We start from the raw sequence: 71,767 nt of genomic DNA, 5'->3' as shown, positions 1-71,767 counted from the left end.
GTTGTCCTCATTGTGGTTTTACAGACATGTTTAATACGTCTTATTTACACATATTATTAGAATATTTATGAAATGTATATTGTTATATTTGGTAGCACTTATTTGTTTTTCCTTCGCCTCAACCCATTTCAATGCATGGAACGATGTGGGTGGGGCTAGGTCTACATGAGGGTGCAATATTTTTTTTTAAGCCACAAAAGCTCTGACGAAGGCCATGAGGCCTTTACGTAAGCTTATTTAAGATCAGTGTTACTATCAAGAGCAGTGTGAAGTTTCTTATTGGACAAATGCAGGTAGTTCCCTCTCCCCGTTTCAGCCCGTTTATTTCCAAGTCTATACACCCCATATCACATGATGGTTTATACAGTACCCAGAGAATTCAACATGAGCTTCAAACATCTAAGGAGTAGCACATCCTAATCACCAGTGTAGCAGTAATGACCCAAACTCAAGACATGGGTACAAAAGTAATCCCCAAGTCAGAGTTCCACCAAGTACAGTAGGCTACAATTCAGTGTTATGCCACTGGATTCACCACATCACACTGCCTACTGTACTGATATGAACCACCATGGTGCGACATAGGCACAAGTGTAATCCCCCAGTACAGTTCAGTGTTGTATTCCCCCATAATAACCTTTATGCTGCTGTATTCACCAGCTTTTCACTCTTTCTACTATACTGAGTGTTAATACTAACATCTGACAGTGTACCTGGTTGATGGATCATGTAGTGTATCCAGCCTTGACTCTGCTGGACGCCCAGGTTCCTCCACTCAGTCTCTGACATCAGATGGGTCTTGGGCACACGCTTGGCAATGTCCTTGGGCAGCATCACGTGTCTACAGAGTGGAGAAATTGAATGGTACTTTTACTGAGTCATACAGTGTCAACCTCACAGGGCTAGGAAGGAAGACTCTGCCAGGCAAGAAATACATGTCGATATTAGCTAGCTAGATAAAAACTGTTTTAGAAAAACGTAGTCTTAACTTACCTATACTCAAATTTCTCATCGTCATATTTGTCAGAGTAATATATCTGCTTCTGAGACATGATGCCAACCTGAAAAGAGTGCATCTGAAAGTTTAGGGACTTTTACAGCAGGAGCATTACAAGGAATCCTGTGATTTGGACTGACTGGAGGAGTATGATGTTTTATTTCATTTACTGCCCGTATAGTACGTAACGGCAATACACCTCATCGTTTGAAGTCTACCAATAAACCTCAAAGAAGTTAGTAAAACCTAGGCAAAAGGCAATAACATGACAATTACAGGTCAGATGTGATCAATGCACCTGTACTGCGCATCATAAACCAATTAATGTAACTAGCTAACGTTAGATGGCTAAGTAAGGCGACAAGTTTAATCTACTACAGTAACGTTACTAGCTACGTTTTGTTTAACTAACCCACCCTAGAAAACTAAATCTAGGTGAAATAACTAGCTATATCATACATAGCTAGCTACTCATGTTCATCGGCATTTCACCCACTGAGTGTTCTAGCTAACATAGTTCATAAAACACAAAAGGTCATCCAATAACCGTTTGAACTAGCTAGCTAAGTTAGCAGGCTAGTTAAATAGCTGGTTAACTTGCTAGCTAACAATAATGAATTAGCTCAAATTAGCTAGCTAGCAGGCTTAGCTATCTAGCACTAAGCTTAGCTAGCTAACGTTACTACGTTAGCTTTGACAAGTAAAACACAAATCACCTTCAGGTGGCTCGTTCCAAATGATTGAATTCGTGATTTGGTGACGGAAAATCTACAGGCCTGTCTTTTCTAAAATATTGTCGGTCACGGATGTATTTATATTTCCATGTATAGTAAGTAGCTTGTACTGCTTCTGATGTGGTCGATGGACCTTTTTCACATTTCGCTGCGAGTTTCCCTCTCTTATGTTACTGATCACCTTTCAAAAACTCACTGCTGCTCCTCATTGGTCTATCCTCTCACATAAATGATCATGTGATATGCTGAGTTTAGACGAGACACGCGAAGTCCGTCATACCTGTCGGCATAGAGGGACAAATAAAGCGTTATAGAGGGTTACCGTATATGTTGCTATGGTTGATTTCAGTGAACTAAATCAGTACAAATCAACATCCATTAGAAAACAATTTGGCCGCAAGTCCCGTCTACCGTGGCGGCTGACGGTATTCACTACCAGCCTCAACGACATTTACCGTCCGCTCTCATTGAAAACAATGACATCCGGTTTGCAGTTCTCCGTCTACCTCGTACGACGTGAACGCTGCATTGATTGCAGTCCAAACACTTAAGACACAACCTATCCCCTCAAATTAAGTGGACACCTCTGATGGCGTCTGACGAGTATACACTTGTAGGGCGAGGGAGGAAGGAATGATTTTTAAATGGACCGCCCTTGCCCGGAAATTAGTCACTCGTTCATCCCGCAATGATTGTGTTTTCAGCCACCAGTAGCTTGTGGGTGCTTTATTTGCGCAACAGTCAATTATAATTGCATGTCTACTTACATTAATTATTAATATACGCCTACTGTATGAAAGCTAGCAAATGAATTGGCTAAATAACGTTAGCCTGCCTAGTTGGAACATATGAAGAAGGAACATGTTTTTTTTTCTACAATTTCCTAAAGCTAACCAAACAAAAACATCATTACTTTTACAAGAGGTGTTTGTGCCATCAAGTGCATTAGTAGCACAATTTCTAACTTGTTTACATTCGTTTTTACTTACACTTGTATGTTGACTCCATATTGACGTTGAGGTTATAATTTTTGGCTGACTTTTCTTAGCAGATGTACAATTGTCTCGAATTGAATTATGGGGAGTTTCAGGCCCAGAAGTGAACATAATTGTACACTTGCAAACTCGACTAAAAACGAGGGCAGAGGGGCTTATTTTGCAAACTTCCCTTGCTTGGCTAATCATTTGAACCGCCCTCCAAGATGGAGTTTGAACCGCAGTCATTACCTTGCCCTGTCATTCTTTGGAATTTGGTTGGTGGAGCGCATCCAACTTTTAGGTGCATACACCACTACCTACTGTAATGGCGTGTGAGGCCAGTCACAGCCTACTTAAATTACATGTTCTTCATTATTTCTGTTCCTCTAGTGAAATATAGCCCTAGACATCGCCAGCTACACTCATCAAAAACCCACTACTTTGACCCTATCTGTACCTGCACTATGCCAACATCCTGGGAGGACGGGACACCACCCCTCAAAACATCCTGTAACTCTTCTGAAGTCATATCTCGTATACACAAATACATATCTGCAGCTGCCACCACATCTATTTTCTGTGATTTACATTCCATTTCTGCATTACAGTTGATAACCATTGCTATTAACGCTATGAAGCCAACCTTACTGAAGCATAAATCACTCTTTTGGCATATCCCTCTGTGCTGGCACAAATCTACTACTCACTGGAATCCTCTCAGGATTCCTCACCCTTGACCCATCCTCCTCTACTTTGTTCACTGCCTCAACATACGACCGACATCGTCTGCCTGACTCTGGCTTCTTCAACCTGCCTCTCTCGAACCGGACACTTCTGATCCACAGCAACATGGGCACCCCTACAGTTAACACACACAACTTTATCCACCAAAACTACACAATCTTCTGTCCCATGCCCTCCTGTACACGTCCCACATCTTGGGATCTTCTTCCTACACACTGCTGTGACATGACCATAAACATTGCACCTGAAACAACGCAGTGGATAACCGGGTCTGCGACACACCACACTGCGGGTGTCCCAAACAGGAATCTTCAACTTCAATTGCTCGATCTCCACACTAGACACTACCCCAGAAATCAGTCTTTTCAATGGTGCCCTGATCCTAAGAGCAAAGAAAGAAACAGATATTGACACACGTTGCGTGACACAGAACGCCTGCTCACTCTGATCAGAAGACGGCCCTGTCATTGGTTAGAATCTAGCAAAATAAGATTGGCTACTGAATCTATTTGGAATCGAATAAATGTTTAATTACCGCCACCAATTAGACTGGAGTATAGCTTCCATTATACTGTGCTTAAAAAATATATAAATATATAATTTTTACATTTTATTTATAAAAAATAAATCTACCCTACCGTCTAACCCTACACTCATTAATAACCCACCACCCTACTCCACTATTTAAACCTATCTAGTCAAACAAAATACTTTTAGACTTTTACTTGAATTATTTTCTATTAAAAGTACTGTAGCTTTACTTTTACTCAAGTATGACAATTGGCACCTTTTCCACCACTGGAAGATTCCAGTCACCGTGAGAATATTGACCCAAGGGCAGAAAATCTTACATTTTTAAAGGTGACACTTTACTGACACAACTTCTCAGTAAAACAAAATGTATTTCAGACATTTTTGTCAAGTCTTTTAAAAGGAACATTTTGCGGATGTTTTCAATACGAATGAATTGGCTCATGAGGCTTTGAAAATGTCAATATAATGTTGCCACTAAGATGCTATGATTTATTTGTCTTGAAGCTTGGAAGATGTGCTTGAATCCCTCAAGGACAAAGTGGAGAAGAGCTTTCCACATCTGTGGAAAACCCACTACACAAGACAAAACTAAACAATACATGAATTGCACTGTAACGGTGACAAACGGTGCCCACAAAGTCCCAACAGCAGAGTCCCAACACTTTACCACTGCTACAGCTGGCTATCAGCAGAGCCTTGTCTGGCAGCGAAACAGTTAATTCAGCCTGATTTAATGCCTTTAAAAAAAACATAGCTGATATGGGTGACTTGCTTAAACACATGGTCTCTTCTGACAATTGAGATGTACAAACTATGGTATAAGGGGACGACAAGCGGATAAGAGCAAATCCGTAATTTTTATTAATACATGAGCGAGCTAGGACGGACATAGTCAATATAACTATTTGTTCAGCACTTTTGAAATGTACAGCGACAGAATTCAGAACATGGGCCGTTCTTAGTGTTCTCCGGGTACACCAAGTCTGAACCGTAGAATAAATAAAGGGGTCATAAAGGGGACAATGAAAGTTCTTACATTTCTCAAAAACAGGTTATGTGCACAACCAAGTCAGAACAGTAGGTGAAATTAAGAGCTGAAAATATACAAAATTATTAGTGTGAAGCACATGGGCTACTAACAGCTTACTATACAATACACACTTAGTAATACTTTCTTAGCCACTGACATATCTCCCTGGCATATTACATCATTTAAACAGCAACATAGAATATATTTTTGGACTTGCCTTGTTGTGCTGTGCTCACTTGAACAGGAATGTGGCGCGGAGGTCCGTCGTGGGAAACTTTTGTCATCAAACTTTGTCTTCAAAGTCTGGCATTCTTTGGATTTATTTGTGCTTTCAAGACAACTGGGAAATCAACAACAAAAAAAGTTGAATCATGATGACGTCACTGATCTTCAGGTCGTAGCTCTAGAAAGTGGCCTGAGTTCTCCATTTGAAATTCCGAGTTGGATGAAAGTTCAAAACGTATTCGTAGTCTTGAAATCACTAAAGTCCGATTTCGCATTCCGAGTGATGGGTTCAGATTTCTGAACTTTAAATATTATCAATCATTAGTTTTGTTAGAGACATGAGGGGTGCCATATTCTAGGGTCTACACCAGAAGTTAATGGTTATCTGTAGGAGGAATGTACAGTTGAAGTCGGAAGTTTACAGACCACTTAGCATTTAAACTCAGTTTTTCAAAATTCCTGACATTTAATCTCTGTCTTGGGTCAGTTAGGAGTACCACTTTACTTTAAGAATGTGAAATGTCAATAATAGTAGAGAGAATTATTTATTTCAGCTTTTATTTCTTTCATCACATTCCCAGTGGGTCAGCAGTTTACATACACTCAATTAGTATTTGGTAGCATTGCTTTTGAATTGTTTAACTTGGGTCAAATGTGTTGGGTAGCCTTCCACAAGCTTCCCACCATAAATTGGGTGAGTTTTGGCCCATTCCTCCTGACAGAGCTGGTGTAAATGAGTCTGGTTTGTCGGCCTCCTTACCTAACCCTTTTCAGTTCTGCCCACACATTTTCTACGGGATTGAGGTCAGAGCTTTGTGATGCCCACTCCAATACCTTATCTTTGTTGTCCTTAAGCCATTTTGTCACAACTTTGGAAGTATGCTTGGGGTCATTGTCCATTTGGAAGACCCATTTGCAATCAAGCTTTAACTTCCTGGCTGATGTCTTGCGAGGATGCCTCAATAATCTGCTTGCCTCATGATCCATCTATTTTGTGAAGTGCACCAGTCCCTCCTGCAGCAAAGCACCCACACAACATGATGCTGCCACCCCCGTGCTTCACGGTTGGGATGGTGTTCTTTGGCTTGTAAGCCTCCTCCTTTTTCCTCCAAACATAACAAATGGTCATTATGGCTGTCTATTTTTGTTCTATTATTGTTTCATCAGACCAGAGGACATTTCTCCAAAAAGTACAATCTTTGTCCCCATGTACAGTTGCAACCCGTTGTCTGGCGCTGCAGTGGCTTCTTCCTTGCTGAGCGGCCTTTAAGGTTATTTCAATATAGGACTCGTTTTACTATGGATATAGATAATTGTCTACCGGTTTCCTCCAGCATCTTCACAAGGTCCTTTGCTGTTGTTCTGGGATTGATTTGCACTTTTCACACCAAAGTATGTTCATCTCTAGGAGACAGAACGCGTCTCATTCCTGAGCAGTATGGCGGCTGCATGGTCCCATGGTGTTTATACTTGCGTACTATTGCTTGTACAGATGAACATGGTACCTTCAGGCGTTTGGAAATTGCTCCCAAGGATGAACCAGACTTGTGGAGGTCTACAATTTTTCTTCTGTGGTCTTGGCTGATTTCTTTTGATTTTCCCATGATGTCAAGCAAAGAGGCACTGAGTTTGAAGGTAGGCCTTGAAATACATCCACAGGTACACCTCCAATTGACTCAAATGATGTCAATTAGCCTATCAGAAGCTTATAAAGCCATGACATCATTTTTTGGAATTTTCCAAGCTGTTTAAAGGCACAGTCAACTTAGTGTATGTAAACTTCTGACCCACTGGAATTGTGATACAGTGAATTATAAGTGAAATAATCTGTCTGTAAACAATTGTTGGAAAAAATGATTTGTGTCATGCACAAAGTAGATGTCCTAACCGACTTGACAAAATTATAGTTTGTTTTAACAAGACATTTGTGGAGTGGTTGAAAAACGAGTTTTAAGGTAAATAAGCTTAAGGAATGTACTGAGTGCAGGGATAACGATCACCTTGGCAAGCACTGATAAGGGTGGAGAGCCGTGGATTAGTGATGAAGGGGGTCGAGGTCAGGTCAGGTCACATTAAGGGAGAAGGAACCGTTTATTGCCCATATTACTTAACTTCCTGCCTAGCAATAGAGATGTAATGTTTAAAGAGGAGGAGACTCCACCCAAATTGGGGTATATATATTACCACTGGTGGAAATATATGTTTTTGGTTTTCAGCTGTTTTCAGCTGTGCGATCCTTTGGGGTGAATAAACTTGGTTGTAGCTTTTATAGTGTCCGTCGAGAATAATTGTTCACTTCGCTCATTGATTTATCAAACCCCAAACCTATGCCTGGTCTGCAAGCATTCCCGGAAGTCTCGCTATGTTGCACCTCTGGGTTTAGAAACTCTGTGATATTATGTGTTGAACTTTAAAGATACAGAAAGTGCTCCGCCATTTCCTGGTTGCTAAAATTCGACAAAACACACATCACGACAAGAGAGACACCTCAACACTACAAGAAGTCAGACCTAAAACAACAACATAGCATGGCAGCAACACAACGTGACAACAACATGGTAGCAACAACATGGCAACAGCACAACATGGTAGCAGCACAAACATTATTGGGCACAGATAACAGCACAAAGGGCAAGAAGGTAGAGATATCAATACATCAAGCGAAGCAGCCACAACTGTCAGTAAGATTGTCCATGATTGAGTCTTTGAATGAAGAGATTGAGATGAAACTGTCCAGTTTGAGTGTGTTTTGCAGTTCGTTCCAATCGCTAGCTGCAGCAACTGAAAAGAGGAGGGACCCAGGGATGTGTGAGCTTTGGGGACCTTCAGCAGAATGTGACTGGCAGAACGGGTGTTGTGTGTGGAGGTTGAGGGCTGCAGTAGGTATCTCAGATAGGGGGAGTGAGGCCTAAGAGGGTTTTAAAAATAAGCATCAACCAGTGGGTCTTGCGATGGGTATACAGAGAGGACCAGTTTACAGAGGAGTATAGCGTGCAGGGATGTGTCCTCAGTTAAGGGCAGAGAAAGCTTGTTGGACACTAAGAAAGCTTTGTTGTAGAGGGTTTAACACAAAATCTGGGGAGGGGCCAGCTGAGTAAGACTATATCATCTGCATATAAATGAATGAGAGAGCTTCCTACTGCCTTAGCTATGTTGTTGATGTAAATTGACAAAAGCTGGGGCCCAAGATCAAGACTTGGGGAACACCCTTGGCGACAGTCAGTGGCGGAGACAGCAGATGTTCTGACTTTATAAACTCTTTAAGAGAGGTAGTTAGCAAACCAGGCCAAAGACCCCTCAGAGACACCAATACTCCTATTTATAAATGTTTTTATTTTTGTATTTAACCTTTATTTAACTAGGCAAGTCAGTTCAGAACAAATTGTTATTTTCAGTGATGGCCTACCCCGGCCAAACTCTAACCTGGACGACACTGGGCCAATTGTGCGCCGCCCTATAGGACTCCCAATCCCAACCGGTTGTGATACAGCCTGGAATCAAACCAGGGTCTATAGTGACGCATCTAGCACTGAGATGCAGTGCCTTAGATCTCTGTGCCACTCAGGAACCCAATCTTTAGCCGGCCCACAAGATTGCATAAGGCAAAATGGCGCTGACAGAGACGGTTGCCTCGCTTCTAGTCCTTAGGAAACTATGCAGTATTTTGTTTCTTTATGTATTATTTCTACATTGTTAGCCCAGAAAATCTTAAGTGTTAATACATGTACCCCGGGAAGAACTATTGGATATCAGAGCAATGTCAACTTACCAACATTACGACCAGGAATACAACTTTCCCGAAGCAGATCCTTTGTTTGCACTACCACCTTGGATCTAATCCCAGAGGCTGACCCAAAACAACGTTGCCACAGAAGAGCTAGATGGAATGACCTCCTGGTCAGACTTCGAAGGCGTGCACACCGCCCACCGCTTCAGAGTGTATTACTCACCAATGTCCAGTCTCTAGACAAAAAAGTAGACAAAATTAGGGCAAGGGTTGCTTTTCAGAGAGACATCAGAGATTGTAACAGTATCTGTTTCACAGAAAACTGGCCACCGGGATTCTTTGTGCGTCTCGCCGACAGAAATAAAAATCTCTCTGGGAAGAAGAAGAAGGACGGGGGTGTATGCTTCATGATTAACGGCCCATGGTGTAATCGTAACAACATACAGGAACTCAAGTCCTTTTGTTCACCTGACCTAGAATTCCTTACAATTAAATGCCGACCATGTTATCTCCCAAGATAATTCTCGTCGGTTATTATCACAGCCGTGTTTATCCCACCTTAAGCAGATACCACAGCGGCCCTCAAGAAACTTCACTGGACTCTATGCAAACTGGAAAGCATATATCCTGAAGCTGCATATATTGTAGCTGGGGATTTTAACAAAGCAAATTTGAGAACAAGGCTACCTAAATTCTATCAGCATTTTGATTGTAGCACTCGTGCGGGCAATACATTGGATCACTGCTACTCTTACTTCCGTGATGCATACAAGGCCCTCCCCCGCCCTCCCTTCGGAAAATCCGACCACGACTCCATTTTGCTCCTACTGTCCTATAGGCAGAAACTCAGACAGGATGTTCCTGTGACAATAACTATTCAACGCTGGTCTGACCAATTGGAATCCACGCTTCAAGACTGTTTTGATCACGAGGACTGGGAAATGTTCTGGGCAGCCTCAGAGAATAACTTTGATTTATACGCTGATTCTGTGAGTGAAGGAAGTGCATTGGAGATGTTGTACCCACTGTGACTATTAAAACCTACCCTAACCAGAAACCATGGATAGACGGCAGCATTCCTTCAAAACTGAAAGCGCGAACCACCACATTTAACCATGGAAAGATGACCGGGAATATGGCCGAATATAAACAATGTAGGTATTCCCTCTGCAAGGCAATCAAACAAGTGAAATTGTCGGTATAGGGACAAAGTGGGTCACAATTCAACAGCTCGGACACAAGACGTTTGTGGCAGGGTCTATAAGCAATTACGGACTACTAATATAAAACGAGCCACGTCACAGACACCGACATCTTGCTTCCAGACAAAGTAAACACCTTCTTTGCCCGCTTTGAGGATAATACAGTGCCACCGACGCGGCCCGCTACCAAGAACTGCGGGCCCCCCCCCCTCTCCTTCTCCATGGCCGACGTGAGTAAGACATTTAAATGTGTTAACCCTCGCAAGGCTGCTGGCCCAGACGGCATCCCTAGCTGTGTCCTCAGAGCATGCACAGACCAGCTGGCTGGTATGTTAACGGACATATTCAATCTCTCCCTTGTCACATTCTGAATCGTTTTCAAAAGTTGCATCTTCACAGATTCCTAACAAACAACAACTTGTTTGTGTTATAAATCACATTTAACAAAATGTAATCTAGAAATGAAACGATTACAAGCAGACACATGTTGCCCTGATGTATCTGGATAAAGCACATGCCTCCTATTTTGAGTGTCAGATGTTTGCACTTTGGCTGCCAGGTATCCAACAGCGCTGCGTTTGGAAACGTGTTGAATACCTGAGTAGTGACTTACCCACTCCGCTCCACTGGTTGCAGATCTGTCCCGCACCATTGGGTAGTACTCTATGAGATGCTTCGCCATTACAGTGAGTTCACGGCTGCATAGATACTGGAAGTCATCCCCTGCCGTTCTCTTAATGGAAATCATGCTTGTGACTATATTCCTGATTAATCGACAGCGAAGCTCTTTGGATAGGATAGTCTCCTTGTCCAGCACGCTGTTTTTCAAAAAAGGTGCTTCTTGATTGCTCCAACTCTGTGTCTGTGTATAGGGCATACTGTGGGCTGACAAGCTGTACAGTTCTGGTGGCACCATGTTGGTCTCTTGGGTTTGGAGAGGGGTGGGGGGGTGGAGGGGATAGGGGGTGGAGAGCAGAGGGCAACTGAATAATCGGCTGGGCCGATTTCAAGTTTTCATAACAATCGGTAATCTGCATTTTTGGATGCTGATTATGGCCTATTACACTGCACTCAATGAGGAGACTGCGTGGCAGGCTGACCACCTGTTACGCCTGTGCAGCAAGGAGCCAAGGTAAGTTGCTAGCTAGCATTAAACTTATCTTCCAAAAAACAATCAATCTTAACATAATCACTAGTTAACTACACATGGTTTATGATATTACTAGTTTAACTAGCTTGTCCTGCGCTGCAAATAATCAATGCGGTGCCTGTTAATTTATCATCGAATCACAACCTACTTCACCAAACGGTTGATCATTTAACAAGCACGTTTACGAAAAAAGCACTATCGTTGCGCCAATGTACCTAACCATAAACATGAATGCCTTTCTTAAAATCAATACACAAGTATATATTTTTTAAACCTGCATATTTAGCTAAAAGTATCAAGGCACAAGGCGAGACCCAAGTTCAGACACAGGAGGCAGATGGTATGAGTCTTACAATGTTAATTAATCCAAAGGGGTAGGCAAGAGAATGGTCGCGGACAGGCAAAAAGGTCAAAACCAGATCAGAGTCCAGGAGATACAGAGTGGCAGAATGGTCAGGCATGCAGGTACAAAGTCCAGAAACAGGCAACGGTCAAAAGCGGGAGGACTAGAAAAAGGAGATTGCAAAAAGCAGGAGAAGAGGAAAAACGCTGGTTGACTTGGAAACATACAAGACGAACTGACACAGAGAGACAGGAAACACAGGGATAAATACACTGGGAAACCAAGATAAATTGACACAGAGAGACAGGAAATACAGGGATAAATACACTGGGGAAAACAAGTGACACCTGGAGGGGGTGGAGACAATAACAATGACAGGTGAAACAGATCAGGGTGTGACAAAAAGGAATTCATGTTAGCAGGCAATATTAACTAGGGAAATTGTGTCACTTCTCTTGCGTTCTGTGCAAGCAGTTTGGGCCGCCTGGCTCATTGCGAACTGTGTGAGGACCATGTCTTCCTAACAAAGACCATAATTAATTTGCCAGAATTTTACATAATTGTGTCATAACATTGAAGGTTGTACAATGTAACAGCAATATTTAGACTTATGGATGCCGGTTCCATATTTCACTGAAAGAATAAACGTTTTGTTTCCAAATTATAATTTCCGAATTTGACCATATTAATGACCTAAGGCTGGTATTTCTGTGTGTTTATTATATTATAATTAAGTCTATGATATGATAATTGATAGAGCAGTCTGACTGAGCGGTAGGCAGCAACAGGCTCGTAAACATTCTGTCAAACAGCACTTTCCTGCGTTTGCCAGGAGCTCTTCGCAATGCTTGAAGCACAGCTCTGTTTACGACTTCAAGCCTGTCAACTCCCGAGATCAGGCTGGCAATACTATAGTGCCTATAAGAACATCCAATAGTCAAAGGTATATGAAATACAAATGGCATAGAGAGAAATAGTCCTATAATTCCTATAATAACTACAACCTAAAACTTCTTAACTGGGAATATTGAAGACTCGTGTTAAAATGAACCACCAGCTTTCTTATGTTCTCATGTTCTGAGCAAGGAACTTAAACATTTGCTTTTTTACATGGCACACTTTTACTTTCTTCTCCAACACTTTTACTTTCTTCTCCAACACTGTGTTTTTGCATTATTTTAACCAAATTGAACATGTTTCATTATTTATTTGAGACTAAATTAATTTTTATTTATGTATTATAATAACTTAGAATAAAATAATAACAATTCATTCAGTATTGTAATTGTCATTATTACAAATATACAGTGGATGCTTATATTAGCAGCTGAAAAACACATTTAACCACATGGTAAATAGTTAAGTAATTAGCAACTAATACATAGTTTATAGATGCAAAGTGTCATGTTGATATAGGTTATGAGACATTAGTATACTGTCTTCCCTTTCCAGTTAATGCAGGAATGATTTACCAAGCTAGCTAATGTTAGCTAACAAAATTAGACTATCACTACCAGTATATCATTAACATTGACGTTAATTACTTTAAACCAAAAGATAGCTTGCACTAATGAAACTAACATTAACGCCTAATTGTCGCCCATATTGAAAATCTTAGTTACATTAATCTTTGCTTGACTAGATACGATCATTTAGCTTCACCGTCTTTGGCGCCCTTTCTATTTATTTTCTATTGTCAACAGAAAGGGCGCCAAAGACGGGGAAGCTAAATAATCGACGGTGTCAGTCATTAGGGCACATTTACACCTTAACACTATTTCTGACAATAAAGCATTTTCAATCTAACCAAAGTTCAAGTGTTTTCAACGAATGTCCGTTCTTGCAGTTATTAACTGCTAACAGTCAACGTTGCCTAGTTAAAATCAGCATGCTAACTTGGTTTGCCAAAATTCCAATGCAAATTAACATTTACATTTTGTATTTATTTCACCTTTATGTAACCAGGTAGGCTAGTTGAGAACAAGTTCTCATTTGCAACTGCGACCTGGCCAAGATAAAACAAAGCACTTCGACACATACAACACAGTTACACATGGAATAAACAAACATACAATCAATAATACAGTAGAAAAATCTATATACAGCATGTGCAAATGAGGTAGGATAAAAGAGGTAAGGCAATAAATAGGCCATGGTGGTTTGTAATTACAATATAGCAATTAAACACTGGAATGGTAGGATGTGCAGAAGATGTGCAAGTTGAGATAATGGGGTGCAAATGAGCAAGATAAATAAATAAATACAGTATGGGGATGAGGTAGATTGGATGGGCTATTTACAGATGAGCTATGTACAGGTGGAGTGATCTGTGAGCTGCTCTGACAGCTGATGCTTACATTTAGTGAGGGAGATATGAGTCTCCAGCTTCAGTGATTTTTGCAGTTCGTTCCAGTCATTGGCAGCAGAGAACTGGAAGGAGAGGCGGCCAAAGTAAGAATTGGCTTTGGGGGTGACCAGTGAGATATACCTGCTAGAGCGCGTGCCGCGGGTGGATGATGCTATGGTGACCAGTGAGCTGAGATAAGGCGGGCTTTACCTAGCAGAGACTTGTAGATGACCTGGAGCCAGTGGGTTTGGCAACAAGTATGAAGCGAGGGCCAGCCAACGAGATCATACAGGTCGCAGTGGTGGGTAGTATATGGGGCTTTGGTGACAAAACAGATGGCACTGTGATAGACTGCATCCAATTTGTTGAGTAGAGTGTTGGAAGCTATTTTGTAAATGACATCGCCAAAGTCGAGGATCGGTAGGATGGTCAGTTTTACGAGGGTATGTTTGGCAGCATGAGTGAAAGATGCTATGTTGCGAAATAGGAAGATGATTCTAGATTTAATTTTGGATTGGAGATGTGAGTCTGGAAGGAGAGTTTACAGTCTAACCAGACACCTAGGTATTTGTAGTTGTCCACATATTCTAAGTCAGAACCGTCCAGAGTAGTGATGCTGGATGCTGAAGAGCATGCATTTAGTTTTATTTGCATTTAAAAGCAGTTGGAGGCCACGGAAGGAGAGTTGTATGGCATTGAAGCTCGTCTTGAGGTTAATTAATACAGTGTCCAACGAAGGTCCAGAGGTATACAGAGTGATGTTGTCTGCGTAGAGGTGGATCAGAGAATCACCAGCAGTGAGAACGAAATCATTGATATATACGTTAGCTAACGTTAGCTTGCTAAGGAGATAGGTATACGGGGTATAAACAAATTAACATGACCTTTTAATACTGCGGTTGATATATGATCCATGCCCGGATATGTGTCATCCATTCCATCTTCATTCATGGTGTTGTTAGATGACTCAAAGATTTGGACCGTCTTTGACTTTTTATTTATAGGCCTCCCTGACTTAGCTAGATAATGTGATGAACGTAAGTCAGTTAAGCAATATCATAGGAGGGAATATGTGCTGAATATCAGCACGGCTGTGATTGCGGCCGAGTGCCGAAGATAATAATATTCAGTATAACAGAACGACCTTGAGTGTGATATTGCTTTTATACAACAGTTCTACAAGCGCCATTTATTAGTTAACAGATTATGATTTGTTCATTTATTTAATAATTTATTTGGCTCCGCCAACACACATAGTTCCACAACTGGACTGGGACTGGACTGTTGCCAAGCACCACATAAACATTTTCCTGCACACTAGCTTGCTACTTTGTGTAGGTCTACACGTTACTGCCCTCTCCTGACGACCAATTTAACTCATATATTATCTGTGGAAATATGTTCAGCTTTGCGGTGTGAGGTTTCTTACAATCTAAGATAGATAACGATCGTTAATGTAATTAATTGTAACGATCGTCTGTGGTGGAAGAAGGTGAGGACCAAAGCGCAGCAGTGGTAAGTGTTCATGTTTTTTAATAAAGTAATGAACACTGAACAAAACAATAAACGTGAAGTAATCAAACCGAAACAGTCCCGTGTGGCACCAACACTAACACGGAAAATAAACACCCACAACTCAAAAGTGAAACCAGGCTCCCTAAGTATGATTCTCAATCAGGGACACGATTGACAGCTGCCTCTGATTGAGGACCATAACAGGCCGAACACAGCAATCCCAAATCAATAGAAAAAAGAACATAACCAACCCACCCAACTCACGTCCTGACCATACTAAAACAAAGACATAATAAAAGTACTAAGGTCAGAACGTGACATTAATGGTTATTAGAACACCTGTAAAGCGGAGTCATTAATAGTTAAAAGTCCCAGTGCTGTTATACTCTACTCCAATCAAATTACTTGGTCGTATTATAAATACTTGTGAACATCATGTTCAGTTCTTTTCGCCCTTTTCATCGAAAGCAGTGGGAAGGTTTTACTTGTGTTTGCTTTTAGTAATGTTCAAGATGCTTTGGCGGTGCGTTATCTGCTGCACTTGTATTACTTTTTAATTGAAGCTGTTATTGAGCCATAGCAATAGATTGCACAGTTGCAGCCCTGATTTCTAGTTGCTCTGTGGTATTGATGGATGCATTGAGGAATATAGAGTGTAAAATTCCTTCTATCATCATGTAAAGAGAAGACACCTTCAACACCTACTTGAAGGCACCCGACCAGGTGAACAGCCATCGGAGGAAAGCCAAGTACCACCGGAGTAAGTAAGTAACTAGCTAGGATTTGTTTTTGTTTTCTGTATTTTAAATAATTATTTAATTGACGGACAATACACGAACCAAAGTCATACTGTCCATAGGCTATTCGATAATTTTAGCTAAAATGACTCTTATGGCTAAAGCTGGATTAATGTGAAAATAATCAATGATAAATAGGAACAAAACACTTAAATAGCTCTATTGGTGAAATTAATACAATTTCAAATAATAATCTGTTTCTTTGATATGTGGTACACAGGACAACATTCAACCCGATCAGCTTCTAGCTAACTCCAGCATCACTGATCAGCAACTCCATACACATGACTCGGATGAAGGGCAAAGGGGCATTGACCAACATGGAGCTGTCACAGGGCAACAAGTAAGTTACTCTGTTGGTGGCAATCTACTGAAATTGACAATATTTGTTTAAGTACTTGGTTATACTAATAGCATTCATAGTCAGTCTTCGCAACCACTAATCCTGACACAAACATTATACATGTCATGAACTAGTAATGTTCAGTCTGCACATGTCAGGATACTACATTCAATGTCAACATTTTTTTAGGATCTGACAACACATGCCACTGCTTTTGTGATAAATGCCAGAGCCAAGCATCGTCTCTCACAGGTAAGATGCTTTGTCTGAACAGAGCACAGCATTTGGTTAGTTACATTATGCAGAGCATTTTGTAGTAGTTCAGTGATGGTTGAGTTCATTCTCAGTGCTAGGTGGTCCACCTTACTATTGTTGATCCCTTATGTCCTTATGTTAAGGAATATGTCATAAGCAAAATCTGCATATCATAAGTATACATGATGGTGTGTTCCAACCTCCATGATTGATGACATCACCACCTCTCTCTCTCTCTCTCATTTTCGGGAAAGGTGTGAATTACATTGTTGCTGGGCTAAGGCAGTATCAATCATCACTATTGGACAACCTCAGGAAGCAGATGGAGGGAGTGCTAAAGAAGCATTCAGGAAGCACATCAGGTCAACTTGAAAAAGATGCCATGGATATATTTGACATTTTCATTGACCTTTTTGCTGGTGTTGGAACAACATTTAGACAGGACAGTGTTATTAAGAAGCAGTTTAGCTGTTTGGACGCAGAGGAAATTCACATTGCTCGAACCATATGTGGACTGTGGAGGATCAAAATAGTTTTTCATCCAAGACAAATTATTTCATTATGTACCATTAGTCAAAAATCTAGAACAGTTCTTATCACACCCAAGGATATTGTCTATGGTTGAAAAGGGACCCCAGGTGTGCATGACATTGTTGATGGTGCTCTTCTAAAATCACATCCCTTATCTTCAGAGAAACCAAATGCATTGCAGATCGTTCTGTACACGGATAATATAGAGATCTGTAATCTACTTGGATCCTTTGCATCAAAAAACAAGTTGTTAATAGTGGTACAACACCCTAGGAAATATAAATCCAAAATACAGGCCTAAACTGTTTACTATCAAGCTACTTGCCATGGCTAGATCAGCAGACCTCCGTCAATCTGGTGTAGATGTAATTTTGAATAGAATCAAGAAAGACATGGATGCATTGTACAGTGTGGTTAAATGCTAACTATTAACGGAGAGAAAACTATATATGGTGCCATGGTCTCTCTCTGTGGAGACACCCTGAAACAACATGAACTAGCAGGGTTCAAAGAGGGTGTGAGCTTTGCATACAGTAATTGCAGACACTGTGAGTGTTCTTTTAGGGACATGAAGTCACACTTAAATGAGGATGCATATACTAAAATGACATTGGAGAAGCATGTCAGACAGTGTCATGAAATAGAAAAGGCAAAGACGGACTTGCTTCGCAGTAATCTGAGAACAACCTATGGGATCAATAGAAGGAGCAAGTTAGTTTAATTCCCAGCCTTTGATATTATACAACAAACTCCGCAAGACATTATGCATGTAATTCTGGAGGGCGTAGCCCCATTGGGGCGGCAGGGTAGCCTAGTGGTTAGAGCGTTGGACTAGTAATCAGAAGGTTGCAAGTTCAAAACCCGAGCTGACAAGGTACAAATCTGTCATTCTGCCCCTGAACAGGCAGTTAACCCACTGTTCCTAGGCCATCATTGAAAATAAGAATTTGTTCTTAACTGACTTGCCTAGTTAAATAAAGGTAAAGAAGTGTGTTTTGAATCATCTTGTTGTGTCAGGAAAGATTGATTTGGACTCAGTGAATTCTGTTATTCTTGGTTTCCCTAGATGTTAGAGATCGGCCATCCCCTATTTCTGTTAGTACATTAACGTCAAGTGATGGTAAACTAAAACAGTAATCTGTGCTTTTTTCCATACCGCAGTGTTACACCAAACAGCATTATATGAGACATTATATGACACGAGAGGTCTGTGGCAGGGTCTACAGTCAATCACGGACTACAAAATAAAAACCAGCCCCGTCACGAACCACGATGTCTTGCTCCCAGACAGACTAAACAACTTCTTTGCACAATACAGTGCAACTGACACGGCCCGCTACCAAAACCTGCGAGCTCTCCTTCACCGCATCCAATGTGAGTAAAGCATTTAAACGTGTTAACCCTCGCAAGGCTGCCGGCCCAGACGGCATCCCTAGCCGCGACCTCAGAGCATGGTGTGTTTACGGACATATTCAATCAATATTTATCTCAGTCTGCTGTTCCCACATGCTTCAAGAGGGCCACCATTGTTCCTGTTCCCAAGAAACCTCCACCCTACCTGACACCCTAGACCCACTCCAATTTGCTTACCGCCCCAATAGGTCTACAGACGACGCAATCGCAATCACACTGCACACTGCCCTAACCCATCTGGATGAGAGGAATACCGATGTAAGAATGCTGTTCATCGACTACAGCTCAGCATTTCACACCATAGTACCTTCCAAACTGGTCATTAACTTCACTAGGGTAGGGGGCAGCATTCGGAATTTTGGATGAAAAGTGTGCCCAAATTAAACTGCCTGCTACTGAGGCCCAGAAGATAGGATATGCATATAATTAGTAGATTTGGATAGAAAACACTCTAAATTTTCCAAAACTGTTAAAATGTCCGTGTGTATAACAGAACTTATATGGCAGGCGAAAAACCGAGAAATCCAACCAGGAAGTACAATTATTTTGAAAGGCTGTTTTTCCATTGAAAGCCTATCCCCACCATACAAAGACTTAGGACCCAGTTCACTTCCTCTACATGTGGCCAGTCTTTAGGCATTGTTTTAGGCTTTTACTCTGAAAAATGAGGGAGATACAGCACTTTCAATCAGTGGCCAGTGGAAATTTCCATCCATCAGCCATGCGCCTGATCGGGAAAACGCCTTTCTTGTTTCTCCTTTCCTATTGACAAAGCTTTTGAACAATTGAAATATTGATTATTTATGACAAAAACAACCGGAGGATTGATTTTAAACATCGTTTGGCATGTTTCTACTAACTTTTATTGTACTTTTAAAATGTAGGATAACTGGACAAACCGCACAAACAAAAAGGAGATATTTGGTCATAAAGAGGGACATTATCGAACAAAACAAACATTTATTGTCTAACATGGAGACCTGGGAGTTTCACCAGATGAAGATCGTCAAAGGTAAGTGATTAATTTTAATGCTGTTTCTGACTTTTGTGACACTCTCCTTGGCTGGAAAATGGCTGTATGGGTTTCTGTGGCTAGGTGCAGACCTAACATAATCGCATCGTGTGCTTTCTCTGTAAAGCCTTTTTGAAATCCGACACAGCGGTTGCATTAAGGAGAAGTGTATCTATATTTCCATGCATAACACTTGTACTGTTTATCAATGTTTATGATGAGTATTTCTGTAATTTGATGTGGCTCTCTGCACTTTCACTGGATGTTTGTTTGAGACAATGCATTTTTGACCATAACGCTCCAATGTAAACTGAGATTTTTGGATATAAATATGAACTTTATCGAACAAAACATACATGTATTGTGTAACATGAAGTCCTATGAGTGCCATCTGATGAAGATCATCACAGGTTAGTGATTAATTTTATCTCTGTTTCTGCTTTTTGTGACTCCTCTCTTTGGCTGGAAAAATGGCTGTATGGTTTTCTGTGGCTAGGTGCTGACCTAACATAATCGCATGGTGTGCTTTCGCAGTAAAGCCTTTTTGAAATCGGACACTGTGGTTGGATTTACAAGAAGTTTATCTTTAAAATGGTGGATAATACTTGTATGTTTGAGGAATTTTAATAATGGGATTTCTGTTGTTTTGAATTTGGTGCCCTGCAATTTCACTGGCTGTTGTCGAGGTGGGACGCTAGTGTCGACCCCGCTCTGTGCAACTGGGTCCTGGAGTTCCTGACGGGCCGGCCCCAGGTGGTGAGGGTAGGTAACAACATCTCCACCCCGCTGATCCTCAACACTGGGGCCCCACAAGGGTGCATTCTCAGCCCTCTCCTATGCTCCCTGTTCACCCACGACTGCGTGGCCATGCATGCCTCCATCCAGTATGTCCTGTGCCTGCTCTTCGCACTCGCCCTGAAGTGTGAGTCACCTGTGCTGGCTCCACGCTCTAGGCCTCCAGTGCGCCTTCCCAGTCCGGTACGTCCTGTGCCTGCTCCTCACACTCGCCCTGAAGTGCGTGTCACAAGTCCGGTGCCACCAGTGCCGGCTCCATGCTCTAGGCCTCCAGCGCGCCTTCCCAGTCCGGTACATCCTGTGCCTGCTCCTCACACTCGCCCTGAAGTGCGTGTCACCAGTCCGGTGCCACCTGTGCCGGCTCCATGCACCAGGCTTCCGGCGACGGTTCACAGTTCAGAGCTTCCGGCGACGGTCCCCAGTCCAGAGCTTCCGGCGACGGTCCCCAGTCCAGAGCTTCCGGCAACAGTCCCCAGTCCAGAGCTTCCGGCGACGGTCCCCAGTCCAGAACTTCCGGCGAAGGTTCTCAGTCTAGAGCTTCCGGCGACAGTCCCCAGTCCAGAGCTTCCAGTGACGGTTCACAGTTCAGAGTTTCCAGCGACGGTTCACAGTCCAGAACCTCCTGCGATGGTCAACAGTCCGGGACCTCCCGCGACGGTCCACAGTCCGGAACCTCCTGCGACGGTCCACAGTCCGGAACCTCCTACGACGGTCCACAGTCCGGAGCTTCCAGGCAAGGTGTCCATTCCAGCTCCAGGGCAGGAGCCTTCCTCTGCGCCGGTGCCCAGTCCAGGTACGGCTTCCGGTCCCGCTTCATGGCAGGAGTTTTTCTCTGTGCCAATGTCCAGTCCAGGCACAGCGTCCAGTCCTGCTCCATGGCCGGAGCCTTCCTCTGTGCCAATGTCCAGTCCAGGCACAGCGTCCAGTCCTGCTCCATGGCCGGAGCCTTCCTATGCGCCGAGGCCCAGTCCAGGCACGTCGTTCTACCCGGCTCCATGGCTGGACCCGTGGTCTGGGCGAGGGAAAAGTCCCGCACTAGAGCCACCACCGACGCTAGATGCCCACCCGGACCCTCCCCGAAAGAGTCAGGTTTTGCGGCCGGAGTCTGCACCTTTTGGGGGGAGGGTACTGTCACGCAATGACCATAGAGAGCCTTTTTATTCTCTATTTTGGTTAGGTCGGGGTGTGACTAGGGTGGTTAATCTAGGTTAATTTGATTCACAACATCACTATAGAAGGCCTAGATTTACCCTAGATGAACCCTTATTTTCATCCAATTAAAACTTGATTATTACTTCTCTGTGGTATAGTGTAGTAGGCTACAGTGTAGTTACACACTGTAGCAGAGAGGAAAAGGCAAAATAAGAGGTTTTACTCCACCCAAAATCTGTCCACAAAAATAAGCCCAGGTAGTAATGCATTTTAGTATGGGTATGTCAAATTTGATCAACAAAAAATGTAATTGCTCATTTCCTAAGATAATTTTCTTAATGGTTAGGTTGTTACGAATGCACTGGTAAAAGTGGACACACGTGGCATTTTGGCAACTTAAAAAAAACTACTTTATATTGGAGTTGTGCCTGTTGTCATGGAGATAGGCCTCATCGTGGCTATAACCTGTTTTAACATAGACATTGCCGTTGATGGGATTCAATCATTTTAAAGTAGTCAACTTTAACACTTTATGTGTTGGGAGCAATCATCCAATGCAAAAAATGATAATTGATCACTTAAAAATGGAGATGTCCTCAATGACGCTGCCATGCTTTCATCCTCTATTTTTCTATATGGCTTGCTGTTAAAACTGTGTATCTGCCCTCTTATTGCCTAGAATGGTCCCACCTGATCTCTCTTCCTCCCGCCTGCCTTCCATCTTTAAGGACATGTATTTCCATTTTTAGAGCGCTCAATCGACTATCTTGTCAATATAATAGACAATCTTTGACTGTAGTAATGTATGGTATAAATTGATGCCATTAGTGCCCCTTCAGAAAGTATCAGATACATAACTGTGTTAAAAAAAAAGACAATTACATACGAGCATAATATAGGTTTTCTTAATTTTGTAAATGTGTATTCAATATTTAAGGTTTTATTAAAGTGGTCAAATGTGGTTCAGGATGAAGATTTAAGGGTTACAAAAAATTGCAATAGGCCTACAGGTGTCCAACACAGACAGAGACAAAACTGTACAGTTTATTTTAGAATCTGACGAAAGTGGGAAGCAATGGTGGAACAGATGGGCAATCCCCTGCAACAGGGTTGAAGTCAGGCGGGAAGTCCGGACAAATATAGCTCAGTACAGACGTGTCAATGTACGGCTGGTTGAAGATGCCTCCCCTCCGGTATATAATGTGCACATGCAAGCATCTTATCATCAGTGAAAGAAGGGGTCTGTATCCATTACCTGACACCAATTTCACCTGCGCGCGTCAATCAAGCCGTTTTCGTTACACAACACATCACTTTGGTTGGTTGTTCTTTTTAAGGGAGGTAACGCAAACGGCCATATTGACATCCCATTGGAAAACACTGTGCAGCATCGGAGTGACGCAGCTTGGAATTCCCAAATATCCGATGATCACGACCGGAATGCTGCATGTAAAATAAAATTACGAGGACTATCGGAGCTAAAACGGTGAAATTGAAGTGAAATAAGCGGGGTAAGAATATGCTATTTACATGTATTTTATTATTTAGGGGAAAGTATTGTGTGTGTGTGGTCAACGCGTGGCTATTGTACGCGGAAGCGAGTGCTTAAATGTGGGAGTGATTGCATGCAGCCTTCGTTTACCATTGGAAGTTGAACAAAGTACGCTATATAGTAGCTACAAACATTTTGTTTCCAGTGAATTTGGCGTCATGACTTCTCTTACTTTACTTCACAACACTTCTCACAGGAGCAAACTGATAATTCACACGACGGAAATGTAAGACTCAGGCAAAAAAGATAACATGTCGCCTGGGTTTGTCAAAGATTAACCCACAGTTCTGAATGTGTTAGCTACCTTTAACAACTAGCCTCCAGCCTCATTGCCAACTGGATCTGACATTTTTTGGTCGTATCTGAGCGGCACAGAAGTATAGAAACAATTGAGGCCCTAACCAAGCAATAATGAGGGTCCGCCTTTCTTTAAAATAGCCACTTTATCGCGATTCCTTCAATGTTTGTCACTTATCAGTTGTCTCAATTTAAGTTGCAATAATGTAGTTTATCTTAATGTTAGGGTTTGCTACAAATTACATTGATTGCAACGAGCTAGAATGTAGGCTATGCAGTATTTCTGTTTTTCTATTAATGTCAGATTCTTCACTGTAGGTTAACCATTTAGTGTAATATGATCTCTGATACAATGTTGGTTTGAAAGGCACTTTTCCAATACACTGGCATGATATTTTTTTTTCTCTACTGATACTTTATTAGTTCTATATTAATTTAATTTGTGCAAATGCATGATGAGAACCCAGTGCAAGTAGATCACAGTCCTCCTGGCCTATATGTAGATACAGCAGACATTGTGAAACCACGGAGTTCTTATTTAGTCATTCATAATTACATATTTGTTACAAGTGAGTGAATCTCTGCAGAATACGTTGTAGTTTCTGTGCTGAGCCTCAAGGGGGCGATGTCTGACAACAGCAGCAGCACAGGCAGCAGCCGCAGCGGATCCTTGACCACCAGTTGGACCATGCTGTCCCCAGAGGTAAGATAGGTTGGTACAGGGTGTCTATGGTGTGCCAACCAGACTTGCGTTTCAAATACTTAAATCAATTCAAATACTTTATGTGCCTGTTTGAGCTTGCCTAGCAAAAGTCCTAAAACTACAAACACTGCCCATCTGGCACTCCAGGCAGATTCAAACAAATGCTGAAAGTAATTAAAATCCAGGTCTGGTGCCAACTGTAATGACAAGAGAATAGTCTGATCACCTCAACACAGTATTGGATGTCAGGTTAGTATTTTCAATTAGTTTTATATTACATTTCCATTAGATGAATAGATAACGGTTATCATAATAACCTACTGCCTTCTACATTTCAGGAAGCTGCTGAAATTGTTGATCCTGTGGATGGTGGGACTGAGTGTCTTTGTGATGTCCCTAGTCTGTCAGAGGAAGTCGCAGGTACCTGGGCTCTATCTCACACCAATACGGTTTCCCTATGCTTTCTGTGTGGAGTATTGTGTTATTGCCCTAATGTATGGCTGTTGCATAATGAAGTTGTGTGTGTATGTAATTTATTATTCAATGTGTTATGTCAATGTTATTTACGTGTTAACATTATGTTAATTCTGTTCCAGGGGCCACTGAAGAGTCTAAGCCGAGTGACCAGGAGACTCCAATAGAAACAGTGTTGTCAGAGAAGGGCCAACAGGTCTGTACTGTGAATCCCTAATGAACACACTTCTTTCTGAGGGCATCATTCTCACTGCATAATCTTTCATAATACAAAGTAAAAAATTGTGTCTTGTTATATGGCATATGTCTATGGTTATAACTCCTTATTACCAATGACTATTAAGGTTTGTGCTTTTATTCTCCTCTGATTGCCAGGAAATGGCTCCTGATACCTGTGAGGGCCCTGTCCCCTCCAGACCTACCCTGTTAAGCCCATCCCCCACTAGCGGTGTGCCCCTTGACCATGACCTGGAGAGTCAACCTGAACCCCCCATCATCCATTCTATGGTAACCAGCTCCCCCACTGACAATGAGCAACTCGCTGCCATGCCCTTTGTCACTCATGTCGACCTGGTTGTGCCATTGGATGCATCCTTCACAGAACCACCCCCCTCAGAGGTTGAGCCTGAGTTGAGCCCCGTCCCTGAGAGCTCTCCTCTTGATACCCACACTGATACAGGCCCTGTACCTGAGAGTATTGCCCTAGAGACTAGTGCCCCTAGTGCCAAACACGACCTAAGCATTCACACAGAGACTCCCACCCCAACGGGCCCCCCATCTGACACTGTCACTGATATTGGCCCTGCCCCTGATAGTCCTCCTCCAGATACCATTGGTTCAGAGGATGCAGCACAAGCGCCATCACTGGAAACGGGGGAGACAGAATTACCTGAAACCGTCACCAATATACCAAAGGAAAAAGGTATGGATGTGTACACTAGGTTGGAAATCAGGAAACATTTTCTGAGATGACATACAATTAACACTAGAACTGCTGGCTTTCTCAGCCTGCAAGTACCCGCTAGAGAACGCAGTCTGAAGTCCCTTTAAGCCTACACATCAGATTCACCTACTGTGCTGTAATCAACCTAAAAATCTACCTTTGTATAAAAATATAATAATTTGTTTGATTTAATGTAGTCATGTCTTAAGAATATTTGGTTTATTTGGATTATTTGTATATTTTGAAGTACATAACATGCGCATACACATGTGAAGTACCAGTCAACAGTTTGGATACCTACTCATTCAAGGGTTTTTCTTTATTTTTTACTATTTTCTACATTGTAGAATAATAGTGAAGACCTCAACTATGAAATTACACATGGTATCGTGTAGTAACCAAAAGTGTTAAACACTTTTTCTGGTTACTACATGATTCCATATGTGTTATTTCATAGTGTTGATGTCTTCACTATTATTCTACAATGTAGAAAATAGTAAAAAATAAAGAAAAACCCTTGAATGAGTAGGTGTGTCAACTTTGACTGGTACTGTATGTATTATTCTACAAAGGCCTACTTCAACACTTTCTTGCAATAAAGACTACAAATTGTATCCATTTTATTTGTACATTTGATGAGTAATGGTAGGTAATATAATCCAGTCAAAAAAATTATAAAATATGAATTCTTACAAATGCATAATACATGAATGATTACAAATGTTTAAAAAAACATACTTTTTTTTTAATTCTAAAAGAAATGGAAAGGCATTTGTGTCGACTGGTTTCCACGTTAAGAGTAACGTGAAGCATTTTTTCTTCTTTTGGCTCTGTACTCCAAGTTTGGATTTGAATTCACATCCAGTCAAAATAATTTGCCAACAAGTGTTGCAAACAAATGTAATAGAAAGCCAACATCAGATAAAGACCCCACATTGTCATCGCCATAGTGGATTTCAGGCTCAATATCCGCCATCCGACTCCAGTTCATTCAAATTCAAATGTCCGTGACCGTTGGACTATGGCGGTTCTATTGTTAACGCACAGCTACAAAAACAACATTTGCGTTAGAATTCCTCAAGACAAATCTACATTCAGAGCATTCTCTACCATCTAATACTTTTGCATAAATAGTTTCAATACCTTTAGTGCATGATTACTTTTTTTTCTGTGCATATTATCAATCTTTCTGCTATTATTCTCTCTCCCTCTGCTAGAATCTCCCAGTAGCTTTGACTTTGGAAGAGCTGACACGAGTGCTGAGGAAGGAAATGGTCTGAGGAGGAGAAATGTGGCACCAACAATGACATCGGAGGAGGAAGATGATGATGAGGAGGTGGAGTTCAAACTGGCAGAGAGGAAAGGGGGGAAGAAGGGCTTCTCTATGAACACATGCATTGTGGCAGCCCTGGTCCTGCTCTGTCTAGGGTCCCTCTTCCTTTCCGGTAAGTTCAGCCTGAACCAGGTTTTGTTTAATTTTTAAAATGTAATTCCTTATGGAATGGACAGTTTAATACACAGTGGCTCAACAATGCTTAATTATTTTGATCTATAGAAAGTCTACAGCCCCCTTGGATTTCTTCACATTCTATTGTCTTCCTAATTGGGATTAAAATTGATTTGTCATTTTTTTTGTCAACAAAATACTTGAAGGAAAAACTATATAATTAGAAACTATATTTAAACAATTAATTAAAAATAAAACCCTAATATACCTTGATTAGATAAGTATTCACCCCCCCCCCCCCCGAATCAATACATGTTAGAAACAACTTTTGGCAGTGATTACAGCTGTGAGTCTTGGGTAAGTAATAAGAGCTTTGCACACCTGTATTGTGCAGTATTTGCCCATTTTTTAAAAATGTTTTATTCTTCAAGCTTTGTCAAGGTGTTGGGGATCATGGCTGGACAGAAATTTAAGTCTTGCCATAGATTTTCGAGCAAATTTAAGTCAAAACTGTTACTTGGCCGCTCAGGAACATTCACTGTCTTCTTGGTAAGCAACTCCAGTGTAGATTTGGCTTTGTGTTGTAGATAATTGTTCAGCTAAAAGGTTAATTATTCTCCCAGTGTCTGGTGTAAAACAGACTGAAGCCGGTTTTGTCAGTGCTTAGCGCCATCCCGTTTGTTTTCATCCTAAAAAAAAATGCCACAGTTTTTGCAATGTCAAGCATACCCATAACATGATGCAGCCACCACCATGGTTGCAAATAGAGGCAGTTACTCAGTGATGTTGGATTTGCCCCGAACATAAGGCTTTGGATTAAGGCCAAAAAGTGTATTCCTTTGCTGTGTTTTTTTTCAGTATTACTTTCATGTTCTGTATATTTTTCTTTTTGCCCTGTCATTTAGGTTATCCTAAGTTAAAATCACCAGTGGCGTCATGGTGACATCCCTAAGCAGTTTCCTTCCTGTCCAACAGCTCAGTTCAGAAGGACGACTGCATCTTTGATGTGTCGGGATGGTTTAATACATCATCTACAGCATAATTATTAACTTGACCATGCTTAAAGATATATTCAATGTCTGATTTGTTATTGTTATCCAGCTACCAGTCACTGCCCTTCATGAGGCTTTCAAAAGCTCCCTCGTATTTGTAGTTGAATCTGTGCTTGAAATTCAATACTTGACTGAGGCATTTTACAGATGTTGTAGGGGACAAGGGATGGAGTGGTCATTCAAAAATCATGTCAGCCCCTATTATTCCACATGGAGTCCATATAACTTATGTGATTTGTTAAGCCAAAGGTTTTGAGTTATGACATTTTTCTGAATTTGTTTAAAAAACTTTGACATTGACTTTTTTGTGTAGATCAATTTGTAACCTTTTTTTATTATTTATATATAACACTACCATTAAAGTTTGAGGTCACTTAGAAATTTCGCCTCATAAGTCCTCAACTGGCAGCCTCATTAAATTGTACCCACAAAACACCAGTCTCGACTTCAACAGTGAAGAGGCAACTCCGGAATGCTGGCCTTCTAGGCTTTTCTGTGAAGGGAGTAGTACACAGCGTTGTACGAGATCTTCCGTTTTTTGGCAATTTCATGCATGGAATAGCCTTCATTTCTCAAAACAAGAATAGACTGATGAGTTTCAGAAGAGTTATTTGTTTCTGGCCATTGTGAACCCACAAATGCTCATGCTCCAGATACTCAACTAGTCTAAAGAAGGCCAGTTTTATTGCTTCTTTAATTAGAACAACAGTTTTCAGCTGTGCTAAAATAATTGCAAAAGGGTTTTCTAATGATCAATTAGCCTTTTAAAATGATAAACCTGGATTAGCTAACACACCGTGTCATTGGAACACAGGAGTGATGGTTGCTGATAATGGGCCTCTGTACACCTATGTAGATATTCCGTTTCCAGCTACAATAGTAATTTACAATATTAACAATGTCTACATTATATTTTCTGATCAATTTGATATTTTAATGGACAAAATGTGTTTTTCTTTAAAAAACAAGGACATTTTTCTAAGTAACCCCAAGCTTTTGAAAGTGTTTTTTTGGTGTAGTCTTTCTATTGGCTTTGTATCTAGTAATCATCAGTAGTCGTCATTGCAGCAGGGAGTTCTTTCATCCTGCAGCGCAGAGGACTTGAGGTTTAACAACTGTGCTAATGCTTTGAAAACTGAAATTAGACAAGTTGAGAGAGCTGACAAATTACACTTCAAGGTCATTAATGCAATAGACTGCAATGGCATCAGTGTTTTTATTTTGGAAATAAACTATTTAGTCATGTGCCTTTTTAATATACGTTACAAAAGTTTGGAAAATGTTTTATTTTTTGACAGATGACTCGGATGAGCTGAGTGGGGCAGAACAAAACCAGGTCTGTTCCTCTATCCTACTTCCTACCTTTCAACAATGTTCTATTGGGGTGGAAGTTAAAGGAATTGGACAAATTTAGAGAAAAATGTGTAATAGAATGATATTAAAGGGGCAATCTGCTGTTGAAACAACGACAAAGCGACCACGCTGCCACTGTTTTGGTAAACGGCTGAGGGATGGGGCTGGAGAAATGTAACTTTTAAATTCATACACAAAGCTATGGACTCGACGACTGACCATCCATGAGATCCAAATGATAGTTTTACCCATCTTTTAAGGCTATACAGTATTTACAATTTTACATTGGTGTATAACAAGCTTATATTTTGGGTTCTGATGGTATTTGTTATATATAAAAATAAATCTATGGGTGTATTTCATTTAAGTCAAGAAATTGATGTACCAATGGCAGATTGACCCTTTAAATCAGTAATTAACATCTTCCTTATTAGATTAAACTTTTATAAGATATGCATTGTTCCAATATTCGCTTTACACTGTTTGCCCATACACAGTTGAGGTCGGAAGTTTACATACACCTTAGCCAAATACATTTTAAACTCAGTTTTTCACAATTCCTGACATTTAATCCTAGTAAAAATTTGCTGTTTTAGGTCAGTTAGGCTCACCACTTTATTTTAGAATGTGAAATGTCAGAATAATATATTTATTTGAGCTTTTATTTATTTTATCACATTCCCAGTGGGTCAGAAGTTGACATACTAATTGAGTGTGTTTGGTAGCATTGCTTTTAAATTGTTTAGCTTGGGTCAAATGTGTCAGGTAGCCTTCCACAAGCTTCCCACCATAAGTTGGGTGAGTTTTGGCCCAGTCCTCCTGACAGAGCTGGTGTAACTGAGTCAGGTTTGTAGGCCTCCTTGCCCGCACATGCTTTTTCAGTTCTGCCCACAAAGGACTTTGTTGTCCTTAAGCCATTTTGCCACAACTTTGAAAGTATGCTTGGGGTCCATTTGGACAACCCATTTGCGACCAAGCTTTAACTTCCCGAGTTGATGTCTTGATGTTGCTTCAATATATCCACATAATATTCCTACCTCATGATTCCATCTATTTTGTGAAGTGCACCAGTCCCTCCTGCAGCAAAGCACCCCCACAGGGGCTGCCACCCCTGTGCTTCACTGTTGGGATGGTGTTCTTCGAGCTCGCCAGCCTCCCCCTTTTCCTCCAAACATAACGATGGTCATTATGGCTAAACAGTTATATTTTTCTTTCATCAGACCAGAGGACATTTCTCCCATATGAAGTTGCAAACCGCAGTCTAGCTTTTTTATGGAGGTTTTGGAGCAGTGACTTCTTCCTTGCTGAGCTGCCTTTCAGGTTATGTCGATATAGGACTTGTATTACTGTGGATATAGATAATTTTGTACCTGTTTCCTCCAGCATTTTCACAAGGTCCTTTGCTGTTGCTGAGCGATATGACATACTATTGTTTGTATAGATGAACATGGTACCTTCAGGCGTTTGGAAATTGCTCCCAAGGATGAACCAGACTTGTGGAGGTCTACACTTTTTTTTTCTGATGTCTTCCCTGATTTACTTTTGATTTTTCCCATGATGTCAAGGAAAGAGGCACTGAGTTTGAAGGTAGACCTTGAAATACATCCACAGATACACCTCCAATTGATTCCAATGTTGTCAATTAGCCTATCAGAAGCTTCTAAAGCCATGATATCATTTTCTGGAATTTTCCAAGCTGTTTAAAGACAGTCAACTTAGTGTATGTCAACTTCTGACCCACTGGAATTGTGATACAGTGAAATAATCTGTCTGTAAACAATTGTTGGAAAAATTACTTGTCATGCACAAAGTAGATGTCTGAACCGACTTTCCAAAACTAGTTTGTTAAGAAGAAATTTGTGGAGTGGTTGAAACACTTGAATCATTAAAACTAGTTTATGTAAACTTCTGACTTCAACTGTATATAACTACTGTGTTGATTGTATATAATGCTGATTTATTGTACCTATCTTGTAAATCCACAACACAATATAATCAATGTTGGATACTTCCATTCAAGGGTTTTTTAATATGTTCTGCATTGTGGAGGAATAGTGAAGACATCAAAACTATGAAGTAACATATGGAATAATCTAGTAACCAAATAAGTGTTAAACAAATCAGTGTCCACCCTTTGCAGCAATGACAGCTTTGCACACTATTGGCATTCTCTCAACCAGCTTCACCTGGAATGTTCTAACAGTCTTGAAGGAGTTCCCACATATGCTGAGCACTTGTTGGCTGCTTTTCCTTCACTCTGCAGTCCAACTCATCCCGAACCATCTCAATTGGGTTGGTGGTTGTGGAGGCCAGGTCATCTGCCTTGAATTCTAAATGAATCACACATACAAAACCTCACATGCAGAGATCATCTGTTCACCTACTCTGCGTCTCACAAAGACATGGAGGTTGGAACCCAAATCTCATATTTGGACTCATCAGACCAAAGGACAGATTTCCACTGGTCTAATGTCCATTGCTCATGTTTCTTAGCCTAAACAAAATATTCTTATTGGTGTCCTTTGAGTAGTGGTTTCTTTGCAGCAATCTGAACAGTTGATGTCTGTTATTTGAACTCTGAAGCATTTAGTTGGTCTGCAATTTCTGAGGCTGGTAACTAAACTTATCCTCTGCAGCATAGGTAACTCTGGGGCTTCCTTTCCTGTGGCGGTCCTCATGAGAGCCAGTTTCATCATAGCACATGATGGTTTTTGAGACTGCACTTGAAGAAACTTTCAAAGTTCTTGATTTTCCGAATTCCCTGAACTTCATGTCTTGAAGTAATGGACTGTCGTTTCTCTTTGCTTATTTGAGCTGTTCTTGCCATAATATGGACTTTTGACCAAATAGGGCTTTCTGCTGTATACCACCCCTACCTTGTCACAACTGATTGGCTCAAATGCATTAAGAAGGAAAGAAATTCCTCAAATGAACTTTTAACAAGGCACACCTTTTAATTGAAAACCTCATGAAGCTGGTTGAGAGAATGCCAAGCAAAGGGTGGCTACTTTGAAGAATATAAAATATATTTAAACTAGTTTAACACTTTTTTTTTTTTTTTTTGGTTACTACATGATTTCGTAGTATTGATGTCGTCACTATTATTCTACAATTGAGAAAATAGTAAAAATAAAGAGAAACCCATGAATGAATAGGTGTTCAAACTTTTGACTGGTACTGTGTATAGTGCTGTGTTGTTGATTGTCTGTGATTTGTATTCTGCTGGACAGGACTGGCTAAACGATCCTCAGAAAATGAAGGAGCTTTTGGACAAACTGACACAAGAAAATAATCAAATCTCCCAGTTAGAAACACAGCCCCAGGTCAGCCCATGAACCATATTATTATTTTGGAGTGGCTGCGGATCCAACTTTTTCGTGATCTTCAGTCCACTGGACTAAAAGATCCATTGCTTCCCGACGCCTCTGCATATGTGTGGATCACAATCTGAGCATGTGTATATTCTGTACTTTAAGCACCGAGAACGGGCTACTCAAGCGAATTGCTTGTTTAATAAAGTTAGATCAAAGCTGAATTCATGTCTGCAATATCACAATGATCACAGCATTCTACGTTTCATAATTACTATTATATTTGGTTCTGTTATGTACTTACTATGATCATTATGTGATCTTGTAGACAATAATTCAGTTTTGATGTAACTTTTATTAAACAAGCACCATTCGCCTGAGTACTCTGTTTTCTGCGGGTAAAGGAGAGAATATACATGTGCAGAACTTTGAGCCGCACAAATCAAATTTTGTTGGTCACATTCACATATTTAGCAGATGTTATTGCAGGTGTAGGAACACAAGCATTTTGCTAGCTCCAAAAGTGCAGTAGTAGCTAACAATTCACATCAATACACTTAATTCTAAATGTAAAATAATAAAGAAATATATAAATATTAGGACGAGCAATGTCTGAGTGGCACGAGCATACTCAGAAGCTACGGATCTTTGGACTTAAAGATCCCAAAAAAGTCGGAGCCACGGCCTAATTATTTTTAAGAAATATTTTTAGAATCATTATTATGTCCTACCTGTCTAAGAACTTTTCCCCCCTCTCTGTTATAGGCCCATAAAGAAGAACTTGACTCAGCACTAAATGCAGGATCAGCAACGGGTAATGAAAACAGAAAAGGAGATCTGGAGCAAGAAAATACTATGAAAGAAGAGCTGTCATCCCTGCCTGGCCTGAAGGAGGAGCTGGAGTCGCTGAGGGCCAGAGTGACCGAACTGTCCCAACTCACTTCAGGTATAGTATTTTCATCTCACTGTGAATTCCTTAATGAATCATTAGTGCCTTTCTTCCACTGCTCATATATTAATTTGTTTGGTAATGTACAGTCGTGGCCAAAAGTTGGGAATTACACATTATTTTTCAGTCTTCTGCCTCAATTTGTATGATGGCAATTTGCATATACTCCAGAATGTTATGAAGAGTGATCAGATTAATTGCAAAGTCCCTTTTTGCCAAATGAACTGAATCACCAAAAAACATTTCCAGTGCATTTCAGCCCTGCCACAAAAGGACCAGCTGACATGTCAGTGATCCTCTCGTTAACACAGGTGTGAGTGTTGAGGAGGACAAGGCTGGAGATCACTCCGTCATGCTGATTTGAGTTTGAATAACAGACTGGAAGCTTCAAAAAGAATGGTGGTGCTTGGAATCATTGTTCTTCCTCTGTCAACCATGGTTACCTGCAAGGAAACACGTGCCGTCATTATTGCTTTGCACAAAAAGGGCTTCACAGGCAAGGATATTGCTGCCAGTAAGATTGCACCTAAATCAACCGTTTATCGGCTCATCAAGAACTTCAAGGAGAGCGGTTGCGAAGAAGGCTCCAGGGCGCCCAAGAAAGTCCAGCAAGCACCAGGACCATCTCCTAAAGTTGATTCAGCTGCGGGATCGGGGCACCACGAGTACAGAGCTTGTTCAGGAATGGCAGCAGGCAGGTGTGAGTGCATCTGCACGCACAGTGAGGCAAAGACTTTTGGAGGATGGCCTGGTGTCAAGGGCAGCAAAGAAGCCACTTTTCTCCAGGAAAAACATCAGGGACAGACTGATATTCTGCAAAAGTTACAGGGATCGGACTGCTGAGAACTGGGGTTAAGTTTTCTCTGATTCCCCTTTCCGATTGTTTGGGACATCTGGAAAAAAAGCTTGTCCGGAGAAGACAAGGTGAGCGCTACAATCAGTCCTGTGTCGTGCCAACGGTAAAGCATCCTGAGACCATTCATGTGTGGGGTTGCTTCACAGTCAAGGGAGTGGGCTCACTCACAATTTTGCCTAAGAACACAGCCATGAATAAAGAATGGTACCAACACATCCTGAGAGCAACTTCTCCCAACCATCCAGGAACAGTTTGGTGATGAACAATGCTTTTTCCAGCATGATGGAGCACCTTCCCAAAAGACAGAAGTGATAAGTGGCTCGGGAACAAAACATCGATATTTTGGGTCCATGGCCAGGAAACTCCCCAGACCTTAATCCCATTGAGAACTTGTGGTCAATCCTCAAGAGACCGGTGGACAAACAAAAACCCAAACTCCAAGCATTGATTATGCAAGAAGAATGGGCTGCCATCAGTCAGGATGTGACAGCATGCCAGGGCGGATTGCAGAGGTCTTGAAAAAGAAGGGTCAACACTGCAAATAATGACTCTGCATCAACTTCATGTAATTGTCAATAAAAGCCTTTGACACTTATGAAATGCTTGTAATTATACCTCAGTATTCCGTAGTAACATCTGCTGCTTCAATGTCTTTAGATATTTTTGTCAAACTTTGAAATTTATATTTGTGTCATTCTCAACTTTTGGCCTCGACATTATACATAGAAGTCAATTTTGGTAAATTTGAATAATAATGCACCCGGAGCTCCTGAGTGGCGCTGTGGTCTAAGGCAATGCGTCTCGGTGCTAGAGTCGTCACTACAGACCCTTGTTCGATTCCAGGCTGTATCACAACCGGATGTGATTGGGAGTCCCATAGGGCGGCGCACAATTGGCCCAGCACCGTCCAGGTTAGGGTTTGGCTGGGGTGGGTGTCATTGTAAATAAGAATTTGTTAACTGACTTGCCTTGTTAACAGTTAAATGTAAGGAAGAAAACAACTGAAATTCCAATAACTTCTCAATAAGCTAAAAACTGTAAGCTTTTTATTTCAAGTTGTTCCTTTTTATTGTAGTTTTTTATTCAAATAATTAATTGAATGCCTTCAATTTGAGTTTACCCTCACCCTGATCAAAGTGAACTGTATGGTTCAGTGGAGGTTTTATTGCTGCTGTAAGTCTCTGCTTCAACATGCATGTGACCATCATACGAGCTGTTTTAGAATACTCCATACTAACCGTACTATTTGTGACTTGACTTGAGTGTATATAGTATGCTTATTGGTCATAGTATGGATGTAGTTAGTATGCCAAAAGTTTGCGGATGTCGTACTAAATTTGCCAAAATATGAAGTATACACGCAGTGGACACTATCTGTACTTTACGGCCCATAATGCAATTCTTCAGGAAATGGGCATGCTTCACATCGTTTTCAGATTTGAATAGAATGGTGGAAAATATGCAGGCGAAGTACAACGAGAGCAGATATAATTAGTTAAAGCAATGAATTTCTGACAAATGTTGAGCAATGTAATGACTTTTCAAATAAGTTACCTTACACGTTATGTTGGCTGACAATTTGTTAGCTATGCTGTCCTTACGAACCACATAGCATACTATTACACTATGTACCGGTATGTTAGCTAGCTAACGTTACCTAACATTAGTTGGCTACTTATACATCAAACTTGCCAGTATATTAACTATATGCTATCTAACTACCCAACGTTTATTGCCTTGATTATTCCCGTCATTCTTCGCTTAGCTAAATGGTATAGTCGTTGTGAGTTCTCAATGGGAATTCATTCGGGTGCTTTTGTAAATTCGCTTTGGATATCTACTCAGATTTGAGCACTCGTCTGTGTGTACCAGAGCACAGAATAATGCATTTACGAGAGCTCAACACCCGTTGAATATGGCCAGTGTCAGTAACCGTTGGCAACAATATAATTACGCTTTTTTGCCAACAGCACAGTTAGTCTCCAATGCTCTGGATAACATAAACGGCCAAACCAGCTCTGTTAGGGCGAGTAAAATGGTCCTGGTGGTCTCATTTTTGTCTGGAAGTAGCTGGCAAGCTAGCCAATGTTCGCTTAGGTGCTTGACAGCTGTAAGGTCAGACGGCTCACATCAACCCTACTCCTCAGCCCGAGTGTCCAGTGTGCGCTCCGAGAGCGACACGCTCTGAGTCTACGAGCAGACTTTAGCACTCCAGATTGAATTTAAGGACAATAGTTCAAATGTCTAACTAGTAATTTGTTATGCTAACTAGCTAGCAGGAGGTTACATAGCAACAGCATTAACTTCCGGTAGACAGGTGAAGAGCTAGTACACTCAACTGAAAGGTTACCGTTTGTTTACAGTATACTAAAATTATGTAGTGTGTGTGTATATGCTCATTAAGTATATAGTATGTTAGTATGGGTATTCAATCACAGCTCTGGTTTGGTAGCTGAATGTGCTGTAACTCACTGATTTTGTTCTGATAATGTCTACCTCAGCCAACCAGGATACAGCCCCACTGCCCTCAAGCCCAACTCCACCACCTACTGGCCAACCTGGAATTAGCAACCAGAGTAGCACCACAGTAGTGCCCGAAAGGAGGAGTGACCTGAGAGAGGGTGCCAGGGTGAAGGAAGAGCTTCAGAGGCAGAAGGTGCTGTTGGAGGAAAGCAGGAAGAGACTGGAGGGGAGGAAGAAGGATGAAGGGTACCAGAAGAGGGTAAGGGAGAGCCTGGCTGATATCCAGAGGAGGCTCAGTGAGCAGGTGGAGAAGATGGGGAGGAGTGAGGGCAAGAAAAATCCATGGGAAAGCAGGAACAAGGATGGGAAAAAAGGCAAGGACCACAGCAAAGGCCACTGGAAAAAGGAAGAGAAGGAGTGGAAGGGAGAGAAGTACTGGAAACACTGCATGGAGGGCAGATGGAAGGAGAAAGATGAGAGGGACTGGAAGGCTAACAAAGAAAACTCTCATAAAGAGGCCTGCAAGAAATCTCAGGATAAATGGGAGAGGGAGGAGAACGAGCGCAGGCTGGACAGGGATAAAAGAAAGCAGGAGAGGCTCTGGCAGTCCAGGAAAGACTACAAGAAAGAGTCCAATCACCATCAACAAGACTCCAACTATCAGGAGCAACATCAGCCCCACCAATATGAACACATCAGCTTCTGGAAGCACCAGGAAGAGAAACTTGGACGCAACGTTCGCCCCCTGGCGGGCTGCAGCAGTGTTGAGGACTGCGCTAGCCAGGAAGGGCTCGTTCCCGTGGAACTGTCTGAATTTGAGGAGCTGTTAGATGGCTACCTGAGCAAGCTGGAGGGGTCTACGTCGGACAGCAAGGCCGAGATCCAGAAGCTGGCCGCCATGTTTTTCCGAGACGGTGTGTTCGTCCATGACAAAGTTCTCTTCAGTGACTTCGTTGAAGATGTGGCGGACATTTTAGAGGACATGGTGAACATTTTGGAGGATGATGACTCCCTGGAGGAGGCGATGGAGGAGTTTGAGCGAGAAGCTTTGTGGAAGTTTGCAGCCACTACATAGATATAAATAATCCAGAAGAAGATGCAACATCAAGACACAGCACTGGTATTCCATTGTGGTATACAGCAGGTGTTTTAAAGCTTCCGAAACAAGGAGTGATCTTGCATTTCGTAAACATGTCCCTATCTCTGCATCTATAATTAGCTGAAATCGTTCTTGTCTTTTGGGACTCGGTCGTTACCTCCTTATGTCAGTTCATGTCATGTTTTCAATTCCAAGCCCTACATGTTGACAGTTTTGTGGAGTTGGTTTGCATAAAGTGTTTGGCACTTGTAATGTCGCAGTTCAAGATTAAAACAGGATAAGATTCACAGCAATGTGAACTCTATGTTCCCACAACAACTGATTGCCGATCAGTCTCTCCTCTGTTGTCATCGTCAGGATCAGATCTAGTTGAACCGGTTCTGTATCGGCTCTGATAGCTTCTGTTGTATCAGCTCTATACAGTGCTGTGTAGGCGCTAGGCCCTTAGTGGTTGGTTTCTGTTTTTTGCTAATTGTCTTACCATTTGAGTATAATGGTCGGTGAAAGCAGAACATTCTGGAACATTTTAATGAAAGCAGAAGGTGCCAGGACGGGGGCCCAGCTCTGCTGCCTCAATCGCTTTGGCACAAGCAGGAGTTCTTACTACTTATTCACACTGAGATCATGTGGTGTCCTAACGTGGCAGGAATCAATTCTAATATAGCTCAGTGTACTATGCTGCGTTAGCCATTGATAAAGGAGTGCAAAACCAAATTGGCAATTTGATACATCTGAACTATTGTTTTTGACACATTTTGATCAGTCAATGGTATTTTCAATAAGCACTCTTATTGGTTGCATTTTCCTTTTTATAGTTATTTTGATTACAGTGATATAACCTGGAAAATATGTCTGAGATCGGTTTAACTGATGTTTTGTCACGCAATGCCATTTACCTTGAGTTCATGCCAGATTTCAAAGTCAAACTAAGTACAAGGTTATGACATTAGTACATATTAAAAGAAATGGATGGTACTTTACAAGAGTTGAACCTGTATACATTTCTGGATGACTGTTTTTAATTTATTCTGTTGTCACACTCACTGTATCAATTACATTAGGCTTTCAGGTTTTAATAGCTTTTTAAAAAAATTTTTTAAGAAGGATAAGACTCGTCTCTAATTTAACTTAGAATTTTAACATCAAACCAACACTATGTTCTTTAAAGTATATAATGTGAAAGAAATTGCTTACGTTTTATTTTGAAGATTTTGTTTCTTCCAGCGACGTGCCTTTTTAAAAAATTTATAAGTCAATTTTCACACTTGGATTGACAGTGTTTGACAGACAACTAAATTGGTTTGCTTCTGTAAGCTGAAGAATTCAAACTATTTGTTAACTTGATTGGTTATGGTCCGGTTATTTTTTTGGGGTCTTTTGTGAAGAGAAAGAAATGTAGGAGGTTACTCCTTTTGTGAATTTAATAAGATATAGTAAGTAATATTTTAATGTTTTTGGTTGAATTTAAAACCTGTAAATGTAAATTCATTGTTCAAGCTTTTTGACCAAAGAAGTCTAGCGATGATGTGGATAAATACTTACAATAATAAGCAACTTGAGTGGTTATAAACAAACTGCATAAAATGAGGATTACATGTGTAACAAAATGTTATTTTACAATGGACATATTCTTTAGATAACTTAGGAGTCAGGACAGTCCCAGTTTAGCGTTTTAATAAAATTTAGTTAAGTTGAATGAGTAGTCTAGTCTCAGCAGCCGTCTCTCTTAGTGGGTTTGTGTTGGACTTTTAAGATTACAATAAAAATCTTCATCTTGAAAGATAATGTATTTTTATTTTTTTATAAATATATATATATTTCCCTCTGTCTAAAGGCTTGTTCACACTGGCAGTTTGTAGCTTGCTACATAACTTTTGAGTTACAGGAAGCACGAGCACCACCGCCAATCAGCCTACACCAATGTGCTCACACCTGTCGTTACTATGACAAATAGCCATATCAGCAAATAACTGCTGTCTGAACACGCATATATACAATTTGGTCACTTAACTTGCTGTTTGGACAATCAGTATCCTAAAATGAATTTGATTAACAACTGATTTGAGAATTTAGGCAGTGTGAACAAGGCTTAGGTGTACGTCACTTACGCTACTGGCGGAGGGGGAAGTACATAAATGTGTGGAATTAATCTTTTGTGTCCACATTACTAGACATTTATGATGCAGACTAATCCCTTGTAAGTAATAATGAAACTAAGAACCTCAAAGAAACATGCACATGACGACACGTTCATGTCCACACGTAACACACCCCCTTAGCACTCTCTGTGCGTCCCAAATGGCACCCTATTCCCTTTATAGTCCACTACTTTTGACCAGGGTCCTATACAAATGGCCTAAACGGGGAATAGGGTGCGTAACCTATGAGTGACTGGACAGATCCTGACCAGATGAACTGATTAGTAAAACAGTCAGTAATGATGGATGTTTTCTGTCCAACACTTTAAACCCGCAGAGGCTGTCATACCTATCATTCTACATCCCACAAACACGTGGTCAGCCAGAGGCTCTAATACTGGGCCTCCTCACTAGGCCGAGCTACATAGTGAACAGGATGGAGAAAGAAAAGGAAAGAGTGGAGAGATGACGATTCTCCACACCTGCTGGCTGCTGCAACCAGACCATACCTCACGAGGTGGGATGAATATGACTGGTTTTCCTTTTAATACTGTTTTGTCTTTCCTCTTGATTTTATGTCGTTTTCTGGATTATCATGATTTAGTTGCTGGCTTTATTTCAGTATCTCTACAATGGATATAAATGTAACATGTAGACTTTATAAGCAGACTTGTTTATTTCGCATGTATTTGCAGTCACTCCATATTGAATCAATACAATGGACTCTGTCATCAACGTAGTTGTCTCCCAGTTCAAGACCTTTGCTGGGAATGATGGATCCTCAAACACCCTGAACAAAGAGGAGTTCAGCAGCCTGGTGGCCTCTCAACTACTTGCTTTTGTTAAGGTAAATGGTCATAAGTAGTGCACTACATCGGGCATAGTGTACCATTTGGGATGTAGCCTTAGCCCTCTTTAGCACCCACTTAATACTTGGCATCCATTTCGCAGTACATTATTATCTAGAGCAGTGAGTGAGTGGCTGAATGACAGCCTGAAAACAAGCATCCTATATGTGGGTGATTGCAGGCCTAATCCTTGTCTGTGCAATTTCTATTGCTCTCGGATGAGCTTGCATACCCAAACAACACACTCACGCACCCAAAGTAGTGCACTATATAGGGAATAGGATGCTTTTTGGGACGCAGTCACTGATATTTGCTCTGGCATAAACCTTCCATTTTATTCTGCAAAATGACACTAACCAAAGTTTGTCGAACTCCGACTCAGTGCCATATGATCTGTAGTATTCTTGACCATTAGATGGCAGAGTAGCCTTTCCATGCAGCTCATTGCTAACCCAGTCTGGGCCTGAATGTGTCACTGTCCCCTCTTTCCTCTCTGGTTGCCTGTAGAATACCAGCGATACAGGCGTCATCGAGCAGCTCATAGGTTCGTTGGATGAAAACAACGACAGGGAGCTGGAAGTTCTGGCAGCTGATTGGAAAACTTGTCAACAAGCAACGGGGCTTTTACCCAATAAAAACAATGTGTGGGATTCCGTTGGATGTGTATCAATGTGCAATTAAATTATCCTCTATGTAGCTGTGTGGCAAGCTTTTAATCTGAATTGACATGCACAATTATTCAGTTGATCATTTTCTAAAGCAGGAGACTTTGAATAAAAGGATCCATTGTCTTAACTCTCCTTCTGTCTATTTTTGGTTCATTGACATCTATTACTCAGAGACGGACTGGCCATAGGGCAATTCTGGAAAATGCCAGATTAGCTGGTCCATCTTTAGCTCAATGGGCCTGTCTAAATGGTGGCTTGGAGGCCTTGAGGGGGGAAAATGGGCCTGCTCGTTGGAAATGCCGCGGGGGAGATTTCTGGTCCCAGTCCGGCACTGTCCACCACCCTTTTGTACATCCTCTCATTTAGTGTGGGTGTATTACAACCTTTATTTAATAGCATAATTGGATAGTAACACTATTCTGCTCCCACAATTACATGAGTTACAACGATCCTATAGGGGTTCATAATGCCTGTACAAAGCAGCCTTTCCAATTGTTACACAGTGATGTAAGTGCAGTCTACATCCCTGCTGCTAACTACCATCTCTGTGTCTCCATTACCAGTCTACATTTTATCCTAGGTCAACAACAATACATTGGATACAGGAAACAGGAAAGTACTCTATTGTTTAATTACATGTACATTTTGTTTGTTTAGTGAATGGCCAAAAATAGTGCACTATATGGGGAAGTAGATGTTTCCATTGCAATTTTGATACTGGGCATCAGACTGTGGACTTTATATCCTAATTAAACACAAGGTGCCAGTGTGGGTGTGACGGCTGACAAATCACTGTCAGCAATGAGAAACAGCCTGTGACCCCCCCCTAGGGCGAGAGATTGGACAGGACTAGACTTCGAAGTGGGATCAAAGGTTGTGTGTGTGTGTGTGAGAGAGAGAGAGCACATGCATTTCACTTCAGTGGTCCTGGAGTGGTCTGGACATCCTCCTAAGGCAGTTACCACTTGCTTGACTTGAGTCTGGGTGTATGAGAGGGGTAAAGATCACTATTGTCCACAAATTAGCCTAATGCCTCAATCACACCCACAGTACATTCATTTCCAATGGAACGCTGAATTTGCCTTGCAGCATTTCGTTGCAGAGAAAATTTCAGTGCCTTCTGTGTGGTGCATATGTAGGATTTATCGAAAGTATGCATCAAACTGTATGCATCGAAGGTGTAACAGAAATGGTAGTAGAGGATGAATGTTGAACTTTTGCTGCACACATCCAGATGTTGCGTACCATTTTATGGAATGACAGTGTTGGTGTGATCTAGGTGTAAATCTAAACTTGTGTTAATTTCATAAAATGAAACTGGCAGTTAATTTTGGATATAAAGGGTTAAAAGCAACTCAACACTCAAATCTCTCCCTGTCTCATCTATTAATCTGAATATCCCTCCTACTCAAATTATTGGCCTCGAACAAAGCAAATCAGACGACATAAACTAGCACCACATGCCAAAGATAATAGAATAGAGAGAAAATATGTTCCAAGGTTGATATACATTTTACCCTCTCTTACACATTCTCTTACACATTCCCCACTTTCGCACTCTCCCAGGTACACGCCCTTTGACTTGTCAGGGGAAAAACGTTTAAGAAAAAACTAAATCAAGGAAGAGATTCTGCAGCTGTAGTTTGGCACGTTTTTGGGGGGGTTCTCAAACCGAGGACATAGACGGGAAAATAAACACAAAATTGGGCACATTTGCACTGTTTGCTTGCCCTGTAGGAAGTATTTGGTGAGTTACATATTTTGATCATGCTTTATTGAAAAAGTTTTGCACTGTAAACGTGCTTAAATCATAACGCTTATGCCACGTTTTAGATACACCCTTGCAGGAACTGTCTCGTGAAACGTATACGCTCTAAGAGACAGTGCCAATGACGAAGCTGTTAGAGACTTCAAGAAAGACTGTTTGTTTTTTTTAAGTAGCAAGTAACGTTCGATTTTAAAGGGCAAAAAAACGATTTAAATATATGTCAGTAGTGCATTATTTATCATAATTGCATAGCCCTTCTTGATCATTATTGATCAGTCATAGCGAGTGCACTCTCAACCCAAAAATAGCCGATAAGTGTGCCTCTTTTGTAAAACGGATCGATCATCTAGCCTACCATGAGCAATATGAGCCTGTTTGGTTTGTACAACTGGCCTAAAATGTATTGACTATTTAAAGAACATATTAAACCTACACTGTAAAGATGTTACCTGTATTTCATATTACAGTACAGTACACCTACTGTAATATGGTATCAAAGCAAGCACTTTAATGACGCACAGTACATGACTGTATTCAACTGTAAAAGTAAATGCTACCGTAATCGGAATGAATTAATGGATTCATTAAATTAGTTGAGGGGAAGGATTTGTATTTCACAGTATTTTACTGTAATTAAAGGTTTAAGACTTGCTGCCACTCCAATCAACCTGGCCTCAGAGCATTTCGCATTGTTCTGTACATAAATGTGAGACACTCCATTTAGTATGACATGTTACGGTGGTATCTATTAATTGTGGATGTACATCACCCATTTTGTATGATTTGTATTATATGTTGCGAATTTGCAAAAACGATCAAATGTTACGAATTTAGCTATGTTGCTAGGTGGCTAACGTTAATTAGCTTTCTAATGTTAGCTAGACTAGGGGTTAGGGTTAAGTTTAGGAGTTAGGTTAAAGGGTTATTAAGGTTAGGTTTAGGGGAAGGGTTAAGGTTAGGGGAAGGGTTAGTTAAAAGGGTTAAGATTAGAGTTAGGGGAAGGGTTATCTAACATGCTAAGTAGTTGCAACGTATCTAAAAAGTAGTAAGTAATTGAAAGTTGCTAAAATGCTAAAGTTGTCTGTGACCTTTGGGTTGCTAGACGTTTGCGTTATACGCCCACTCAACCACCCTTGCGAGTTCGAATCTCATCACAGACAACTTTTTGCATTTTAGCTAAAGTATATAGCCACAACCTAACTTGTTCCTCTCTTAATATTTCATGCCACACAAGCGGTAGTATTGTCATTACTCAGAGCACGTACTGTATCACATTCGCCCATTTGGAAAGGCAACACTCAATCTACTTTGGGCTCTGGAGTGAAACGGAAAACCTCTGGGTGTCTATATTTAATTATTTGCTGAGTTGTTTTTTGGCCTTTGCTCGACATAATAGTTGGTGTGTGTCGGAACTGAGGTGGGGTCAGAGCTGTCCTTGTGACGTTGGCTAAGTAATAGAAGCCCTGTGTTCATTAGTTTGGAGATGAGGTTGACTGTCACTGACCTTGACTGTGAGAAGGCATAGCCAGGTTGCAGCCAGTCCACCAAGTAAATAATACATGTAAGAATAGGACAGAAATGGCAGTGCAAGAATAGTGACTGTGGGTTTTGTTGTAAAGAGTTTGAGGATTACCATGGAATGACAGGTCATTGTGGTTCATGTAGGCCAACATCCGCGAAGGTGTGAACTCTGGTGCGCATGGATCCGTTAGGCCTACTTATCAATGTTTCTCCTTGGGCTTCACCTTTTTATTTAGATTTTGCATGTCAATTCATAGTGCAATTAAAAACAATCTAACTGTACAACTTTTTACATTTCAATAATCAGAAAGAATATATGTTTATCCAAACAGCCTACTCTAATGCCTCAAGTCTATAAAGAGTCTATAAAGAGTATAGAGAGTAGCTACTACACTCTCTTTGGACTTTACCCTTATCAGTTGGCTCTTTTCAATCACATATATGGTAGGTCTATATATAACCACATAATAACACATGTCTCTTCGGTAATTGGTATCAATCAATGTATGGTGTTAATGTAGATTTAGTAACAGTAAAGAGTGTTAGAACCACAGGGTCAGACTTAGTACCGGTTGCGGTTGACAGTATTTCTTGGAGCTTGTCAGAGTGGACAATGAAAGTGTAGCTTTTAATCTGTTGCCCACGCTCTTTCTCAGCATAATTAGGCTAATATCCATGTTTCCTAATTGCCTGTAGCCTGTGGATGTGGTGATTGCACTAGGAGAAGGAGGGGTTGGAAGAGAGGGGAGAAGAAGGTGATGAGGGGGTGCTGAAGTGTGACATGTTTCTTTACAATGGCAGATTTATTTACCTTCTCAAAAGCCCCCTTGGATTTCCAAAAACAGATTTAACAAGCGAAAGTCTATTGTAAAAAGCTATAAGGTGCACTGTAACAAGAAGCACATGGCTGAGCACTTTAATAAGTCAGGATTCCTATTTTACTCAGCCATGCCTCCTGGCCCGTCCAACATTTCCTCATCTCTCACCCCTTCTAATGCGACTAGCCTCGACGCTTCTCCATCTTATTCCCCAGCCCCGCTACAAAGTTTCTCCCTGCAGGCGGTCACTGAGTCCGAGGTGCTAAAGGAGCTCCTTAAACTTGACCCCATTAAAACATCTTGGTCAGATGGCTTAGACCTTTCTTTAAGACCTCTAGAAGTGAAAGTGAAATTAAACACCAAATATTCAGTAATATACTGTACTGTAATGTGTAAACACTTAGGATCTAATCTACTTGCACCAATCCCTAGTATTTACAGTAAAAAACATTTAATTAATCCATTCATTCATTCCGATTATGGTAGCATTTACTTTTTTACAGTATAATACAGTGAATATTACTTTATTGTACTGTGTATCATTTACACAGGACTTTCTTTGATACTGTATCTATATTACAGTAGGTGTACTGTAATATGAAATACAGATTTTCACGTGCCACCGAGCTGCCTGTAAACTACTGTCAAATTCACAGTAACCCCTTTACAGTGTATGCTTTTTCTTGGCAGATGTGTGTGTGTACTTTGTGTGCTACATTTAAATAAGTTGACAAACGAGTGAGGTTGGCCAACTTAACATCTCCGTTCACTAGCTTGGTGCAGAGTTGGCCTGTAAATTCCTATCATGTTTAACTGATCTCCACTGACAAAAATTTATGAAATTCCTGCATGGATGTGTCACTCACTGGCATGCATTGTATTTTTGCTCAGTGTGAGGGCAATCTTACACATACAGCTGTCTATTGTGAGTAATAGGACACATATCACGCATATCTCGTGCAATCAGTCCTACACTCATGGCCTATATTACATGCAGTACCAGGCAAAAGTTTGGAAACACCTACTCATTTCAGGGGTTTTCTTTATTTGGACTATTTTCTACATTGTAGAATAATAGTGAATACATCAAAACTATGAAATAAAACATATGGAGTCATGTAGTAACCAAAAAAGTGTTAACAAATCTAAATATATTTTAGATTTTAGATTCTTCAAAATAGCCACCCTTTGCCTTGATGACAGCTTGGCACACTCTTGGCGTTCTCTCAACCAGCTTCATTAGGTAGTCACCTGGAATGTATTTCAATTAACAGGTGTGCCTTATTAAAAGTACATTTGTGGAATTTCTTTCCTTCTTAATGCGTTTGAGCCAATCAGTTGTGTTGTGGCAAGGTAGGGGTGGTATACAGAAGATAACCCTATTTGGTAAAAGACCAAGTTCATATTATGGCAAGAACAGCTCAAAAAAGCTAAGAGCAACGACTCTATCATTGAGTCCATCGAGTCCATCATTGCTTTAAGACATGACGGTCAGTCAATCCGGAAAATTTCAAGAACTTTGAAAGTTTCTTCAAGTGCAGTCGCAAAAACCATCAAGCTATATGATGAAACTGTCTCTCATGAGGACTGCCACAGGAAAGGAAGCCCCAGAGTTACCTCTGCTGCAGAGGATAAGTTCATTAGAGTTAACTGCACCCCCCGATTGCAGCCCAAATAAATGCTTCACAAAGTTCAAGTAACACACACATCTCAACAACTGTTCAGGCCTTCATGGTCGAATTGCTGCAAAGAAACCACTACTAAAGGACACCAATAAGAAGTGACTTGCTTGGACCAAGAAACATGAGCAATTTACATTAGACCAGTGGAAATCTGCCCTTTGGTCTGATGAATCCAAATTTGAAATATTTTCTTTCAACCGCTGTGTCTTTGTGAGACTCAGAGTAGGTGAACTGATTATCGTCGCATGTGTGGTTCCCACCGTGATGCATGGAGGAGGAGGTGTGATGGTGCAGGGTTCTTCGCTGGTGACACTGTCTGTAATTTATTTTGAATTCAAGGCACACTTAGCCAGCATGGCTACCACAGCGTTCTGCAGCAATACGCCATCCCATCTGGTTTGCGCTTAGTGGACTATCATTTGTTTTTCAACAGGACAATGACCCAACACACCTCCAGGCTGTGTAAGGGCTACTTTTTTTTATTTTATTTTATTTTACCTTTATTTAACCAGGCAAGTCAGTTAAGAACAAATTCTTATTTTCAATGACGGCCTGGGAACAGTGGGTTAACTGCCTGTTCAGGGGCAGAACGACAGATTTGTACCTTGTCAGCTCGGGGGTTTGAACTCGCAACCTTCCGGTTACTAGTCCAACGCTCTAACCACTAGGCTACCCTGCCGCCCCACTTGACCAAGAAGGTGAGTGATGTAGTGCTGCATCAGGTGACCAGGCCTCCACAATCACCCAACCTCAACTCAATTGAGATAGTTCTGAATGAGTTGGACTGTAGAGTGAAGGAAAAGCACCCAAAAAGTGCACAGCATATGTAGAAACTCCTTCAAGACTGTTGGATTCCAGGTGAAGCTGGTTGAGAGAATGCCAAGCGTGTGCAAAGTTGTTGTCAAGGCAAAGGGTGGCCACTTTAAAGAAAATTAAATCTAAAATATATTTAGATTAGTTTAACACTTTTTTGGTTACTACATGATTCCATATGTGTTATTTAATAGTTTTGATGCCTTCACTATTATTCTACAATGTAGAAAATAGTAAAGATAAAGAAAAATCCTTGAATGAGTAGGTGTGTCCAAACTTTTGACTGATACTGTACATACAACCGTATTACTCATATATAAACTCAGGGGCATACAGCACACACATACACACACACACTAACATATTCACTATGTAAAATGTCTGTCCCTCACAAAATCTTGAAATGCCTTTTGAAATCACATGAGTGTGTGCAGTGCATAAGGGTGTGAGTAAGGTAACAGAGATAGAGAGAGACATAAAAGAGACAGAGCGAGACAGATAAAGAATGAAAAAGAGAGATAGAGGAAGCGAGAGAGAGACATAAAGAAAGAGAGAAAGATCGCAAGAGAGAGCTAGAAAAAGGTTGAGAGCAGGCAGGTAATCCCTGAGGTAATCTGAAGCCCTGGCCGTGTGGTGGCTTCAGTAGATCAGATGACCTATCAAAGATCAGAACTTCCATTGTGCATCGCCGCTTGTCTCTCAGTCAGACTCTCTATCACCTTCTTAGTTTATCGCGCATCGCCTGTCTGTCGCCTACCTACCCTATCCTACCAAGAAGTTCCAGACACAACACCTGAAACGACAAGCCTTTGTATATCTCAGGGATATTCACTGTTTATTTTTCCACTGTGGTGCCTATTTTTGTCTCCTTAAATTAGATTGTCACAAAAATAATTACAGTGCATTCAGTAAGTATTCAGACCCCTACCCTTTTTCCACATTTAGTTACGTTACAGCCTTATTCTAAAATAGAAATAAAAATGTTCCTCATCAATCTGCACACAATGCCCCATAATGGCAAAGCGAAAACAGGTTTTTAGAAATGTTTGCCATGTATTAAAAATAAAAATTCAAAATTGAGATCAGGTGCATCTCGTTTCCATTGATCATCCTTGAGATGTTTCAACTAGAGGACGACCGATTAATCAGAATGGCCGATTAATTAGGGCCGATTTCAAGTTTTCATAACAAAAAAATGTACGCATCTTTATTTAATCTTTATTTAACTAGGCAAGCCAGTTAAGAACACATTCTTATTTTCAATGATGGCCTAGGAACGGTGGGTTAACTGCCTCGTTCAGGGGCAGAACAACAGATTTTCACCTTGTCAGCTCGGGGGATTCAATCTTGCAACCTGTTAACTAGTCCAACGCTCTAACCACCTGCCTCTCATTGCACTCCACGAGGAGACTGCCTGTTACGCGAATGCAGTAAGCCAAGGTAAGTTGCTAGCTAGCATTAACCTTATTTTATAAAAATCAATCAATCAATCAATCATAATCACTAGTTAACTACACATGGTTGATGATATTACTAGTTTATCTAGCGTGTCCTGCGTTAAATATAATCGATGCGGTGCGTATCGTTGCTCCATTGTGTACCTAACCATGAACATCAATGCCTTTCTTAAAATCAATACACAGAAGTATATATTTTTAAACCTGCATATTTATCTAACAGAAATCCAGGTTAGAAGGCAATATTAACCAGGTGAAATTGTGTCACTTCTCTTGAGTTTATTGCACGCAGAGTCAGTGTATATGCAACAGTTTGGGCCGCCTAATTTGCCAGGATTTTACGTAATTATGACATAACATTGAAGGTTGTGGAATGTAACAGGTATATTTAGACTAATGGATGCCACCCCTTAGATAAAATACGGAACGGTACCGTATTTCACTGAAAGAATAAACGTCTTGTTTTCGAGATGATAGTTTCCGGATTCGATCATATTAATGATCTAAGGCTTGTATTTCTGTGTGTTATTATGTTATATATATAAATAAAGGTAAAATAAAATAATTAAGTCTATTATTTGATAGAGCATTCTGAATGAGCGGTGGTAGGCAACAGCAGGCTCGTAAGCATTCATTCAAACAGCACTTTTGTGCGTTTTGCCAGCAGCTCTTCGTTGTGCGTCAAACATTGCGCTGTTTATGACTTCAAGCCTATCAACTCCCGAGATTAGGTTTGTGTAACCAATGTGAAATGGCTAGCTCGTTAGCGGGGTGCGCGCTAATAGCCTTTCAAACGTCACTTGCTCTGAGACTTGGAGTTGTTGTTCCCCTTTCTCTGCATGGGTAATGCTGCTTCGAGGGTGGCTGTTGTCGTTGTGTTCCAGGTTCGAGCCCAGGTAGGAGGAGAGGGACGGAAGCTATACTGTTACACTGGCAATACTAAAGTGCCTATAAGAACATCCAATAGTCAAAGGTATATGAAATACAAATGGCATAGAGATAAATAGTCCTATAATAACTACAACCTAAAACTTCTTAGCTTTCATATGTTCTCATGTTCTGAGCAAGGAACTTAAACGTTAGCTTTCTTACATGGCACATATTGCACTTTTACTTTCTTCTCCAACACTTTGTTTTTGCATTATTTACACCAAATTGAACATGTTTCATTATTTTTTTGAGGCTAAATTGATTTTATTTATGTATTATATTAAGTTAAAATAAGTGTTCATTCAGTATTGTTGTAATTGTCATTATTACAATAAATGTAAAAAATCGTCCGATTAATCGGTATTGGCTTTTTTTTGGTCCTCCAATAACCGGTATCGGTATCGGCGTTGAAAAATCATAATTGGTCGACCTCTAGTTTCTACAACTTGATTGGAGAAATTCTACAAGTTGTTGATTCTAAAACTTGATCTCACCTGTGGTAAATTTAATTGATTGGACATGATTTGGTCTATATAAGGTCCCACAATTGACAGTGCATGTCAAAGCAAAAACCAAACCATGATGTCGAAGGAATTAGAGCTCCGAGACACGATAGCTCCGTAGAGCTCCGAGACATGATTGTGTCGAGGCACAGATCTGGGGAAGGGTACCAAAAAATGTCTGTAGCGTTGAAGGTCCGCAAGATCACAGTGGCCTCCTTCATTCTTAAATGGAAGAAGTTTGGAACCACCAAGCCTCTTCCTAGAGCTGGCCGCCCGGCCAAACTGAGCAATTGCGGGAGAAGGGCCTTGGTCAGGGAGGTGAACAAGAACCCGATGGTCACTCTGACAGAACTCCAGAGTTCCTCTGTGGATATGGAAGAACCTTCCAGAAGGACAACCATCTCTGCAGCACTCCACCAATCAGGCCTCGATGGTAGAGTGGCCAGACGGAAGCCACTCCTCAGTAAAAGGCACATTACAGCCCGCTTGGAGTTCGTCAAAAAGCACCTAAAGGACTCTCAGACCATGAGAAACAAGATTCTCTGGTCTGAAAAAAACAAGATTGAACTCTTTGGCCTGAATGTCAAGCGTCACGTCTGGAGGAAACCTGGCATCCCTACGGTGAAGCATGGTGGTGGCAGCATCATGCTGTAGGGTTGTTTTTCAGTGGCAGAGACTGGGAGACTAGTCAGGATCGAAGGAAAGATGAGCGGAGTAATGTACAGAGAGATCCTTGATAAAAACCTGCTCCATATTGCTCAGGACCTCGGACTGGGGCGAAGGTTTACCTTCCATCAGGACAACGACCTTAAGCACACAGCCAAGACAATGCAGGAGTGGCTTCGGGAGAAGTCTCTGAATGTCCTTGAGTGGCCCAGCCAGAGCCCGGAATTGAACCTGATCAAACATTTCTGGAGACACCTGAAAATAGCTGTGCCGCAACGCTCCCATCCAACTTGACAGAACTTGAGAGGATCTGGAGAGACGTGTACAAAGCTCTCCCTCGACCCCCATTTGGCAAATCTGACCATAATTCTATCCTCCTGATTCCTGCTCAACAAGCAAAAAAGACAACAGGAAGCACCAGTGACTCTCAGACTGGAATATGTTCCGGGATTCTTCCGATGGCATTGAGGAGTACACCACATCAGTCACTGGCTTCATCAATGATCAATAATAATTGCATCGATGACGTCGGCCCTACAGTGACATACCCCAACAGGAAGCCATGGATTACAGGCAACATCCGCACTGAGCTAAAGGGTGGAGCTGCCGCTTTCAAGGAGCGAGACTCTAACCCGGACGCTTTTAAGAAATCCCGCTATGCCCTCCAATGAACCATCAAACAGTCAAAGCGTCAACTAAGATCGAATTGTGCTACACCGGCTCCGACGCTCATCGGATGTGGAAGGGCTTGCAAACTATTACAGACTACAAAGAGATGCACAGCCGAGAGCTGCCCAGTGCCTACCAGACAAGCTAAATTACTTCTATGCTTGCTTCATGGCGAGTAACACTGAAACATGCATGAGAGCATCAGCTGTTCCGGATGACTGTGTGATCACGCTCTCCGCAGCCAATGTGAGTAAGACCTTTAAACAGGTCAACATTCACAAGGCCGCAGGCCCAGATGGATTACCAGGACGTATACTCTGAGCATGGTCTGACCAACTGGTAAGTGTCTTCACTGACATTTTCAACCTCTCCCTGTCTGAGTCTGTAATAACAACATGTTTCAAGCAGACCAACATAGTCACTGTGCAGAAGAACACTAAGGTAACCTGCCTAAATGACTACCGACCCGTAGCACTCACGTCTGTAGCCATGAAATGCTTTGAAAGGCTGGTCATGGCTCACATCAACACCATTATCCCAGAAACCCTAGACCCTCTCCAATTTGCATACCGCCCCAACAGGTCCACAGATGATGCAATCACTATTTCACTCCACACTGCTCCTTCACACCTGGACAAAAGAAACACCTATGTGAGAATGCTAATCATTGACTACAACTCAGCGTTCAACACCATAGTGCCCTCGAAACTCATTACTAACCTAAGGACCCTGGGACTAAACACCTCCCTCTGCAACTGGATCCTGAACTTCCTGACGGGCCACCCCCAGGTGGTATGGGTAGGTAATAACACATCCGCCACACTGATCCTCAACACAGGGGCCCATTAGGGGTGCATGCTCAGTCCCCTCCTGTACTCCCTGTTCACTCATGACTGCACTGCCAGGCACGACTCCAACACCATCGTTAAGTTTGCAGATGAAACAACAGTGGTAGGCCTGATCACAGACAACGACTAGACAGCCTATAGGGAGGAGATCTGAGACGCTGCCGTGTGGTGCCAGAACAATAAACCCTCCCTCAACGTGATCAAGATAAAGGAGATCATTGTGGACTACAGGAAAATGAGGACCGTGCATGCCCCCATTCTCATCGAAGAGGCTCTGTAGTGGGGCAGGTTGAGAGCTTCAAGTTCCTTAGTGTCCACATCACTAGCAAAAAAACATGTTCCAAACACACCAAGACAATTGTGAAGAGGGCACAACAAAACCTATTCCCCCTCAGGAGACTGAAAAGATTTGTCATGGGTCACCAGATCCTCAAAAGGATACAACTGCACCATCGAGAGCATCCTGACGGGTTGCATCACTGCCTGGTTAGGCAACTGCTCGGTCTCTGACCGCAAGTACATCACTGGGGCCAAGCTTCCTGCCATACAGGACCTCTATACCAGGCTGTGTCAGAGGAAGGCCATAAAAATTGTCATAGACTCCAGCCAAGTCTAGGTCCAAGAGGCTTCTAAAACAGCTTCTACCCCCAAGCCATAAGACTCCTGAACATCTAATCAAATAGCTACCCAGACTATTTGCATTGCCCCCCCTCTTTTACACTGCTGCTACTCTCTGTTATTATCTATGCATAGTCACTTTAATAACTCTACCTACATGTACATATTACCTTGATTACCACGACTAACCGGTGCCCCCGCACATTGACTCTGTACCAGTACCCCCTGTATATAGCCTCGCTATTGTTATTTTACTGCTGCTCTTTAATTATTTGTTACATTTATTTGTTACAACTGTTTTGTTGGTTAAGGGCTTGTAAGTAAGCATTTCACTAAGGCATTTGGCACGTGACAAATAAAATTCTCTCTCTCTCTCTCTCTCTCTCTCTCTCTCTCTCTCTCTCTCTCTCTCAACCACCTTGTCAAAAAAAACTTACCACACCCTACCCTTCTTTCTCTGGGCAGAGAGAGCAGTCATGGAGTCGGCCATTCAGACTATAGTTGGTGTCTTCCTGAAGTCAGCCAAGGGGAAGGAGAGTTTGGGAGGGAATGACTTCCAGAAGCTGGTGAAGAGCCAACTCCACAACATCATGATGGTCAGTTAGACAGCAGCCTCCACACTCACCAGCTATAAATACTACACCTTTCTGAACTCTTTGACTGAACTATATTTGTTAAGCTTAATATCACTTTATTCGTCACACATACAGTGGTGGTCCGAAATTATTGTCACCCTTGATAAAGAGGATCAATAATGACTACATAAAATAAGTAATTCAAATGCTAAGCTATATTATTTTTTGCTGAGCTATATTATTTATACTAATTCAATTGCTCAGAGAAAGAGATTTTGTTTAACAAGTAATAAAATGTTTTCTCAAAAAGGTATGGGTCAAAATTATTGACACCTAAAGATTCTTATGAATAAAGTAGTCAAATGTTTAGTATTTGGTCCCTTATTCCAATGACCATATCAAGCTTGTGACTCTTCTTACAACCAATAAAATGTTATATACACTACCGTTCAAAAGTTTGGGGTCACTTAGAAATGTCCTTGTTTTCCATGAAAACATAAATGAAATTACTTGCAAAATGAATAGGAAATATAGTCAAGACGTTGACAAGGTTATAAATAATGATTTTTAATTGAAATAATAATGGTGTCCTTCAAACTTTGCTTTCGTCAAAGAATCCTCCATTTGCAGCAATACAGCTTTGTAGACCTTTGGCATTCCAGTTTGTTGAGGTAATCTGAAGATATTTCACCCCATGCTTCCTGAAGCACCTTCCACAAGTTGGGTTGGCTTGATGGGCACTTCTTACGGTCAAGCTGCTCCCATAACAGCTCAATACGATTGAGATCCGGTGACTGTGCTGGCCACTCCATTATAGACAGAATACAGAATGTTCTTAACTGACTTGCCAAGTTACATGAAGGTTAAAAATAGTTTGGAGCTGTGCTTTGGGTCATTGTCCTGTTGTAGGATGAATTTGGCTCCAATTAAGCGCTGTCCACAGGATATATCATGGTGTTGCAAAATGGAGTGATAGCCTTCCTTCTTCAAGTTCCCTTTTACCCTGTACAAATCTCCCACTTTACCACTACCAAAGCACCCCCAGAACATCACATTGCCTCCACCATGCTTGACAGATGGCGTCAAGCACTCCTCCAGCATCTTTTCATTTTTTCTGCATCTCATGAATGTTCTTCTTTGTGATCCAAACACCTCAAACTTAGATTCGTCTGTCCATAACACGTTTTTCCCTATCTTCCTCTGTCCAGTGTCTGTGTTCTTTTGCCCATCTTAATCTTTTATTTTTATTGGCCAGTCTGAGATATGGCTTTTTCTTTGCAACTGTGCCAAGAACAGGTCCTCACTGTTGAAGTTAAGACTAGTGTTTTGCGGGTACTATTTAACCTGTTGAATCTAGGGGGCACTATTGTCATTTTCGGAAAAATAACGTTCCCAAAGTAAACAGGCTATTTTGTCAGGACAAGATGCTAGAATAATGCATATAATTGACAGCTTAGGATAGAAAACACTCTAAAGTTTCCAAAAAAATATTGTCTGTGAGTATAACAGAACTGATATTGCAGGCGAAAGTCTGAGAAAAATCCAATCAGGAAGGGACTCTTATTTAGAAAGCTCTGCGTTCCTATGCGTCCCTATTGAGCAGTGAATGAGATATCAACCAGATTCCTTTTTCTATGGCTTCCCTAATGTTTCTAGTGTCACAATACATAGTTTCAGGCTTTTATTTTGAAAAATGAGCCTGAACGTCAACATTGCGTCAGTGGTCAGCTGGAGTCTCTCAGAGTGTTTTGTGCGTAAAAGACAAATGCAGCCATTGTTTCTCTCTTTGCTACTAAGAAGCCACCTGTCCCGGTTGATATATTATCGAATAGATATTTGAAAAACCCCTTGAGGATTGATTATAAACAACGTTTGCCATGTTTCTGTCGATATTATGGAGCTAATTTTGAATATTTTTTGGCGTTGTCGTGACCGAATTCTCAGCCAAACGTGAAGAACTAACGGAGTTATTTCGGCTACAAAAATAATATTTTTTGAAAAAAGGAACATTTGCTATCTAACTGGGAGTCTTGTGAGTGAAAACATCCGATGCTCATCAAAGGTAAACGATTTCATTTGATTGCTTTTCTGATTTTCATGACCAGGTTGCCTGCTGCTAGCTAGGCATAATGCTATGCTAGGCTATCGATAAACTTACACAAATGCTTGTCTTGCTTTGGCTGTAAAGCATATTTTCAAAATCTGAGATGATGGGTTGATTAACAAAAGGCTAAGCTGTGTTTCAATATATTTCACTTGTGATTTCATGAATATGAATATTTTCTAGTAATATTTATGTCTGTTGCGTTATGCTAATTAGTGTCAGTTGATGACAACACTCCCGGATCCGGGATGGGTAGTTACAATTAATAAAGCTGCCAGTTGAGGAGTTGTGAGGCGTCTGTTTCTCAAACCAGACACTCTAATGTACTTGTCGTCTTGCTCATTTGTGCACCGGGGCCTCCCACACCTCTTTCTATTCTGGTTAGAGCCAGTTTGCGCAGTTCTGTGAAGGGAGTAGTACACAGCGTTGTACGAGATCTTCAGTTTCATGGCAATTTCTCGCATGGAATAGACTTCATTTCTCAGAACAAGAATAGACTGACGAGTTTCAGAAGAAGGATCTTTGTTTCTGGTCATTTTGAGCCTGTAATCGAACCCACAAATGCTGATGCTCCTGATACTCAACTAGTCTAAAGAAGGCCAGTTTTATTGCTTCTTTAAACAGGACAACAGTTTTCAGCTGTGCTATCATAATTGTAAAAGCGTTTTCTAATGAACAATTAGCCTTTTAAAATTATAATCTTGGATTAGCTAACAAAACGTGCCATTGGAAAATAGGAGTGATGGTTGCTGATAATGGGCCTCTGTACGCCTATGTAGATATTCCATAGAAAAATCTGCAGTTTCCAGCTACAATAGTCATTTACAACATTTGCAATGTCTACATTGTATTTCTGATCAATTTGATGTTATTTTAATGGACAAAAAAATGTGCTTTTCTTTCTTTTTTTCTTTATTCAAAAATAAGGACATTTCTAAGTGACATCAAACTTTTGAACAGTAGTGTGTGTATATATGTATATATATATATATATATATATATATACATATATATATATATATATAGTTGAAGTCGTAAGTTTACATACACTTAGGTTGCTGTCATTAAACCTAGTTTTTCAACCACTCCACAAATTTCTTGTTAGCACATCATTTTTCCAACAATTGTTTACAGACAGATTATCTCACTTACAATTCACTGTATCACATTTTCACTGGGTCAGAAGCTGTCTTTAAACAGCTTGGAAAATCCCAGAAAATTATGTCATGGCTTTAGAAGCTTCTGATAGACTAAATGACATCATTTGAGTCAATTGGAGGTGTACCTGTGGATGTATTTCAAGGTCAACCTTCAAACTCAGTGCCTCTTTGCTTGACATCATGGGAAAATCAAAAGAAATCAGCCAAGACCTCCACAAGTCTGGTTCATCCTTGGGAACAATTTCTAAATGCCGGAAGGTACCGAATTTTTACTAGGTTAAATGTCAGGAATTGTGAGTTAGGATCACCACTTTATTTTAAGAATGTGAAATGTCAGAATAATAGTAGAGAGAATGATTCATTTCAGCTTTTATTTCTTTCATCACATTGCCAGTGGGTCAGAAGTTTACATGCAAAGTTTACTCAATTAGTATTTGGCAGCATTGCCTTTAAATCGTTTAACTTGGGTCAAACATTTCGGGTAGACTCACAAGCTTCCCACAATAAGTTTGGTGAATTTTGGCCCATTCCTCGTGACAGAGCTGGTGTAATTGAGTCAGGTTTGTAGGCCTCCTTGCTCGCACACGCTTTTTCAGTGCTGCCCACAAATGTTCTATAGAATTGAGGTCAGGGCTTTGTTATGGCCACTCCAATACATTGACTTTGTTTTCCTTAAGCCATTTTGCTCTGGAAGTATGCTTGGAGTTATTGTCCATTTGGAAGACCGATTTGCGACCAAGCTTTAACCTCCTGACTGTTGCCTTGAGATGTTGCTTCAATATATGCACATAATTTTCCTACCTCATGATGCCATCTATTTGGTGAAGTGCACCAGTCCCTCCTGCAGCAAAGCACCCCCACAACATGATGTACCCACACTGGAATTGTGATACAGTGAAATAATCCGCCTGTAAACAATTGTTGGAAAAATGACTTGTGTCATATGCACAAGGTAGATATCCTAACTGACTTGCCAAAACTATAGTTTGTTAACAAGAAATTTGTGGAGTGGTTGAACAACGAGTTTTAATGACTCCAACCTAAGTGTATGTAAACTTCCGACTTCAACTGTACATATAAGTAAGGAATGGATTAAGAATATATATACATATATGTCAGAGCAGCATTGGACTAAGATACAGTGGCATAGTATAGAGTACAGTATATACATATGAAATGGGTGATGCAATTTTTACACACAATTAAAGTGACTAAGATACCGTAGAATAGTATTTAGCACAGTTCAATTTATACATATGAGATCAGTAATGCAAGAAACGGAGACATTATTCAAGTGGCTAGTGTTTCATTTCCTTAAAGTGGCCAGTGATTCCTAATCTATGTCTGTAGGCAGCAGCCTCTGATGTGCTGGAGGTGGCTGTTTAACAGTCAGTGGTGTAGTATAGAATACAATACAGTATATACATTTGAAATGGGTGATGCAATATGTAAACACAATTTAAAAGTGACTAAGATACCGTAGAATAGTGTGCATTTTATACATATGAGACTGAAACATTTTTAAAGTGGCTAGTGATCCATTTCTAAAAGTGGCCAGTGATTCCTAATCTATGTCTATAGGCAGCTGCCTCTGATGTGCTGGAGATGGCTGTTTAGCAGTCTGATGACCTTGAGACTAACATAATAAAATAGGGTGGGTTGCACCTAAAATGAATAAATTCTTAAACTGGGTTAAATCAAGGAATGTCTATTAATCATGCTGCACAAAACAATACTGCACCTTGTGATGTAAGGGGTCAGTTACTACTGAGGTCAACTCTGCTGGCATCGCCACTGAGTCATGTCTGCCCGTCTCTGTATCTACTCTGCACCCAGGACACGGACAGCTCCGAGGCGGTGAAGAAAATGCGACAGGGCCTGGACTCCAACCAGGACGGTAAAGTCAACTTCGAGGAGTACATGGACCTGGTGGGCTACCTGGCAACCTCGCTGAGTGTGCAATGTACTGCTGCCGTGGAGACGCCAGCCGAGAGCGCTGCCACCGCACCGGAGATCGGGAGTACGCCAGCAGACGTAGAGGAAGAGAAGGCAGAAGCGGAGGCACAGCCAGAGGCAGCCACAGCTGTAGAGGAAGAGAAGGTTGAAGTGGTAGAAAAGGTGGAAGAGGCGGAAAAGGTGGAGGAGCCAGCAGCAGCTGGGGAGAAGATAGAGGAGGCGTCATAGGAGTTTACCACCGGTCCTGTCCGGACATTACAATACACACCAACACCAAACTGATATACACCACACTACCCTAATACACACTACAGTACACTATACAACCCACCCTCGAAACAGGTGTGCTGCAATAATACCACAACATTACAGTATATGTTGGAACCCCACATTTAACACATTTATTTTCATACACACATACATACAATCAGTATTTGGTCCTAAAATACACTAGTACACACTGCAACATACTATACACCTCAATCCATACTTTCTTGATATACAGTATACTTAGTATTACTAACATACATTACACTATAATTACTTACATTACAGCAGGACATGCTGATATGTTGATATACTTTCCACTATATAGCACACTATAGCTCATTATATGGATATTTAATACATTCTGCCATTGATTGACATGTGACATTTTGACACACCCCCTGAAATGTTGGCACATTTCCACACATGGAGAACTCAATGACCTTGACATACACTGACACACATGCCACTATGTGTGTCATTGTATGAAGCAATACTAAATTGAGTTATATTTGCATTCCTTCGCTCTCCCTTTGCATATCTACAATGACGTAATGCAAAACTATACTACAGTACATTCCACAATGTACAGTCAAGTCAGGCCATCTCAACTCGTTCTTCTGAGAAGGATGCTTGGCTTAATGGCTTCGCATGATGCAAGTAAGCACAGATGCATGCCATATTCAACACAGCAAATTATCTAGTGTTAAATCAACACTGACAGTGTTACATTTAACACTGGTCCAGTGTCTATACAGTCCACACTTGTCAGTGTTGAATTAACACACTGCTTAGTGTAAAGCCTTATTTGCATATTTCCCAGAGTGCCTTGCCTTTCAAGTGAAGTGCAGAGTTACCACCCATGACTGTATTTGTTCCTGACAGAAACATGGTTGTTGCATTCATCAGCTTTAAGTCCTGTGGCCTTCACCAAGTGAAGTCCTAAGTAAATATGTTCTCATTAAAATTGAATTATTTAACACAATACAACATGTATTTCACAAGGCCTTAGTTTTACCCTAATACAGTAACCTGAAACTCATGGTTTTACAGGCCACATCAGGCCTGCAAGCAACATTATACTTGCTTGGGGATATCAAACATTTGGGATTTTTAATCAACCACAACTTTAATTCAGATTGACTGCCGGGTTGAGAAGATTAAAATATGAGACTACCATCTTTTTTTATTCCTTTTTCTCCCCAATTTCGTGGTATCCAATTGGTAGTTACAATCTTGTCCCATCGCTGCAACTCCCGTACGGACTCGGGAGAGGCGAAGGTCGAGAGCCGTGTGTCCTCCAAAACACAACCCAGCCAAGCCGCACTGCCTGCTCAACCCAGAAGCCAGCCACACCAATGTGTAAGAGGAAATGCGGTACACCTGGCAACTTTGTCAGTGTACACTGCGCCCAGCCCACCACAGGAGTCGCTAATGCACAATGGGACAAATGGCCAATTGTGCACCACCCCATGGGTCTCCCGGTCACAGCCAGAGCCTGGTCTCGAACCAGGATCTCTAGTGGCAGTGCCTTAGACCACTGTGCCACTCGGGAGGCCCTACCTAAACCATCTTAACTGGAACAACCATTTCAGTAACAGCTGCGAGAGTCCCAAGTGGCACAGATTGGATTACATGCAAAAAAAACATAGACAGTACCAGTCAAAAGTTTGAACACACCTACTCATTCAAGGGTTTTTCTTGATTTGTACTATTTTCTACATTGTTGAATAATAGTGAATACATCAAAACTATGAAATAACACATATGGAATCATGTAGTAACCAAAAAAAGTGTTAAACAAATCAAAATGTATGTTATATTTTAGATTCTTCAAAGTAGCCACCCTTGGCCTTGATGACAGTTTTAGACACTCTTGACATTCTCTCAACCTGCTTCATGAGGTAGTCCTGGAATGCTTTCCCAACAGTCTTGAAGAACTCCCAACATATGCTGAACACTTGTTGGCTGCTTCTCCTTCACTCTGCGGTCCAACTCATCCCAAACCATCTCAATTGGGTTGATGTCAGGGGATTGTGGAGGCCAGGTCATCTGATGCAGCACTGCATCACTCTCCTTCTTGGTATATAGCCCTTACACAGCCTGTTGAAAAACAAATGATAGTCCCACTAAGCACATACTAGATGGGATGGCGTATCGTTGCAGAATGCTGTGGTAGCCATGCTGGTTCAGTGTGCCTTGAATTCTAAATAAATCACTGGCAGTGTCACCAGAAAAGCACCATCACACCTCTTCCTCCATGCTTCACGGTGGGAACTACACATACAGAGATCATCAATTCACCTACTCTGCGACACGGTGGTTGGAACCAAAAATATCACATTTTGACTAATCCGACCAAAGGACAGATTTCCACAGATCTAATGTCCATTGCTCATGTTTCTTGGCCCAAGCAAGTCTCTTCTTATTATTGGTGTCCTTTAGTAGTGGTTTCTTTGCAGCAATTTGGCCATGAAGGCCTGATTCACAGTCTCCTTTGAATAGTTGATGTTGAGATGTGTCTGTTACTTGAACTCTGTGAAGTATTTATTTGAGCTGCAATCTGAGGTGCAGTTAACTCTAATGCACTTATCCTCTGCAGCAGAGGTAACTCTGGGTCTTCCTTTCCTGTGGTAGTCCTCATGAGAGCCAGTTTCATCATAGCGCTTGATGGTTTTGCGATTGCACTTGAATAAACTCAAAGTTCTTGACATTTTCTGGATTGACTGACCTTCATGTCTTAAAGTAATGATGGACTGATTTCTCTTTGCTTATTTCTGCTGTTTTTGCCATTATATAGATTGGTCTTTAACTAAATAGGGCTATTTTCTGTATACCACCCCTACCTTGAAAGAAATTCCACATATTGACTTTTAACAAGGCACACCTGTTAATTGAAATGCATTCCAGGTGACTACCTCATGAAGCTGGCTGAGAGAATACCAAGACTGTGCAAAGCTGTCATCAAGGTAAAGGGTTGCTACTTTGAAGAATCTCACATATAAAATATATTTTGATTTGTTTAAAACTTTTTTGTTTACTACGTGATTCCATATGTGTTATTTCAAATTAAAAATAGTAAAAATCTAGAAAAACCCTTGAATGAGTAGGTGTTTCCAAACCTTTTACTGGTACTGTTTATTGAAACAATTCTAAAACTCTACCTGCAATAGAGCATGCTGGGAAATATGATAATGATGTGCTTGGTTTCAGTTTAACACTGGTTATTAAAACCAACACTGGGATTATTGTACACCAATGAGTGTTGCTGTAACACTTACAGAGTGAATTTGTAAGTTCTCTCTCTCTCTCTCTTTGTTCTCTTCCATTGCAACTCTGTCATTGAAATTAAGCTCTGGCATGTCATGACAATAAACCAATTGTGTTGCTGGGGTTCTTACTTAGTTCAGACTAGTCTTTCTCTCTTTCTCTGTCTTTGCTTTGTCTATCTCATTTTCTGGAAGATCCAAGCAGGGCAGCATCTAGAGTTTATGGACTCCTCTCCGCTACTAGCTAGCCAATAGCCATGGATTTGGAGCTGGAAGATCAGGTGTGGTGTGTCCTAATAATGGCCTAGTAAATAATTAAGGGGCCCAGGATGGAATTAACACCAGGGGACCCTTGTGGCCCCAAGGGAGCCCGAAATAGCCCTCAAGCTGCAAGCCACTGACCCTGGAAGACCCCTAGGGGCCCTTGAGATTGGGCCCAAGCCGTTTCTCCATGCAACCCAATCCACCGGAACCAGAACCAGGAAGAAAGGAGGGAAAAAACACACCCAAACGTTAAGAAAAGGGGCTCTTATAGCCTATTGGAGACATCACACCTGACAACAGAAACTTGACCCTTGTTTAGGTATTGTGCAGGTATTTTTTCTACACTCTTAGAATTTATTTTGCTATGTATAACCTAAAAGGGTTCTTCGGTTGTCCCTATTGAAGGTTGTCCATGTAGAACCCTTTCCACAGAGGGCCAAAAGGGTTCGACCTGGAACCAATAAGGATACTACTATGGGGGCAGCTGAAGAACCCTTTTGGAATCTTTTTTTGTTGTTGTATATTTTTGTTGTTTTTGTTTTCTTCCTGGTTCTGCTACCATCAGGTATGCTGTGTTACCTGGTCACACCCCTGTTCTCTGTGTTGAGAAACCCTGTTTGACCTGCAACTATTTTCCCAGTGCTTAAAACCATTGACTTAGCCATGGCTTAATACCATTGCCTTAACCATAGTGGCCACATCCTTGGACAAAAACCAACACAAGAGTTACTTGATTACTGATAGCTATCTGTGACTCATCTGAAGATCCTGAGTTCCAATGAAACTGTCAGACCTGGGTTCAAATACTATTTGAAATCTTTTAAATACTTTCAGTGTTTGTTCTAGCCTGCCTGGAGTGCCAGATGGGCAGGGTTTGCAGTTTTTTGACTATTCTATTGGTCCATTAAGCAAGGAAATCTTGGTAATCTTAGTATTTGAACCCAGGTCTGTAAACTGCTTTACCCCTTAGCCCAGTAGTGTTACACAGCATGTAACTATTGTTTGCTATATATTATTTTTTAATATTACTACCTTTTATTGATTAAACAGCTACTATTATTTGATAATATAACTATTATTACTCCAGCCATTCTAATGGCTTGAATTGTATAACTTGCATGTAATATGGTACAATTTTATTACGTATGTTTAACAAATTAACAAATTTTGGAAGCCTTAAAATAACTGTCCAGTGAAAATCTCCCTTTTAAAAACGTATACACAAATCACCCTGGGGTGGCAGGGTAGCCTAGTGGTTAGAGTGATGGACTAGCAACCGGAAGGTTGCAAGTTCAAATCACCGAGCTGACAAGGTACAAATCTGTCATTCTGCCCCTGAACAGGCAGAACAACAGATTAACCCACTGTTCCTAAAAAATAAGAATGTGTTCTAAACAGACTTGCCTAGTTAAATAAAGGTTAAAAAAAATGTTTTTGTTGACTCGTCCTTTTCTTGTTTTGTGGCCAAGCATATATTTCCTCATTTAATATGAGTCACATTGGCTCAATGGCTGAGCTGGTCAATTAGCTTCAGCTGACTGACTAAACTAACCAGAAGGGAGTGGTAGAAAGCTGTTTTTGCATGACTTTTTATGATATTTTTAACGATCAGTAATATGCCCACACCACTGAAACACAGAGAAGCCGCTTTTTAATGTACTTTGTTACCATTTCTGGGAAAGAATACTATTACACTGATATTGTAATTCATTTTAGGTCATATTTCAGAGAAATCTGGAAACCCTGGACACTTACTTTAAGGGAACACGGGGGTTGTACTGTACAGCCCAACACACAGGTTATTTACACACTAGCAATTATTTGTCAGATGTACACAGACAATTTCTTAATTGTAGTTTAATGATTTGTAAATTGTCGCATCATTAATAATACAACCATCAGAAAAAGCTCATGTTGCATCATTACGTGCAACCACATAGCACCACCGACCAGGACATACAGTGCCTTCAGAAACTTATTTCACATCTTGTTGTGTTACAGCCTGAATTCAAAAACACCCGTCTACACACAATACCCCATAATGACAATGTGAAAACATGTTTTTAGAAATGTTTGCAAACGTATTGAAAATGAAATACAGAAATCTAATTTATATACAGTGCCTTGCGAAAGTATTCGGCCCCCTTGAACTTTGCGACCTTTTGCCACATTTCAGGCTTCAAACATAAAGATATAAAACTGTATTTTTTTGTGAAGAATCAACAACAAGTGGGACACAATCATGAAGTGGAACGACATTTATTGGATATTTCAAACTTTTTTAACAAATCAAAAACTGAAAAATTGTGCAGGCAACAACAAAAAAATCAGCATCTCTGCTTTGGCAAAAAAGGTTTCATTAAGAACAGTATCTTGCAGGATTCAATAGTTAGAATTGTCAGAGTTGTTGCCCTGTCCCTTCTTCTGCGATTATCATTTAATGGAATCTAGAAAGAACAAAACCCTGTCCTCAAACATTTACATCAAAAGGTGCAAAGTTATGGGTAAAGACAAAACGCATCCTCATCAAATTAAATATTTTTCTTGAAATAACACTTTTTAATCTGTGTTAATTTACCATCCTTACAAACCACTTAATGTAAATGTACATTACTGCATTGTACATAGGCTGGTCATCTAGGTTTGTACCTGTAGACTTTCCATCACCATGAAGATAAACAATGTACAATACAGTAATTGAGTACATTGAGTCATCAAGTGGATTGTGAGGATGTAATTTGATCATGTGGCTCAGTTGGTAGAGCATGGCCCTTGCAATGCTAGGGTTGTGGGTTTGTTTTCCATGGGGGACAGGTACGAAAAAGTTAGAAAATGTATGCACTCACTATTGTAAATTGCTCTGGATAAGAGTGTCTACTAAAAGGGAAAAGGAATAAATAGACCATTTCAGTTTTCACATAGAAATAAGTTGCATTTGTATTTCAAGAAACTGGAAAACATATATTAAGCAAGTTACAAATGCTGGTACCATCAAATACATTTAGTTTCATTTTCTTTTCACAAAAGTAACTGGGCCTTTACTAGTCCTGTACTAGTGGACCAATAGCCTATAGACTTGTTCAGCGCAGACACATTTTTTTTATTTTTCTTGTAATAATTTGCTGCCCCCCCCCCCCCACCCCCAAACTACTTCCCATGGCTATATGCATAGGTTTCATCTACTAGCACTTTGTACTGTATTCATGAGCTAGCTGTGTTGGGTTGGGATCTATTTCAACAAAATGATAACCAAAAGTAAACAGCAATTTTGTCAATTGGCTAAATAAAAATCAAATTGACCACAAATCTGATATGTACAGGATACACAGATACACATGATCTTTTCTGTTTCCAGGAGATGGTCTCTTTTCCAGTCGTATACTATATTAAATAGATAGAAGTAGAGTGTTTACAGGTCGATCATCCCACCACAAAACAATTAGCTTTTGGACACAAGTTCTCCACAGAGCCACTGCCATGCTCACCAAAAGCCATAGTAATGAACCAATGTTACACCTTCAATGCTGTATCATTTTCACTAAGCTACACTAATAGTATTTATGTAACCACTGTGTAAAGACCCATAATAAAATAATATACATTGATGCTAAGCCTGTTGTCTAATCTGTCCTGATGATAATGTTGTGTGCTGAGGTACCCTATCTGCATGTGTGAGCACCTGAGAAGAGAGGGAGGGAAGGGAGTGGGGAGAGGAAAGAGTGATAGAGAAATAGACGCAGGGATGGTGGTGCGTACGTGGGAGAGGGGAGGAGGAGGGTACAGGTGATATTTAAGCCGCTGTCCGACTCTCTCCTCATCCGTCTTTCCTTGTCTCTCTCTCTCTCTCCCTCTTCACCAAAGACAAAGGAGGCCCTCCATCAGCACTCCATCAGGTAAGATGGATAGATTACAGGACTGTTGTGCCCTTCTCCATTCTCCTTCTCTGTAACTGATAAATGTTTTCTGGGATCAGTTTAACAATGTTTTTATATGTGCTTTGTGAATAGTGGAACACTGGTATTTTTCACGGTAAGATTCCCAGGGCTGAGGGGCATCTTGTGGTATCCAGAGCAATAAGACTTATGGGGCAATAAGTTGAGCTCATCACCTCAAACTACAATTGGTTTGCCTGTTGTAAAGGAGGTTTAAAAAGTTTAGTTGGTTCTAACTTTTTATATCTGAAATATCTTAATTTTAAGATAAAATAGTCAACTGTCTATACGGGAAATTGTTAAAAGGGTGAAAATAAATGTACTTTAAGAGGAATCTGTTGGAGAAGCATTTTTCTGCAATGATTCCAAAGCTCAGTAATATTTTACTGTCTACAGTTGGGTCGCCATGGTTTCCCATTGTCTTCTGTCCGTCAATGGGGCAGCTGACCCCTATAGACTTTCCAGTCAGCTGTGGTGTCTCTTCTCTACTGACCTATTTTCTTCTCTTCTGTCCTCTTCACTGACCTTACCTCTCTTTCTTTACTACGCAAATTAGTGATTTTATAGCCAGACTCTTCTATGCTGCAGTTATTTGATAAAAATTTGAATTCCTCAGTAGAGGATCTCCGATTCAAATTATATTGAGCACTTCTGTATTATTGATCGCTCAGTGAACATCTGCAAAGGAATACTTTTCATTTTTCAGAATGGATAGAGCCTGTCCTGAGCTCCTGATTGTGATTGCCAGGTGGTTTATTTGCATTATACTTGCGGTTCCGTTCTGTCATTGTTACATGATCGATATGATTGTGAAACCCTGAGACCTCTATCTCAAGTTACCTCAATGACGTTACATTTACTTAACAAGCAGCTTACAAGTCTGTCAACTGAGAAAGATTTTTTTGAAATGGACCCTCTCACAATGTTCGAATTTGAAAATGATGTACAGTATAATGTTGAATTCTTGGTGTGTTCACGCTAACCATGTTGAAGGCTTTTCACCCTAACTATTATGTGAGTCAGTGTCATTGACAAATCTGTGTCTGTGTGTGCACAGTCTTTCCAACGAAATCAACTCAAGAAGATTCCAAGATGCCGGACACAATGTGTGTAAGACTGTTGCTTTTCAAAAGCCGTCTCTTCGTCTCATATCCCTCACATCTTTCACATGTCAACCAATTAAGTTTACAAAACACTGTCCAATAGCCACTGTATGTTGAGAAGGAATAGCTCATGTGTGGCCTGTAATTTAAACTTTGTATATAGTAACCTAGGCATATAATTGGGACACCTCTAGTTTGCTGATATTCTTCTGTCCGGTGTGTGTGTTTCACTCTGTCTCGGTGGAGGCTTCACACCCATATTCGTCATGTGACCGCACATGCGGCTGGGATGGAGCGTGCAAACTGTCATAGTGTCTGACCTATGCCCTCTGCCCTTCCCTCCAGTATGTCCAAGGAACCCTCTTCCAACCTGGAGAATGCCATGCAGATGCTGATCAAAACCTTCCACAAGTACTCAGGGAAGGAGGGTGACAAGTATACTCTGAGCCGGGGAGAGCTGAGAGAGCTGTTAACAGAGGAGCTGGGAAGTTACCTAGGGGTAAGAGGAGTGTACACCACGAGTGACTGGCGCACACACACACACAATCTTTAACCTCCCGTCCCCTCCTCCCCTCTCCCTCTTCTAATCCAGAACGCCCGGGATGGAGAAGGGGTTGAGAAGGTGATGAACGACCTGGACGCCAACAGCGACGGTGAGGTGGACTTCACAGAGTTCATCATCCTGATGGGAGCCCTGACAGTGGCTTGCAACGACTTCTTCATGGAATACAAGCCCGAGAAACTTGTCCACACACCCTTTGAGAAAAAGGAGGCAACATCGGAGAAGAAAGAGTGAAGGAAAAAAGGGAGGAGTGGGGAGGGACTGGGAGGAGGGAAGGGGGAGATGGATGGAAAGGGGAAATGAACTGTGGAGCAACAGTAAAAGGGTACAATTGATGGTTGTATGGTCATGTTATGCAAATTTCTTAACCGTGCAAATGAAATGTGTGAAAAGAGGCTGAGGGAACTTCACTTCACTAAGTAAGGTTTCGCTGATGGAAGAACAGTGTGTTCCATCTGCAACTATCCAAATACTTTTCATACCATAGTTAAGGCACAGATCCGGAGTCAGTTACTCTGTGTCCTCAAATGCATGAGTGGCACTGTATACAGTAGGGGTCAGCAACAGGCGTCCTGTGGCATGCGAGTGATTTTCTTTGCCACCCCTTTTTGGTGAAAAATATTTTCTGGTGATTTTACCTTTTTACTGTAAAATCACCAGGAATTAAGCAAAAATGTGTTTCATTTAGGAAATCTGTTCAAGTATTCACACAAAGTTATTTTTTTTAAATATGTGATCGTGTCTCAATGTAATCAATGTATGAAATGATTAAAATACAATCTCTTTTTGGGCTTAGTTGTGGTACATTTGCAGTGTACAGATTATTTGAATTATGTTCCAGCCCTCTGACCATCCTCTCCAACAAAAATCAACCCCCGGCTGAATCTAGTTGCCTACCCCTGGTATACAGGGTAGTATGTGTGAGATCAGTTGTGTTCTCTATTCAGTCTCAAATTCCAAATCAACTGTTTAAATGATTTGGATGCATATTCAGGATGGATTTAATTGAAAATATGAATTATTTCAGTGGATGTTATTGTAACACACAACCACCAATGGAGTCAGATCGGGGCCTAAAGCACAACAGGGTGATACTGTCATGAATATAAAGATTATATCATAGATAATAAATATCTTAAATATTTAGAATAGGTTATGTACTCAGAGTTGAACATTTTAATATAATTTACATTTCTTTGCACATATTTTGTAATCTGTTTTTGGTAATTACCAATGTGTTCTTCCAAACATTAAACATGACATTTAATCAGCTATGAATATTGCTTGGTCTTTTCCGTGTCAAAAACTGTGATCCTTCCTAGCACGATAGTGATACACACCAATTAAGTGTGAAATGGTTGATGGATTTGGGTTAAGTACAAATCAGATGTAAGCCTTCACCATCCCAGAGCTGCAGAGTGCAAACAGACAGCATTGAATACAAGGAAGCAAGGAGTGATGTGTAAGATGATCCACAGGATGGAGTGGGTCAGCACTGCTTTATACACAGCAGGGTAGACCGGGGTTTGTTGTCACACTTTTCCCTGCAAACAGTGGTTGTGCTGCACCTGGGTCATCCTCGGGTGAGGTCCACTGTTCATTAGATGTTTAGGCACTGCTCACTACTCCTTCTGAAGGGTGCGACGAACGTGTTGATCAGGCCCGATCACAACCAGGTTGGCTTAACCACTGCTCCACCCTCCACAGCCATTGTGATGCCCTCTCTGTCTTTTGCCCAGCTGTGTGACATATCTTCCTTTGAGCTCCCTTTACTCCAAGGACACTTAGTGCGCTCTACAGAGACTAGCCTGGGATGCCTCTTGCCCCAACCGCCACTGGTATAGACACTTGGCCTTCCATCCCTTGTCAGTACATTCTTCGTCCACAAGTGCATGGTACTTTAACAGCTTCCTTGTTGGTTTCCTCAATCATCTCCTCCCATGGAACAGTCAGCTCAAACATGACAGTACAATTTACTGTATTGTACTGAAATCTACTGAACTCTATTCTACTGTGCTCTATTGTCCTGTCCAAATCTGTGAAACAGACGTCTATGATTGGTACAGATTTGGTCCGGTCCAACCAAAATTGGTCTTGAATGGGACAGAGCTCATTAGAATTAATAGCCAATGTGTAGAATGATACAAACATGCAAAGGATAATTCTACATTTCTGTTTTGCATACCTATTCAGGATACATCACTATAAAAATAATGACATTCATAATTATGCACTTCTGTATATTACAGATCAGGGACCAATGATGTAGTTCTGTTACCATGAAACGTCACACAACCAGCCCCCAA

At 41.0% G+C, this 71,767-nt stretch overlaps 4 protein-coding genes and 1 pseudogene across 18 annotated transcripts in view; 4 read left to right on the top strand and 1 right to left on the bottom strand.

Moving 5' to 3' along the window:
* The window catches only part of cks1b (CDC28 protein kinase regulatory subunit 1B), a 9,194-nt gene extending 6,779 nt beyond the window's left edge, over positions 1–2,415 (bottom strand). Inside the window, exons 1-4 of one of the 3 annotated variants that reach the window (XM_021571603.3) lie at positions 2,187–2,415; positions 1,913–2,011; positions 994–1,061; positions 714–841 (exon numbers count right to left, since the gene is read on the bottom strand). In XM_021571603.3, coding sequence (XP_021427278.1) covers positions 714–841; positions 994–1,052 — 187 coding nt within the window. In that variant the 5' untranslated portion in view covers positions 1,053–1,061; positions 1,913–2,011; positions 2,187–2,415. Of the gene's footprint in view, positions 1–713; positions 842–993; positions 1,062–1,713; positions 2,012–2,053 lie in introns of all 3 variants that reach the window. The other 2 variants (XM_021571602.3, XM_021571604.3) reach the window with 2 other exon arrangements.
* A 20,554-nt stretch (positions 2,416–22,969) lies between these two features.
* On the top strand, positions 22,970–41,257 carry LOC110495998 (pre-B-cell leukemia transcription factor-interacting protein 1). 9 transcript variants are annotated; one of them, XR_016488456.1, is made up of 11 exons: positions 23,013–23,334; positions 24,260–24,375; positions 24,714–24,795; positions 24,972–25,045; positions 25,225–25,771; positions 27,010–27,237; positions 29,590–29,627; positions 32,875–32,967; positions 33,721–33,901; positions 40,798–40,977; positions 41,156–41,257. XR_016488456.1 is itself a non-coding variant. In XM_090208380.1 (11 exons), the coding sequence occupies exons 6-11, from the start codon at positions 25,228–25,230 to the stop codon at positions 38,296–38,298; spliced, it is 2,121 nt and encodes a 706-aa protein (XP_090064506.1). In that variant the 5' UTR covers positions 23,026–23,334; positions 24,260–24,375; positions 24,561–24,624; positions 24,714–24,795; positions 24,972–25,045; positions 25,225–25,227; the 3' UTR covers positions 38,299–40,102. The 9 variants fall into 9 exon arrangements, 8 of the variants coding, with proteins under 8 accessions (XP_090064504.1, XP_090064510.1, XP_090064511.1 ...); XM_090208380.1 differs by lacking the exons at positions 40,798–40,977; positions 41,156–41,257 and adding exons at positions 24,561–24,624; positions 37,262–40,102 and having other exon boundaries at positions 23,026–23,334; XM_090208383.1 differs by lacking the exons at positions 40,798–40,977; positions 41,156–41,257 and adding exons at positions 24,561–24,624; positions 37,262–40,102 and having other exon boundaries at positions 23,048–23,334; positions 24,243–24,375.
* On the top strand, positions 41,179–42,108 carry LOC110495999 (protein S100-A13-like; annotated as a pseudogene). Its single transcript, XR_016488457.1, has 2 exons — positions 41,179–41,307; positions 41,816–42,108. The product of XR_016488457.1 is annotated as a protein S100-A13-like (transcript).
* A 1,310-nt stretch (positions 42,109–43,418) lies between these two features.
* LOC110495997 (protein S100-A16) lies at positions 43,419–63,737 on the top strand. 2 transcript variants are annotated; one of them, XM_021571598.3, is made up of 3 exons: positions 43,419–43,723; positions 54,735–54,865; positions 59,945–63,737. In XM_021571598.3, the coding sequence occupies exons 2-3, from the start codon at positions 54,746–54,748 to the stop codon at positions 60,290–60,292; spliced, it is 468 nt and encodes a 155-aa protein (XP_021427273.2). In that variant the 5' UTR covers positions 43,419–43,723; positions 54,735–54,745; the 3' UTR covers positions 60,293–63,737. The 2 variants fall into 2 exon arrangements, with proteins under 2 accessions (XP_021427273.2, XP_090064503.1); XM_090208377.1 differs by lacking the exon at positions 54,735–54,865 and having other exon boundaries at positions 43,575–43,723.
* Positions 63,738–67,658: 3,921 nt separating this feature from the next.
* Positions 67,659–70,731, top strand: s100s (S100 calcium binding protein S). Of its 3 annotated transcripts, XM_021572935.3 has the most exons (4): positions 67,687–67,757; positions 68,854–68,902; positions 69,245–69,398; positions 69,492–70,731. In XM_021572935.3, exons 2-4 carry the CDS (start codon positions 68,889–68,891, stop codon positions 69,693–69,695), a joined length of 372 nt encoding a protein of 123 aa, XP_021428610.1. In that variant the 5' UTR covers positions 67,687–67,757; positions 68,854–68,888; the 3' UTR covers positions 69,696–70,731. The 3 variants fall into 3 exon arrangements, with proteins under 3 accessions (XP_090062919.1, XP_021428610.1, XP_090062918.1); XM_090206793.1 differs by lacking the exon at positions 68,854–68,902 and having other exon boundaries at positions 67,659–67,757; XM_090206792.1 differs by lacking the exons at positions 67,687–67,757; positions 68,854–68,902 and having other exon boundaries at positions 69,112–69,398.
* Positions 70,732–71,767: the final 1,036 nt, after the last annotated feature.

Source organism: Oncorhynchus mykiss, chromosome 18 (assembly GCF_057628025.1).
Source record: "Oncorhynchus mykiss isolate SJ-2025 chromosome 18, ASM5762802v1, whole genome shotgun sequence".
NCBI lineage: Eukaryota > Metazoa > Chordata > Actinopteri > Salmoniformes > Salmonidae > Oncorhynchus > Oncorhynchus mykiss.
This window is presented reverse-complemented; position numbering and strand designations above follow the sequence as displayed.

Bases quoted from the DNA above. Each gene is read 5' to 3' on its own strand.
- LOC110495998 (XM_090208378.1), top strand. From the start codon at position 24,298: ATGTCTGACAACAGCAGCAGCACAGGCAGCAGCCGCAGCGGATCCTTG. The intron at 25,772-27,009 runs GTATGGATGTGT...TCCCTCTGCTAG, and splicing joins CAATATACCAAAGGAAAAAG to AATCTCCCAGTAGCTTTGAC. The intron at 27,238-29,589 runs GTAAGTTCAGCC...ATTTTTTGACAG, and splicing joins AGGGTCCCTCTTCCTTTCCG to ATGACTCGGATGAGCTGAGT.
- LOC110495997 (XM_021571598.3), top strand. From the start codon at position 54,746: ATGGAGTCGGCCATTCAGACTATAGTTGGTGTCTTCCTGAAGTCAGCC. The intron at 54,866-59,944 runs GTCAGTTAGACA...CTCTGCACCCAG, and splicing joins AACTCCACAACATCATGATG to GACACGGACAGCTCCGAGGC.
- s100s (XM_090206792.1), top strand. From the start codon at position 69,222: ATGCCCTCTGCCCTTCCCTCCAGTATGTCCAAGGAACCCTCTTCCAAC. The intron at 69,399-69,491 runs GTAAGAGGAGTG...CTTCTAATCCAG, and splicing joins AGCTGGGAAGTTACCTAGGG to AACGCCCGGGATGGAGAAGG.